Source organism: Podarcis pityusensis (assembly GCF_964106645.2).
Source record: "Podarcis pityusensis genome assembly, chromosome: 7".
Classification (NCBI taxonomy): Eukaryota; Metazoa; Chordata; class Lepidosauria; order Squamata; family Lacertidae; genus Podarcis; species Podarcis pityusensis.
The window spans coordinates 4,488-73,929 of NC_138031.1; the positions used below are offsets into that span (position 1 = coordinate 4,488).

At 52.1% G+C, this 69,442-nt stretch overlaps 4 protein-coding genes across 6 annotated transcripts in view; 2 read left to right on the forward strand and 2 right to left on the reverse strand.

Moving 5' to 3' along the window:
• The first annotated feature begins 26,917 nt into the window (after positions 1-26,917).
• On the forward strand, positions 26,918-27,921 carry LOC308481060 (hemoglobin subunit alpha-like). Its single transcript, XM_081013028.1, has 3 exons — positions 26,918-27,363; positions 27,467-27,590; positions 27,704-27,921. Exons 1-3 carry the CDS (start codon positions 27,275-27,277, stop codon positions 27,716-27,718), a joined length of 228 nt encoding a protein of 75 aa, XP_080869154.1. The 5' UTR covers positions 26,918-27,274; the 3' UTR covers positions 27,719-27,921.
• A 21,243-nt stretch (positions 27,922-49,164) lies between these two features.
• On the forward strand, positions 49,165-53,442 carry CCDC166 (coiled-coil domain containing 166). The gene is made up of 2 exons (XM_081013999.1): positions 49,165-49,324; positions 51,786-53,442. The coding sequence occupies exon 2, from the start codon at positions 51,814-51,816 to the stop codon at positions 52,858-52,860; it is 1,047 nt and encodes a 348-aa protein (XP_080870125.1). The 5' UTR covers positions 49,165-49,324; positions 51,786-51,813; the 3' UTR covers positions 52,861-53,442.
• Positions 53,443-54,222: 780 nt separating this feature from the next.
• MAPK15 (mitogen-activated protein kinase 15) lies at positions 54,223-66,345 on the reverse strand. 2 transcript variants are annotated; one of them, XM_081013979.1, is made up of 14 exons: positions 66,186-66,345; positions 65,910-66,008; positions 65,246-65,275; positions 63,844-63,934; positions 62,597-62,727; positions 62,093-62,256; positions 60,746-60,885; positions 60,050-60,107; positions 59,757-59,894; positions 59,445-59,550; positions 57,682-57,946; positions 56,080-56,234; positions 55,449-55,592; positions 54,223-54,848 (listed from the first exon to the last, which is right to left on the reverse strand). In XM_081013979.1, the coding sequence occupies exons 1-14, from the start codon at positions 66,255-66,257 to the stop codon at positions 54,624-54,626; spliced, it is 1,818 nt and encodes a 605-aa protein (XP_080870105.1). In that variant the 5' UTR covers positions 66,258-66,345; the 3' UTR covers positions 54,223-54,623. The 2 variants fall into 2 exon arrangements, with proteins under 2 accessions (XP_080870105.1, XP_080870104.1); XM_081013978.1 differs by having other exon boundaries at positions 55,449-55,595.
• A 2,362-nt stretch (positions 66,346-68,707) lies between these two features.
• Positions 68,708-69,442, reverse strand: part of FAM83H (family with sequence similarity 83 member H) — a 41,542-nt gene continuing 40,807 nt past the window's right edge. For both annotated transcript variants that reach the window (XM_081013975.1, XM_081013974.1), the window contains exon 5: positions 68,708-69,442. This exon is cut by the window's right edge and continues 4,773 nt beyond it. The gene's annotated coding sequence lies outside the window, so the exon portion shown is untranslated.

Consider the following 69,442-nt stretch of genomic DNA (forward strand, 5'->3'; position numbering starts at 1 on the left):
AGTTGGCTGGATAGACACAGCCCATCATTAGCGTGGTACCAGCGGCAGCTCACCTTTGGCTCGTCCTACTGCGCACAACATTGCATCCAGACGGGCCAGGAGGAGGAGGGCCAGGAGGAAGGGCAGCAGTTGCATCTAGGCATGGTGCAGGCAGTGCCCCACAAGTACAAGGGGTTTTTGGAGGTCTTCTGCGAAAAGGAAGCTGACCAATTACCACCCCACCGGCCCTACGACTGTGCAATTGACCTCTTACCAGGGGCGACGCTGCCGACTGCGAAGCTGTATTCCATGTCTGAAGATGAAATGCAGGAACTCCGGGAGTTCATAGATCACAATTTGAAGCGGGGATTCATCCGAGAATCCAAGGCCGTGGGGGGCAGTCCTGTGTTTTTCGTGAAGAAGAAGGACACGCCCCAAAAAAGGCTCATTGTGGACTATAGGGGCATCAACTCGATGACAAAGCCCAAGGCCTTCCCCATGCCCAAGACTGACGACCTGCTCGCGACGGTGAGGAAGGGGAGGATCTTCACCAAGTTGGATCTACGCGGAGCATACAATCTAATACGCATGAGGGAAGGTGACGAGTGGAAGACGGCCATGTTCACGCCGCTGGGCACCTATGAATACAGAGTTATGCCGTTTGGTCTCCAAAATGGCTCCCACTGTTTCCAAGCATTCATGCACCACGTGCTAGCAGGACTCCTCTACAAGAAGTGCGTATGTGTCAGGGGTTCAGGAGCAGAGGCAAGGGCAAGGGAGGAAACAGAGAGCGAGGGGGAGGAGGCAGAAGAAAAGATGAGTGATGACGACGACCCGAGATCTCCGAGTCTTTCCAGTGAATCAGAAGATTCACAGAAAGGAGCACCAGTGGCCAGGGCAAGGGGGGAGCCTAGGGGGACACCCCAGGAAGATAGAGCCAGAGGGGACTCAGAGGGGAGCAGTTGGAAATCGGGACCAGCGTCACCGCCAGAGAGCAGGGAAGAGGAAGGGCGCCAGGGATCAAGCGCTGGCAGCTCACAACAGGGGGGAGGGCACGAGTCAGGAGTGGCCACACCTCCATCGGGGAGCGAAGAAACGGTCAGACGGAAGGTGGAAGGTTGGGCGCGCGTGCCAAGTTCAAATGCACAGGAAGGTGGCGCAGTAGGCAGCCCGGAAAGGGAGCCAGGTCCTAAAGCCCGCCGAAAGGAGGGAGAAGAGTCAGGGGGGTCAGCGTCAGCGTCAGAGGAATCCCGGAAGGAAGAGACCCCGGGGGGCAGAGGGACCCAGAGAAGAACAGTCAGGCGGAAAAGGTGGAGCAAGGCTAGGATATTAAGTTGGTGTACAAGGGGCGGAGACTCAGATGGAGCTTCGCCGATCTAACCATGAGACGTAGAGTTGCACGCAGCAGCTTGAGAATGGAAACTGTAACTCAATAAAGACTTTTATTTAATGATCGCTGGCTAGCGTGATCCTCTGTGAGCTAGGATCTGGAAGCAGCTCTGACAGTAAGCTCCATCCCTAGATTGTGGGCATCTACGTCCTCGCGGAGAGGAGAGAAAGCGGGTGCCTACTAGCGAGCTCACGAACGGCAGACAACATGACGGCCGAACAGCAGATAGTGGAACTCAGAGAAGCAGTGACACGACTGAATGCCGAGGCTCTTGCATCCAGGAAGAGAGAGGAGGACGCAGCTGCCGCCTACAGGGATCTCCAGGTCAGGTTGGAAGTGCTTACGAAGCAAGGGCAACTGACACCCAAACCGGAGGGGATTGGGTTGGGGAGACGAACAGGCGGTCTGGTCTCTCACTTCGATGGGAATTTGCAACAGTACCCCAACTTTAGAGCAGATGTAATGTGTGCAGCCGTGGGAACGGGTGGCGCTGGACTTTGTTACTGATCTGCCCAGTTCGCGGGGCAAGACGGCGGTGCTTGTGGTTGTAGACCTGTTCACCAAGATGGCGCACTTCATTCCTTGCGCGAAGGTGGCAACAGCGGAACAGACCGCCAAGCTGTTCATAGACCACGTGTTCCGGGTGCACGGCTTACCGCGGTCCATCCTGTCCGACCGGGGTCGCCAATTCATTTCCAGTTTCTGGCAGAAGCTCCTGGGCATCCTGAATGTCAAGATCAACTTAGCGTCGGCGAGACACCCGCAAACCAACGGCCAAGCGGAGAGGGTCAACGCCATCATGCAGCAGTACCTGCGATGTTACGCCAATCAAAAGCCTGCAACTTGGGTGGACTACTTGCCGATGGCCGAGTTTGCCTACAACAACACAAAGCACGCGTCAACGGGGGTGACACCGTTCTTCGCCAACAATGGGCGACATTCCAGAACCTTCCCGGCGTTGGAGACAACGACGCAGGGGGAGTCGCAGGGAGCTGAGCATTTAGCAGCAGAATTGCAGGAGGTCCACGAGGAGCTACGACGGCACTTGGAACTAGCTAAACACGCCTACAAAGTGCAGGCAGACAGGCACAGGAGGGCAGGAGAAGACATCCAGGTGGGGGACTGGGTATGGTTAGCAGCCCAGGCGGTGCCGGCCAAGTCGTTAGCTAAGAAGAAGCTAGGACACAAACAGCTAGGGCCATACCAAGTTGAGGGCAGGATCAATCCCGTAGCTTTTCGGTTGACCCTCCCAGAAGGTTCCCGAATGCACCCGGTCTTTCATAGGTCGGTGCTTACACCCTACAAGGCCCCACACAGATTTCAGGAGCCAGGGACGGCACCAGACCCACGTAGAGAATCACCGGGGGGGGGGAGTCACCGAGGACCCCGACACTCAACGAGGTCACGGAAATTCTGGACTCGAGATGGGGGGAGGAGGGAGTGGAATACCTCCTCGCCAGGGAAGGTACCCCGGCCAGCGCCAACAGTTGGGTGCCAGATTATGCTCTGGAGGAACCTCTTCTTAAAGACGAGTTCCATGCACTCTTCCCACACAGGCCCATGCCAGAGGAGTATTTTGACGACTGGCTTTTTACGCCCACACTTTCAGGCAGCATCTTCCGGGGGTTCTCCTCCGCAGAGGAGACCACGCCGGAATCGAGCCCTCCAAGGGGATCGTGCTCGGGGGTGGACACGGACCGCTCTTATTGGTGGGACGATCAACCAGAAGTGGGGTGGCGAAGGGGGCCTTGGCAAGCAGCATCGCCTGAAGTAACAGGGGGAGGGAAGGGTTTGGATGTGTTGGGGGAGGACCCCGGTTTCGAGCACGCATACACTGAACTGGAAGCAGAGGAGATCGACGTCGATGAACTGTATCCAGCGTCTACCCCCGCTACAACGGAGCTCCCGGAACCTGCGCCCGAGCAGCGGGAGGGGGGAAGGGGGGGCTTCGAGGGGGGGATGGATGTCAGGGGTTCAGGGACAGAGGCACAGGGTAGGCAGGAGATGGAGAGCGATGGGGATGAATCCCAGGACAGCGAGGAAGAGGATGACAATGACTCTAGAGATTCCATGAGTCTTTCCAGCGAATCAGAGGATTCCCAGAAGGGGGCGCCGGTGGTCAAGGCCAGGGGAGCCCCAGGGGGGACTTGTCAGGAGCAGGGGGCCAGCGGGGGATCCCAAAGTGGCAGCTGGGCGTCAGGACCAGCCTCCCCGCCAGAGTGCAGCGAAGGGGGTGGAGGTTCCAGTGTATCAGGGGAGGCGGCTCCGGCAGTAGAGAAAGGAGGGAGGTCGGAGCAAGCCACCCTCCCGGAAGGGGAGGGGAGTAGTGAAGGGAGTAGCGTAGCTGTCAAAAGGAAAGTTAGAGGTTGGGGGCGCGCGCCAAGTTCAAATGTAGAGGCGCGCGGAAGTACAGGGAGCCCGGAGGAGGGGCCAGGTCCCAAAGCCTGCAGGAGGGGGCAAGAGCAGTCTGATTCCGCGTCGGAGGAATCCAGGAGGGGCGAAACCCCAGCGGGCAGAAAGACCCTGCGGAAAAGGAAAGAGAGAAAGAGGTGGAGCAGCGCAAGCCTCTTAAACTGGTGCAGGGCAGGGACAGATTCAGAAGGGACTTCAGCGGTCTAAGCCTAGCAGACGTAGGGCTGCGCGCCTCGGATCTGAAGCAAACAATGAACTGCAATAAACACTTTTGTATATAAGAAAAGAAAGGCGTTGGTCTTTTGTGAGCTGAGACTTGAGGCAGCCCTGACACCTATCCTTTAGTTACAAAGGAAAGAAGAGGAAAATAAGATCGGAAGACGACAAAGACAAATTCTGGAGAGACCACGGAGAAGACCTACAAAAGAAAGTCACAGGACAGTTAAGAGCAATTGCAAGAGAAACACTAGACATACCAGGACTATGTCTGGAACCAAAAGACCGCCTGAAAAACGTGATACCACAGACGGAACAGGAACAGGCGCTAGGTGCTGTTGGAGGAGAACTAAAATAATTACATCATGGCCCTGCAACTACTAAGTTGGAATTGTCATGGCCTCAATTCCCCTCAGAAAAGGAAATCTGTGTTTCATTTATTAAAAAAGGAACAATTGGATTTGATTTGTCTACAAGAAACACATATAACAAGTGTCAGGGGTTCAGGAGCAGAGGCAAGGGCAAGGGAGGAAACAGAGAGCGAGGGGGAGGAGGCAGAAGAAAAGATGAGTGATGACGACGACCCGAGATCTCCGAGTCTTTCCAGTGAATCAGAAGATTCACAGAAAGGAGCACCAGTGGCCAGGGCAAGGGGGGAGCCTAGGGGGACACCCCAGGAAGATAGAGCCAGAGGGGACTCAGAGGGGAGCAGTTGGAAATCGGGACCAGCGTCACCGCCAGAGAGCAGGGAAGAGGAAGGGCGCCAGGGATCAAGCGCTGGCAGCTCACAACAGGGGGGAGGGCACGAGTCAGGAGTGGCCACACCTCCATCGGGGAGCGAAGAAACGGTCAGACGGAAGGTGGAAGGTTGGGCGCGCGCGCCAAGTTCAAATGCACAGGAAGGTGGCGCAGTAGGCAGCCCGGAAAGGGAGCCAGGTCCTAAAGCCCGCCGAAAGGAGGGAGAAGAGTCAGGGGGGTCAGCGTCAGCGTCAGAGGAATCCCGGAAGGAAGAGACCCCGGGGGGCAGAGGGACCCAGAGAAGAACAGTCAGGCGGAAAAGGTGGAGCAAGGCTAGGATATTAAGTTGGTGTACAAGGGGCGGAGACTCAGATGGAGCTTCGCCGATCTAACCATTAGACGTAGGGTTGCACGCAGCAGCTTGAGAATGGAAATTGTAACTCAATAAAGACTTTTATTTAATGATCGCTGGCTAGCGTGATCCTCTGTGAGCTAGGATCTGGAAGCAACTCTGACAGTAAGCTCCATCTCATAAATTGTGGGCATCTACAGCCTCGCGGAGAGGAGAGAAAGCGGGTGCCTACTAGCGAGCTCACGAACGGCAGACAACATGACGGCCGAACAGCAGATAGCGGAACTCAGAGAAGCAGTGTCGCGACTGAATGCCGAGGCTCTTGCATCCAGGAAGAGAGAGGAGGACGCAGCTGCCGCCTACAGGGATCTCCAGGTCAGGTTGGAAGTGCTTACGAAGCAAGGGCAACTGACACCCAAACCGGAGGGGATTGGGTTGGGGAGACGAACAGGCGGTCTGGTCTCTCACTTCGATGGGAATTTGCAACAGTACCCCAACTTTAGAGCAGATGTAATGTGTGCACTGCAACTGCTGCACAAAGACTTTAGAGATGAGCAAGAGAAGGTGGGATTCATCATGTCCCATTTGCATGGAGATGCTAAAGCATGGCTGCGCAATTTGTGGAGAGATAAGGATCCGGCGCTCCAAAATGCGGATGCCTTTATTAAAGCGATGGATGGGTGCTTTTTATCAAGCATTGACGTGGATCTTGCTCGGCAGCAGATACATGGACTGAAGCAAGGGAGGGCCAGCGTAAGGCAGTACCATGCCCGCTTTTTCGCTTTGGTCAGTGCTCTGGAATGGGACAGAGATTCGGCTCCTGTAAGAGACCTGTTTTGGGAGGGATTGCACGGCTCGGTTAAAGATGAAATTGCGAGGGGGGAGAGACCCCGGAACACGCAGGAGATCGTTCAGAGGGCGCTGGCGGTGGGGGTGCGGCTGGAAGAACGTCCGTGGAGCAGTGGCGAAGGGCGGGGAGGGCGCGAACCAGCCAGGGGCTCCTCCTTCCTTCCCAGAGAAGCAGCGCGTGCGCAATCCACGCCTCCGCCAGGAGGAGGAGCGGAACCTATGGAGGTTGGAGGTGCAAGGGCTCAGTCAGCAGCCAGAGCACTAGCACCGGCAGCAGTGAAAGCGAAGCCTCCTAGAGGGAACAGGAAGTGTTACATCTGCGATGATCCACAGCATATGGCGAAAGAGTGTCCCCAGAGGCTCCACAAGCACACTGCAGCCTCAGCAATGGTAACTGCAGCAACGCAGCAAGGACAACCACAGCAGGGAAACGACGGAGTCTGGTTGGAGGAAGAGGCACTGGGGCCCAGCCAGACGTGTCAGTGAAGCAGTCCCCAGAGATTTTACAGCCCATGGACCCCCTCCCGCCCAAACCAGTAGTGAGGCTCACCGCGTCGCTCCAGCTGCCCAATGGAATCACCATGGACGTGCCAATCACCATTGACTCCGGAAGCAATGCGGACTTTATAGGGCAGGACTTTGTCGACCGGCACGCTATACAGTTGCTGCCTGCCACGCTGCCCCTGCAGGTTGTCACGGTGGATGGCAGGGAGCTGCTAGGGGGGCAAGTGGTGAAGCAGACGCCACCAATGGTGATGCGACTTGGGAATCACAGGGAAATCATCAGCTTCAATGTCACTCAACTATCGGACACGCCCATTGTATTGGGCATGAGTTGGCTGGACAAGCACAGCCCGACGCTGGCTTGGTACCAGAGGCAGCTGACCTTCGGCTCTTCCTTTTGCGCTGAACACTGCATCGTGCCCAGGCAGGAAGGAGAGGAAGAGGAGTCACAGCGGCAGCTAGGCACGCTGCAAGCGGTTCCCCACAAGTACGCAGAATTTTTGGAGGTTTTCTGCGAGAAGGAGGCAGACAGGCTACCCCCCCACAGACCATATGACTGCAAAATTGACCTGCTGCCGGGGGCGGCGCTGCCCAAAGGGAAGCTGTATTCCATGTCTGAGGACGAACTGCAGGAACTCAAAGAGTTCATAGATCATAATTTGGAGCGCGGTTTCATCCGAGAGTCCAAGGCAGCGGGGGGCAGTCCGGTATTCTTTGTTAAGAAGCGGGACACGCCCCAAAAAAGACTTGTAGTGGACTATCGCATCTTGAACAGTGTGACCAAGCCATCGGACTTCCCCATGCCCCGAATCGACGACCTCCTCGCAAAGGTACGGAAGGGCAGAGTGTTCACCAAGTTGGACCTGCGAGGGGCATACAACCTCATTCGCATGCGGGAAGGAGATGAGTGGAAGACAGCCATGTTCACGCCCCTGGGCACCTACGAATATAGAGTTATGCCTTTTGGATTGCAAAATGGCTCCCACGTTTTTCAAGCTTTCATGCATCATGTGTTGGCGGGGCTCCTCTACAAGACGTGCGTCTGTTTCTTGGATGACATCCTGATCTTTTCGGAATCGCAGCAGGAGCATGACAGACACGTCAAGGAAGTGCTGAGCAGGCTACAGCAACATAGGCTTTACGCCAAGCTGGAGAAGTGCCAATTCGACGTGACGGAGGTGGATTTCCTGGGCTACAAGTTGTCTGATAAAGGGCTCGCCATGGACAGCGCCAAGGTCCGAGCAGTGTTGGATTGGAAAAGCCCACGCAACCGGAAGGAGGTCCAACGGTTTGTCGGCTTCGCGAACTTCTATCGCAAGTTTATCAAAGGCTTTGCGATGCAGACAGCGGCCATCACGGACACGCTCAGCTCCAAGAAAAAGAAGTTCATCTGGACAGAGCAGGCGGAGCAGTCCTTTCAGGCACTCAAGCGTCTCTTCGCGTCGGAAGAGCAGCTGCTTCATGTCAACCCCAGCAGGCCGATGAGGGTGGAGACAGACGCTTCGGACAGAGCCGTGGGAGCAGTCCTGCTGCAGAAAGACCCGCAGGGGGTTTGGAGGCCGGGAGCGTTTTACTCAAGGAAGCTCAGCAAGTCCGAACAGAACTACACCATCTGGGACAGGGAGTTGCTGGCCATTCATGCAGCGTTCAAAGCGTGGAGGCACTTCCTGATCGGCGCCAAGCACACGGTGCAGGTCTGCACGGACCACAAGAATCTAGAGCACTGGCGCACGGCACAGTTCCTGAACCAGAGGCAGATACGTTGGGCTGAGTTCTTTGCGAATTTCGACTTCCGAATAGAGTATGTCCCGGGGGACACCAACATCATGGCGGATGCTCTCTCCCGTAAGCCACAGTATCTGGAGGAGGCAACGCCAGCGGCCGCCATGCACATCTTCGCACCGACAGTGTGGGCGTGCGCGGCGGCAACAGTTGACCTGGATGCGGTGCGACGAGCGTTGCAGGATGACTCCTTCGCGCAAGCAAAGATGGCAGAGGTGCACAGGGGCACGGCAGCGACCGACGAGTTCCAGCTGCGAGATGGTTTGCTCATCCGTAAAGGGGCCATCTACGTGCCGGGAGACGAACTTCGCGCCAAGGTACTGCAGCAGCTGCACGACGCGCCCACTGCCGGGCACTTTGGCAAGGAGAAGACGGTGGAATTAGTAGCCAGAGACTTCTGGTGGCCCGGAATGAGAGGGGAAGTCGCGGACTACGTGGCGAGGTGTGACACCTGCCAGAGGGCCAAACCAGTGCACAGACCGCCGGCCGGACTGCTGGAACCGCTGCAAACTCCGTTCGAGCCATGGGAGAGAGTGGCCCTGGACTTTGTCACGGATCTGCCCAGCTCGAGGGGCAAGACGGCTGTGCTGGTGGTGGTGGATTTGTTCTCCAAGATGGCACATTTCATTCCGTGTGCGAAGGTGGCCACGGCGGAACAAACCGCCAAACTGTTCATAGACCACGTGTTCAAGGTTCACGGTCTGCCGCGGTCTATTCTGTCCGACCGAGGGCGACAGTTCATCTCAAACTTCTGGCAGAGGCTGATGGGCTTCCTGAACGTCAAGATCAACCTGGCGTCGGCTAGACACCCGCAGACCAACGGGCAAGCGGAGCGGGTCAATGCCATCATGCAGCAGTACCTGAGATGTTATGCGAATCAACAGCCTGCGACGTGGGTGGATTACCTGCCTCTCGCCGAGTTCGCCTACAACAACACGAAGCACGTGTCCACGGGGGTCACGCCGTTCTTCGCCAACAACGGGAGGCACCCTAGAACCTTCCCGGGACTGGAAAGAATGGGGGAGGGGGAGCCGCAGACAGCAGATGCGTTCGCGTCGGAGTTGCAGGAGGTCCACGATCAGCTGCGGCGGCACCTGGAGCTGGCTAAACACGCATACAAGGTACAAGCGGACAAACACAGAAGGGTTGGCGAAGAGATCCATGTGGGAGACTGGGTCTGGTTAGCAGCCCACGCAGTGCCGGCCAGGTCGTTGGCGAAGAAGAAACTAGGGCATAAACAACTGGGGCCCTACCAAGTCGAAGAACAGGTCAACCCGGTGGCTTTCAGGCTGGCTCTTCCGGAGGGTTCCAGAATGCATCCGGTGTTCCACAGATCGGTGCTCACTCCCTACAAGGCACCTCACAGGTTTCAGGAACCGGGAACGGCACCGGGTCCGCTCCGAGAGAGAACCGGGCAAGGGGGAGTGGCACAGGAGGAGCGCATCAACGAAGTCACGGAGATTTTGGACTCCAGATGGGGGGAAGAGGGGGTAGAATACCTTCTCGCCAAGGAGGGCACCCCGGCCAGTGCCAACAGCTGGGTGCCGGGCTACGCTTTAGACGAACCTCTGCTCAAAGAAGAGTTTCATGCCCTCTTCCCACATAGGCCAATGCCAGCAGACTTTTTCGACGACTGGCTTTTCACGCCCACGCTTTCAGCCAGCACGTTCCGGGGGTTCGACTCGGACGAGGAACCGACACGAGACGCCCGTTCCCCGGAGGGGTCACCCTCGGGATCTGCTTCAGAACCCTCGTATTGGTGGGATGATCGACCAGAGGAGCAGTTCCGCAGAAGGTGGCTGGAGGGTCCAGGACGAGCAACGTCTCCAGAAGGCAACGAGGGAGAGACGGACATGGACGTTTTCGGGGACGACCCGGGTTTCGAGCACGGCGGCACAGAGATGGAAGCGGAGGTGACCGTCGTCAACGAGAGCAGGGAGGAAGAACAGGAAGACTTCGGATGGCGGCCCGCCACGGGAAGCGAACTGTATCCGACATTCGTCCCCCTGACACGGCAGCACCCAGATCCCGCACCGGAAGGAGGGGAGGGGGGAAGAGGGGGCTTCGAGGGGGGGATGGATGTCAGGGGTTCAGGAGCAGAGGCAAGGGCAAGGGAGGAAACAGAGAGCGAGGGGGAGGAGGCAGAAGAAAAGATGAGTGATGACGACGACCCGAGATCTCCGAGTCTTTCCAGTGAATCAGAAGATTCACAGAAAGGAGCACCAGTGGCCAGGGCAAGGGGGGAGCCTAGGGGGACACCCCAGGAAGATAGAGCCAGAGGGGACTCAGAGGGGAGCAGTTGGAAATCGGGACCAGCGTCACCGCCAGAGAGCAGGGAAGAGGAAGGGCGCCAGGGATCAAGCGCTGGCAGCTCACAACAGGGGGGAGGGCACGAGTCAGGAGTGGCCACACCTCCATCGGGGAGCGAAGAAACGGTCAGACGGAAGGTGGAAGGTTGGGCGCGCGTGCCAAGTTCAAATGCACAGGAAGGTGGCGCAGTAGGCAGCCCGGAAAGGGAGCCAGGTCCTAAAGCCCGCCGAAAGGAGGGAGAAGAGTCAGGGGGGTCAGCGTCAGCGTCAGAGGAATCCCGGAAGGAAGAGACCCCGGGGGGCAGAGGGACCCAGAGAAGAACAGTCAGGCGGAAAAGGTGGAGCAAGGCTAGGATATTAAGTTGGTGTACAAGGGGCGGAGACTCAGATGGAGCTTCGCCGATCTAACCATTAGACGTAGGGTTGCACGCAGCAGCTTGAGAATGGAAACTGTAACTCAATAAAGACTTTTATTTAATGATCGCTGGCTAGCGTGATCCTCTGTGAGCTAGGATCTGGAAGCAACTCTGACAACAAGATTACACAGGAAATTGTTGATAAATAAAAGACTTGGTCAGGGAAATTTATTTTTAAAGATGACCAAGGAAGATTTGTGGCAATTGAAATTCAAACACAAGGAGAAATTTTTTTGTCAAACTTTGCAAATTGTGGACAAAATGGATTGTTTCAAGAGGTGGCAGAAAGATATTTCTAGATTTGTCTGGCAGGGCAAGAAGCCCAGAATAAAATTTAAAATACTAACGGATGCAAAGGAAAGAGGTGGATTTGCCCTGCCACACCTCAAACTTTATTATGAATCAGCAGCTTTTTGCTGGTTGAAAGAATGGCTGCTTCTTGAAAACACTGACATTTTGGACCTAGAAGGTTTTAACAATGTATTTGGATGGCATGCATATCTATGGTATGATAAGGTCAAAGCACATAAAGCATTTAAAAACCACATTGTCATGAAAGTGTTGTTTAATGTTTGGATAAGATACAAGGATTTATTAGAAAACAAAACCCCAAGGTGGCTGTCACCAATGGAAGCGAAAGCCTTGAAAAAGCTCAATATGGAGGTCAAATGGCCGAAATATTGGGAAATTTTGGAACAAGATGGAGATAGACTGAAATTGCAGAGTTTTGAAAAATTAAAAAACAAAGTGCGAGACTGGCTTCATTATTTTCAAATAATGGAGGCATTTAAATCGGACAAGAAAATTGGCTTCCAGGTGGAAAAATCAAAATTAGAAATTGAACTGTTAGAACCCAAAACTAAGAATTTGTCAAGAATATATAACTTGCTACTGAAATGGAACACTCAGGATGAAACGGTGAAATCTGCCATGATTAAATGGGCACAAGACGTTGGACACAACATTATGTTTGCGGACTGGGAACAGTTATGGACCACAGGTATGAAATTTACGGCATGTAATGCCCTAAGAGAGAATATTATGAAAATGATATACAGGTGGTACATAACCCCAGTCAAGCTTGCAAAAATCTATCATTTGCCCGATAATAAATGTTGGAAATGTAAAGAAACGGAAGGTACATTTTTTCACCTTTGGTGGACGTGCCCAAAGATTAAGGCTTTCTGGGAAATGATATTGTCAGAGCTGCTTCCAGATCCTAGCCCACAGAGGATCACGCTAGCCAGCGATCATTAAATAAAAGTCTTTATTGAGTTACAGTTTCCATTCTCAAGCTGCTGCGTGCAACTCTACGTCTCATGGTTAGATCGGCGAAGCTCCGTCTGAGTCTCCGCCCCTTGTACACCAACTTAATATCCTAGCCCTGCTCCACCTTTTCCGCCTGACTGTTCTTCTCTGGGTCCCTCTGCCCCCCTGGGTCTCTTCCTTCCGGGATTCTTCTGACGCCGACCCCCCGGACCCTCCTGTCTCCTTGCGCCGGGCTTTAGGACCTGGCTCCCTTTCCGGGCTGCCTACTGCGCCACCTTCCTGTGCATTTGAACTTGGCACGCGCGCCCAACCTTCCACCTTCCGTCTGACCGTTTCTTCGCTCCCCGATGGAGGTGTGGCCACTCCTGACTCGTGCCCTCCCCCCTGTTGTGAGCTGCCAGCGCTTGATCCCTGGCGCCTTTCCTCTTCCCTGCTCTCTGGCGGTGACGCTGGTCCCGATTTCCAACTGCTCCCCTCTGAGTCCCCTCTGGCTCTATCTTCCTGGGGTGTCCCCCTAGGCTCCCCCCTCGCCCTGGCCACTGGTGCTCCTTTCTGTGAATCTTCTGATTCACTGGAAAGACTCGGAGATCTCGGGTCGTCGTCATCACTCATCTTTTCTTCTGCCTCCTCCCCCTCGCTCTCTGTTTCCTCCCTTGCCCTTGCCTCTGCTCCTGAACCCCTGACAGATATATAATGAAATAAAAAAGGTATTTAAATATACCTTCCTGAAGAAACCAGAGGCCTTTCTCCTGGGCATAGTCGGCCAAACGGTGTTAAAAAAGGATAGAACTTTCTTTATGTACGCAACAACAGCAGCAAGAATACTCATTGCAAAGTATTGGAAGACACAAGAGCTTCCCACACTGGAGGAATGGCAGATGAAACTGATGGACTATATGGAACTGGCGGAAATGACTGGCAGAATCCGTGACCAGGGAGAAGAGTTGGTGGAAGAAGATTGGAAGAAATTCAAAGATTATTTACAGAAATATTGCAAAATTAATGAATGTTAGAGTGATGTTGGATTGAAATTAAATGGTTTCTAGCTGCACAGGCTTTAAAGTTATATATAGATTAAGATTAAGGATTAGGAATAAAAAGGTTAAAAGAATGGAAAATTGGCTATTAATAGATAAAAATTTAATGTTATACTATATTAAGATTAAGGATTGGGATTAAAAAAGAGGGAAAGGAATTGCTGGACAAATAAACTGAATTGGAATACAAAAGAGGGAGGTATGAGGAGGTCCAGAAAATAAGTAAATTCAAAAGTAGTGATGAAAAGATGGAATTGTTTTTAACTGTTTTTTCTTTTTTCTTTTTATTTTTGTATTTTGTATTGTGTATCTTTCTTTTTACTGTTAAATTCCTTTTTATTGATGTGTCTCTTTTTATCTGAAACTTTATTAAATATCATTTAAAAAATAAATAAATAATAAATTATTATTATTATTATTATTATTATTATTATTATTACCTTCCACCCACCACCAATGGGCTGGAGCATGTCAGTGCCTTACATTTCAAGAGCCTGTTTCAAAGCACTTTGCAAATCTGAAGTAATTAAGCCTCATTAGCTCAAGAACAGTCATTACCACTCACCCATAACTCTTCAAGCCATTGTGTGACTTTGACAGCAATGAGGCAATAAAAAACCATTAAAGGTAAATAATATGAACCAAATGCAGCCAGGGTACATCTTGTTTGCGTTTCTGTCAGTGCCCACTTTTGTGCCTGCCAGGTTGCTGTGGGCATCACTCACCTGTTCCACACTTGGATGTCACACTACCATCAAAGAGAAACTGCAGAATAGCTAAGTGGCAGGTGTGGTTAGCACACAGTGGTGAGTTGACCAAAACTGAGCACACTAGCAACTCTCCCCTCCTGTGGTTTCTGCGAGAACAACAAAAGAGATGGTGAGAGCAGACCAGTGGCTCATCTAGTCCAGCATCCTGTTCTCACAGTGGCTGACCAGATGCCCCAGTGAGAGGCCAAAAAGCAAGATTCAAGCACAAGAGCAATATCCCCTTCCAGCTACTAGGATACAAAATCTGCCTCTAACTGTGGAAGCAGAGCAGAGCAGAGCCGTCATAGCTAGTAGCCATCGATAGCCATCTCCTCCTCCATGAATTTGTCCAATCCTCTTTTAAAGCCTTCCCTCTTGATGGTCGTCACTGCCTCCTGGGGGAGTGAGTTCCAAAGGTTAACTCTACACTTTGTAAAGAAGCCCTTCCTTTTACCTGTCTTGAATCTTCCAACATTCACCCTCATTGAATGTTCATGAATTCTTGTATTGGCGCATGGGGAGGGGGGCGGGGGGGGCTTTTCTCTACTACCTCCATTCCATTCATAATTTTACACACTTCTATCATGTCCCCTCTTACTTGCGCTTTCTTTTCATGTTTTACATCTGAATCTTGGAAAGATGGAGGCAATATCTGTCCCAGGTTCTTAGGTCTGGGAGGGGAGGAGGTAGCTTGCCCAGGATTGGGCTGTTCTTCCCTGGAAGGAGCAGGTTCGAGGTGGTGGCTGCACCTGAATGCAACACTTTCAGTGGAGGCTCAGCTGTCCTTGGTGGCCAGGAGTGTCTTTTTTCAACTGCGGTTGGTTTGCCAGCTGGTCTCTTCCTCCACTAAGGGAAGTGGGAAACTTTGAAAATGAATTAGAAGAGTATATTTTAAAGCTCTAACAGCCTATATTTCCACGCTTTACTTTGTTGCATGTTTTGTGATTTTAAAGGTCTTCTGGGGTTCTCTTACTAAAGATTACTTGCCACAAACCTGGATCTTGGCATCCAGGGAATTATCTTTGTGTTCTTTAACCAAAGTACCAAAATACAACACATTTTGGTTGGCATAAGGCAGAGCTGTAGCTATGGGGGGCTAGCCAGGGTATTTTTTGCCCTGGGTGACACATTCAGAGGTGTGCCATTGAGGCTCCCAGTGTGTGTGTGTGTGTGTGTGTGTGTGTGTGTGTGTGCGCGCGCACGTGCAAATGCATGGGGTGTGCCAAACTTGGTCTTTGACCCGGGTGAAACAAAGCCTAGTTTTGCCCCTACATAAAGGCATATGGTCAGCCACTGTGAGAATAAGATGCTGGACTAATGGGCCATTGGCCTGATCCAGAAGACACTTCTTACATTCTCATGCTGAGAGAAACAGACAGAGAGAAAGAGAGAGAGAGAGAGAGAGAGAGAGAGAGAGAGAGAGAGAGATTCTCTCTCTCTCTATTCTTTCCATATCGTTCATCATTTAACTAATTTATGCATCACCCATCACCTCCTTACCTGCCAGTTCAGTGACCTTACACATTCCTCCTTTCCATATCCTTTTCTGAACACCTCATGATTGGGACAGAACCTCGCTGGCATGCTCATCAAAGCACACATTTGTTCCAAGAAACCCATCAGCCAACAATCTTTTCCAAGAGACTCATCCTCCTTGCTTATCCTGAAACATGAGATCCAAGTGTGTTATGAAACTTTGATATTTCCCATAAAAAAACTGGGACTGATGGTTGTGGGGGTGTGAGAGCTGGTACAAATTACTGGGCTCCACTGGTTGGAAGGGGGCCCCAGGGCCTGGTTCTCTTGCACAAGTTTTAGGCAATTCTTTTTATTATTCTGTTTTATTGTTTTTCCAAGTTTGTAACAAAACAAACATAATACAAATATAAAACATACATAACATGAAACACACATAATAAAAAAGATAAAAAAAGAAGTACACATTACTCAAAAAAAGAAACATAAAAACATTGCTTCCAATACCTAATTTAACTTCATTGTTAACTGACTTCCTCGAATCACCCCATCTGAATTCCATTGTATCTCCTTGTGGCAGTTCTCCTAAATCTTAATTCTAATAATATAAAATCCATTTAATTACTATCTTCTATTCTTTTATTAATTCTAATCCCTATTGTTTTACAACCCGTTATTGTTATAATCCTCCGCCTATTTGTCACTTCCAAGTCACTTCCATTTTCTTATATTACAATATTTAGCCAAATATTCTTTAAATTTCTTCCAATCTTCTCGAGTCTTCTCCTCCTTCTGATCACGGATTCTTCCAGTCAGGTCGGCAGCTCCAAAAAGTCCAACATCTTCTTCTGCCATTCTTCTATTGTTGGTATTTCTTGGGATTTCCAGTTTTTTACTATTAGTAGTCTTGCCGCTGTAGTGGCATACAAAAACAATCTAACATCCTTTTTGGGCAATTCCAGACCTATTATTCCAAGTAGAAAGGTGTCAGAGCTGCTTCCAGATCCTAGCTCACAGAGGATCACGCTAGCCAGCGATCATTAAATAAAGGTCTTTATTGAGTTACAGTTTCCATTCTCAAGCTGCTGCGTGCAACTCTACGTCTCATGGTTAGATCGGCGAAGCTCCATCTGAGTCTCCGCCCCTTGTACACCAACTTAATATCCTAGCCTTGCTCCACCTTTTCCGCCTGACTGTTCTTCTCTGGGTCCCTCTGCCCCCCGGGGTCTCTTCCTTCCGGGATTCCTCTGACGCTGACGCTGACCCCCCTGACTCTTCTCCCTCCTTTCGGCGGGCTTTAGGACCTGGCTCCCTTTCCGGGCTGCCTACTGCGCCACTTTCCTGTGCATTTGAACTTGGCACGCGCGCCCAACCTTCCACCTTCCGTCTGACCGTTTCTTCGCTCCCCGATGGAGGTGTGGCCACTCCTGACTCGTGCCCTCCCCCCTGTTGTGAGCTGCCAGCGCTTGATCCCTGGCGCCCTTCCTCTTCCCTGCTCTCTGGCGGTGACGCTGGTCCTGATTTCCAACTGCTCCCCTCTGAGTCCCCTCTGGCTCTATCTTCCTGGGGTGTCCCCCTAGGCTCCCCCCTTGCCCTGGCCACTGGTGCTCCTTTCTGTGAATCTTCTGATTCACTGGAAAGACTCGGAGATCTCGGGTCGTCGTCATCACTCATCTTTTCTTCTGCCTCCTCTCCCTCGCTCTCTGTTTCCTCCCTTGCCCTTGCCTCTGCTCCTGAACCCCTGACATCCATCCCCCCCTCGAAGCCCCCTCTTCCCCCCTCCCCTCCTTCCGGTGCGGGATCTGGGTGCTGCCGTGTCAGGGGGACGAATGTCGGATACAGTTCGCTTCCCGTGGCGGGCCGCCATCCGAAGTCTTCCGGTTCTTCCTCCCTGCTCTCGTTGACGACGGTCACCTCCGCTTCCATCTCTGTGCCGCCGTGCTCGAAACCCGGGTCGTCCCCGAAAACGTCCATGTCCGTCTCTCCCTCGTTGCCTTCTGGAGACGTTGCTCGTCCTGGACCCTCCAGCCACCTTCTGCGGAACTGCTCCTCTGGTCGATCATCCCACCAATACGAGGGTTCTGAAGCAGATCCCGAGGGTGACCCCTCCGGGGAACGGGCGTCTCGTGTCGGTTCCTCGTCCGAGTCGAACCCCCGGAACGTGCTGGCTGAAAGCGTGGGCGTGAAAAGCCAGTCGTCGAAAAAGTCTGCTGGCATTGGCCTATGTGGGAAGAGGGCATGAAACTCTTCTTTGAGCAGAGGTTCGTCTAAAGCGTAGCCCGGCACCCAGCTGTTGGCACTGGCCGGGGTGCCCTCCTTGGCGAGAAGGTATTCTACCCCCTCTTCCCCCCATCTGGAGTCCAAAATCTCCGTGACTTCGTTGATGCGCTCCTCCTGTGCCACTCCCCCTTGCCCGGTTCTCTCTCGGAGCGGACCCGGTGCCGTTCCCGGTTCCTGAAACCTGTGAGGTGCCTTGTAGGGAGTGAGCACCGATCTGTGGAACACCGGATGCATTCTGGAACCCTCCGGAAGAGCCAGCCTGAAAGCCACCGGGTTGACCTGTTCGTCGACTTGGTAGGGCCCCAGTTGTTTATGCCCTAGTTTCTTCTTCGCCAACGACCTGGCCGGCACTGCGTGGGCTGCTAACCAGACCCAGTCTCCCACATGGATCTCTTCGCCAACCCTTCTGTGTTTGTCCGCTTGTACCTTGTATGCGTGTTTAGCCAGCTCCAGGTGCCGCCGCAGCTGATCGTGGACCTCCTGCAACTCCGACGCGAACGCATCTGCTGTCTGCGGCTCCCCCTCCCCCATTCTTTCCAGTCCCGGGAAGGTTCTAGGGTGCCTCCCGTTGTTGGCGAAGAACGGCGTGACCCCCGTGGACACGTGCTTCGTGTTGTTGTAGGCGAACTCGGCGAGAGGCAGGTAATCCACCCACGTCGCAGGCTGTTGATTCGCATAACATCTCAGGTACTGCTGCATGATGGCATTGACCCGCTCCGCTTGCCCGTTGGTCTGCGGGTGTCTAGCCGACGCCAGGTTGATCTTGACGTTCAGGAAGCCCATCAGCCTCTGCCAGAAGTTTGAGATGAACTGTCGCCCTCGGTCGGACAGAATAGACCACGGCAGACCGTGAACCTTGAACACGTGGTCTATGAACAGTTTGGCGGTTTGTTCCGCCGTGGCCACCTTCGCACACGGAATGAAATGTGCCATCTTGGAGAACAAATCCACCACCACCAGCACAGCCGTCTTGCCCCTCGAGCTGGGCAGATCCGTGACAAAGTCCAGGGCCACTCTCTCCCATGGCTCGAACGGAGTTTGCAGCGGTTCCAGCAGTCCGGCCGGCGGTCTGTGCACTGGTTTGGACCTCTGGCAGGTGTCACACCTCGCCACGTAGTCCGCGACTTCCCCTCTCATTCCGGGCCACCAGAAGTCTCTGGCTACTAATTCCACCGTCTTCTCCTTGCCAAAGTGCCCGGCAGTGGGCGCGTCGTGCAGCTGCTGCAGTACCTTGGCGCGAAGTTCGTCTCCCGGCACGTAGATGGCCCCTTTACGGATGAGCAAACCATCTCGCAGCTGGAACTCGTCGGTCGCTGCCGTGCCCCTGTGCACCTCTGCCATCTTTGCTTGCGCGAAGGAGTCATCCTGCAACGCTCGTCGCACCGCATCCAGGTCAACTGTCGCCGCCGCGCACGCCCACACTGTCGGTGCGAAGATGTGCATGGCGGCCGCTGGCGTTGCCTCCTCCAGATACTGTGGCTTACGGGAGAGAGCATCCGCCATGATGTTGGTGTCCCCCGGGACATACTCTATTCGGAAGTCGAAATTCGCAAAGAACTCAGCCCAACGTATCTGCCTCTGGTTCAGGAACTGTGCCGTGCGCCAGTGCTCTAGATTCTTGTGGTCCGTGCAGACCTGCACCGTGTGCTTGGCGCCGATCAGGAAGTGCCTCCACGCTTTGAACGCTGCATGAATGGCCAGCAACTCCCTGTCCCAGATGGTGTAGTTCTGTTCGGACTTGCTGAGCTTCCTTGAGTAAAACGCTCCCGGCCTCCAAACCCCCTGCGGGTCTTTCTGCAGCAGGACTGCTCCCACGGCTCTGTCCGAAGCGTCTGTCTCCACCCTCATCGGCCTGCTGGGGTTGACATGAAGCAGCTGCTCTTCCGACGCGAAGAGACGCTTGAGTGCCTGAAAGGACTGCTCCGCCTGTTCTGTCCAGATGAACTTCTTTTTCTTGGAGCTGAGCGTGTCCGTGATGGCCGCTGTCTGCATCGCAAAGCCTTTGATAAACTTGCGATAGAAGTTCGCGAAGCCGACAAACCGTTGGACCTCCTTCCGGTTGCGTGGGCTTTTCCAATCCAACACTGCTCGGACCTTGGCGCTGTCCATGGCGAGCCCTTTATCAGACAACTTGTAGCCCAGGAAATCCACCTCCGTCACGTCGAATTGGCACTTCTCCAGCTTGGCGTAAAGCCTATGTTGCTGTAGCCTGCTCAGCACTTCCTTGACGTGTCTGTCATGCTCCTGCTGCGATTCCGAAAAGATCAGGATGTCATCCAAGAAACAGACGCACGTCTTGTAGAGGAGCCCCGCCAACACGTGATGCATGAAAGCTTGAAAAACGTGGGAGCCATTTTGCAATCCAAAAGGCATAACTCTATATTCGTAGGTGCCCAGGGGCGTGAACATGGCTGTCTTCCACTCATCTCCCTCCCGCATGCGAATGAGGTTGTATGCCCCTCGCAGGTCCAACTTGGTGAACACTCTGCCCTTCCGTACCTTTGCGAGGAGGTCGTCGATTCGGGGCATGGGGAAGTCCGATGGCTTGGTCACACTGTTCAAGATGCGATAGTCCACTACAAGTCTTTTTTGGGGCGTGTCCCGCTTCTTAACAAAGAATACCGGACTGCCCCCCGCTGCCTTGGACTCTCGGATGAAACCGCGCTCCAAATTATGATCTATGAACTCTTTGAGTTCCTGCAGTTCGTCCTCAGACATGTAATACAGCTTCCCTTTGGGCAGCGCCGCCCCCGGCAGCAGGTCAATTTTGCAGTCATATGGTCTGTGGGGGGGTAGCCTGTCTGCCTCCTTCTCGCAGAAAACCTCCAAAAATTCTGCGTACTTGTGGGGAACCGCTTGCAGCGTGCCTAGCTGCAGCTGTGACTCCTCTTCCCCTCCTTCCTGCCTGGGCACGATGCAGTGTTCAGCGCAAAAGGAAGAGCCGAAGGTCAGCTGCCTCTGGTACCAAGCCAGCGTCGGGCTGTGCTTGTCCAGCCAACTCATGCCCAATACAATGGGCGTGTCCGATAGTTGAGTGACATTGAAGCTGATGATTTCCCTGTGATTCCCAAGTCGCATCACCATTGGTGGCGTCTGCTTCACCACTTGCCCCCCTAGCAGCTCCCTGCCATCCACCGTGACAACCTGCAGGGGCAGCGTGGCAGGCAGCAACTGTATAGCGTGCCGGTCGACAAAGTCCTGCCCTATAAAGTCCGCATTGCTTCCGGAGTCAATGGTGATTGGCACTTCCATGGTGATTCCATTGGGCAGCTGGAGCGACGCGGTGAGCCTCACTACCGGTTTGGGCGGGAGGGGGTCCATGGGCTGTAAAATCTCTGGGGACTGCTTCACTGACACGTCTGGCTGGGCCCCAGTGCCTCTTCCTCCAACCAGACTCCGTCGTTTCCCTGCTGTGGTTGTCCTTGCTGCGTTGCTGCAGTTACCATTGCTGAGGCTGCAGTGTGCTTGTGGAGCCTCTGGGGACACTCTTTCGCCATATGCTGTGGATCATCGCAGATGTAACACTTCCTGTTCCCTCTAGGAGGCTTCGCTTTCACTGCTGCCGGTGCTAGGGCTCTGGCTGCTGACTGAGCCCTTGCACCTCCAACCTCCATAGGTTCCGCTCCTCCTCCTGGCGGAGGCGTGGATTGCGCACGCGCTGCTTCTCTGGGAAGGAAGGAGGAGCCCCTGGCTGGTTCGCGCCCTCCACGCCCTTCGTCCCTGCTCCACGGACGTTCTTCCAGCCGCACCCCCACCGCCAGCGCCCTCTGAACGATCTCCTGCGTGGTCCGGGGTCTCTCCCCTCTCGCAATTTCATCTTTAACCGAGCCGTGCAATCCCTCCCAAAACAGGTCTCTTACAGGAGCCGAATCTCTGTCCCATTCCAGGGCACTGACCAAAGCGAAAAAGCGGGCATGGTACTGCCTTACGCTGGCCCTCCCTTGCTTCAGTCCATGTATCTCCTGCCGAGCAAGATCCACGTCAATGCTTGATAAAAAGCACCCATCCATCGCTTTAATAAAGGCATCCGCATTTTGGAGCGCCGGATCCTTATCTCTCCACAAATTGCGCAGCCATGCTTTAGCATCTCCATGCAAATGGGACATGATGAATCCCACCTTCTCTTGCTCATCTCTAAAGTCTTTGTTCAGCAGTTGCAGTGCACACATTACATCTGCTCTAAAGTTGGGGTACTGTTGCAAATTCCCATCGAAGTGAGAGACCAGACCGCCTGTTCGTCTCCCCAACCCAATCCCCTCCGGTTTGGGTGTCAGTTGCCCTTGCTTCGTAAGCACTTCCAACCTGACCTGGAGATCCCTGTAGGCGGCAGCTGCGTCCTCCTCTCTCTTCCTGGATGCAAGAGCCTCGGCATTCAGTCGTGTCACTGCTTCTCTGAGTTCCACTATCTGCTGTTCGGCCGTCATGTTGTCTGCCGTTCGTGAGCTCGCTAGTAGGCACCCGCTTTCTCTCCTCTCCGCGAGGACGTAGATGCCCACAATCTAGGGATGGAGCTTACTGTCAGAGCTGCTTCCAGATCCTAGCTCACAGAGGATCACGCTAGCCAGCGATCATTAAATAAAGGTCTTTATTGAGTTACAGTTTCCATTCTCAAGCTGCTGCGTGCAACTCTACGTCTCATGGTTAGATCGGCGAAGCTCCATCTGAGTCTCCGCCCCTTGTACACCAACTTAATATCCTAGCCTTGCTCCACCTTTTCCGCCTGACTGTTCTTCTCTGGGTCCCTCTGCCCCCCGGGGTCTCTTCCTTCCGGGATTCCTCTGACGCTGACGCTGACCCCCCTGACTCTTCTCCCTCCTTTCGGCGGGCTTTAGGACCTGGCTCCCTTTCCGGGCTGCCTACTGCGCCACTTTCCTGTGCATTTGAACTTGGCACGCGCGCCCAACCTTCCACCTTCCGTCTGACCGTTTCTTCGCTCCCCGATGGAGGTGTGGCCACTCCTGACTCGTGCCCTCCCCCCTGTTGTGAGCTGCCAGCGCTTGATCCCTGGCGCCCTTCCTCTTCCCTGCTCTCTGGCGGTGACGCTGGTCCTGATTTCCAACTGCTCCCCTCTGAGTCCCCTCTGGCTCTATCTTCCTGGGGTGTCCCCCTAGGCTCCCCCCTTGCCCTGGCCACTGGTGCTCCTTTCTGTGAATCTTCTGATTCACTGGAAAGACTCGGAGATCTCGGGTCGTCGTCATCACTCATCTTTTCTTCTGCCTCCTCTCCCTCGCTCTCTGTTTCCTCCCTTGCCCTTGCCTCTGCTCCTGAACCCCTGACAAAAGGCTTCTGGTTTCTTAATAAATTTATTTTTCAACACTTTCTTGAACTCGTTATAAATCTTTTCCCAGAAGTCTTTCACCTTGGGACACATCCACCACATATGATGGGTGGGTCTTCTCGGTAGTGGCGCCCGGCCTGTGGAACACCCTCCCATCAGATGTCAAGGAAATAAACAACTATCTGACTTTTAGAAGACATCTGAAGGCAGCCCTGTATAGGGAAGTTTTTAATGACTGATGTTTTATCCTGTTTTTAATATTCTGCAGGGAGCCACCAAGAGTGGCTGGGGAAACCAGGCCAGATGGGTGGAGTATAAATAATAATTATTCTTTTAATTATTATAATTATAATTACTATTATTGTTAGAGAGCCCACATAGCAAGGGCTCGAGGTATAGCACAGCAGGGCAGGAGGTGCCAGAGGTCCTCTTGGTTCTGGCTAGGGCTGCCTGCCGTTCCCAAGTCACCTGTTGCTGGGCTCTCTGCATCCTTCCACAACTGTGGTACAAAAGATGAAACTTCCCTTCTCCAAACATTGCAGTCCTACTGTAAAAGTGCCTCCCCATATCAACTTTTTTTTTAAAAAAAACCCAAACCACTGACAACAACTTAATGTAACGTGCAGTTAGGTCTTCAGAATGTTTAATTCCAAAAATATTTTTAGACTCTTTTTCTTTTTCCTTTTCGCTGTATTGTATTTATTTATTACATGTATATCTTCCAAGGATCTCAAGGTGCTCTACGTGGTCGTCCTCCTCCCCACCACAACCCTGTGAGGAGGGCTAGGTTGAGAACCTCCTGGCACCAGGTCAAAGGATGGTGTAAAGTTGCCCCAACGATGGGAGGGGGGAAGTGGTGTGTTGGGGGGAGCAGGGGGTAGATCAGGATCTACTGAGTGATTCGTGGTAGATCTTCTAGGACTTGTTGGTTTGTTTGTTTCATAACATTTATATACCGCTTGGTTTTAGAAAAAAACAACTTGCAGTGCTTTTTGTGGTCCCGGATTGTTTAACAAGAGCTTTCAAATTAAGCTATTGGAACAAATGAATACTGTTTTTTGGCGGGGAGGGGGAAACCAGGAATAGCTCTCTGCGTTTGAGAAACAGGAGCTTGTTTCTAGGACTGAAAACAAATACTTAGCCTCAGAGACTGCTGCAGGTGTCTCCTGCTTGCCTTTCAAGGATCTCTCGACCCCTTTTTCTGAGCTTGATCTAAAGTAAAAAGCAACAACACACCTTTCGCTGCCCGGCAGATCTCCAGGCCGTGCTTAACATTCTAAACTTCCCCCATGTCTCATTTTATTTGCCTTTTCCCTAAACCAGTCTCAAACACGCAACTTTCCCCCATAGGGCCGTCACTCCGGCGCCTTGATCATTTTGTGGCCCTTTCCTGAACCTTTTCCAGCTCTACAATATCCTGTGGTCACCCCATAGATTTGAATAATGGCATTATGATATGGGTAGCTACTTTATTGTCAATTCCTTTCCTAATGATCCCTGTAGAGCTTCAGTGTCATTGTAACCCTTTGGTTACAATGACCCTGAACAGTTTAGTGCCTCCAGCAAAAGTGGCCACTTCACAGCTCATCAATACCACTTCACAGTCTGACATCAATACCAGGGAAGATTCTGGAGCAGATCATTAAGCAAACAGTCTGTGAGCACCTAGAAAGGAATGCTGTGATCACCAATAGTCAGCATGGATTTCTGAAAAATAAGTCACGTCAGATTAACCTGATCTCGTTTTTTGACAGAATTACAAGCCTGGTAGATGAAGGGAACGCAGTGGATGTAGCCTACCTTGATTTCAGCAAGGCATTTGACAAGGTGCCTCATGATATTCTTGTAAAGAAGCTGGTAAAATGCGGTCTTGACTATGCTACCACTCAGTGGATTTGTAACTGGCTGACTGACCGAACCCAAAGGGTGCTCATCAATGGTTCCTCTTCATCCTGGAGAAGAGTGACTAGTGGGGTGCCACAGGGTTCTGTCTTGGGCCCGGTCTTATTCAACATCTTTATCAACGACTTGGATGATGGACTCAAGGGCATCCTGATCAAATTTGCAGATGACACCAAATTGGGAGGGGTGGCTAACACCCCAGAGGACAGGATCACACTTCAAAACGACCTTGACAGATTAGAGAACTGGGCCAAAACAAAGAAGATGAATTTTAACAGGGAGAAATGTAAAGTATTGCACTTGGGCAAAAAAAATGAGAGGCACAAATACAAGATGGGGGACACCTGGCTTGAGAGCAGTACATGTGAAAAGGATCTAGGAGTCTTGGTTGACCACAAACTTGACATGAGCCAACAGTGTGACGCGGCAGCTAAAAAAGCCAATGCAATCCTGGGCTGCATCAATAGGAGTATAGCATCTAGATCAAGGGAAGTAATAGTGCCACTGTATTCTGCTCTGGTCAGACCTCACCTGGAGTACTGTGTCCAGTTCTGGGCACCACAGTTCAAGAAGGACATTGACAAACTGGAACGTGTCCAGAGGAGGGCAACCAAAATGGTCAAAGGCCTGGAAACGATGCCTTATGAGGAACGGCTAAGGGAGCTGGGCATGTTTAGCCTGGAGAAGAGGAGGTTAAGGGGTGATATGATAGCCATGTTCAAATATATAAAAGGATGTCACATAGAGGAGGGAGAAAGGTTGTTTTCTGCTGCTCCAGAGAAGCGGACACGGAGCAATGGATCCAAACTACAAGAAAGAAGATTCCACCTAAACATTAGGAAGAACTTCCTGACAGTAAGAGCTGTTCGACAGTGGAATTTGCTGCCAAGGAGTGTGGTGGAGTCTCCTTCTTTGGAGGTCTTTAAGCAGAGGCTTGACAACCATATGTCAGGAGTGCTCTGATGGTGTTCCTGCTTAGCAGGGGGTTGGACTCGATGGCCCTTGTGGTCTCTTCCAACTCTATGATTCTATGATTCTATGATTCATCTATAACTCTAGGGTCGTTTAGAAAGCACAGGTCCCAATCCTTGGGGGACTCCACTTTCTACATCTCTCCATTGGCGGCCAGTCCATTTCTCCCTGCTTCCGGAAACTTAGCCAACTCCTGATCCGGAAGAGGACCTCTCTGCTCTTAGAATCATGGAATTGAAGAGTTGGAAGGGACCTCAGATGTCATCTGTTCCAACCCCCTGCGATGCAGGAACCGCAGGGAAAGCAACTCCTTATTCCTTCACTGCTAAGTTTACTCGGGAGTAGTTGGTGAGGTACTTTGTCGAAAGGCTCCTGAAAGCCCGCGGACACTTTGAGAGCGGGGCCTGTTACTCGTTTTCAGTGTCAGCTAGGTAGCCGTGTTGGTCTGATGCAAACGAAATTTTTTTTAAAAAAAAAAAAATAGTGCAGTAGCACCTTAGAGACCAACTAAGTTTGTTAGGGATGCGGGTGGCGCTGTGGGTTAAACCACAGAGCCTAGGGCTTGCTGATCAGAAGGTCAGTGGTTCGAATCCCTGTGACGGGGTGAGCTCCCGTTGCTCGGTCCCTGCTCCTGCCAACCTAGCAGTTCGAAAGCACGTCAAAGTGCAAGTAGATAAATAGGTACTGCATTTCCGTGCGCTGCTCTGGTTCACCAGAAGTGGATTAGTCATGCTGGCCACATGACCCGGAAGCTGTACGCTGGCTCCCTTGGCCAATAAAGCGAGATGAGCGCCGCAACCCCAGAGTCGGCCACGACTGGACCTAATGGTCAGGGGTCCCTTTACCTTAAGATTGTTCTTGGTATTAGCATACATACGAAAGCTAATACCAAGAAAAAGGGAGTTTCTAAGGTGCTACTGGACTATTTTTTTTAAACAAAAATTTCTTTGCAGAGGTACACTGCCCCTCACCGTGGACGCTCAGTTTAGCCACGGAGAGACCTTAGGATAGAGGAAATCAGGGCCGGCCCCAGGCTGCTGCGGAGCTTCGCGATTGAGTTCGGCTGCTTTGAAGCGGCTCCTCCAGGTCGCAAAGACGCAGCCGCGTTAGCCTCGCCAGCCTCCGCACGCTGGGGGTGCGGCGGAACAGAAGCGGCGTTCCCGGGCTTGCCTGGAGCCCAGCCAGCTGATGGTAGTAGTTGGCGCCCCTTCCCTGTAACAGCCTGCAGGCGTGGCCCCTATCCCTCCCCTCCAGGAGGTGCCCAGAGGCGGCGCTGATGGGCGGAGAGCCCCAGGCGAGGCGGGGCGCCCCCGATAAAAGGGCCGCGCGCGCTCCGACAGCACCCGAGACTTTGAGCTGCCAAGATGACCAGCGACGACAATAGCCACTTGATGCATGTTCGGATCCCGCTCCAGTTCCATGCCGAGGACATCGGCGCCGAGGCCATCATCAGGTAAGCCCAGCCCGTCGGGCAGGGACCCTCTCCCGGGGACGAGGCCGCGGGCCGGGCCGGAGTCGGACCCTCGTCTTCCTGTCCTCTCCTCCTCTTCCCGCAGGATGTTCGCAGCGCACCCCACCACTAATACCTACTTCATGCACATCGACATCGCCCCCGGCGCCTTCGACAAGCTCAGCGACCTGGACGCCCAGAAGCTGCGCGTGGAGCCCGTCAACTTCGCGGTGAGTCGCTCTCGCTCCCCGTCGGGGCACCAAGCGGGCGGGCGGGCGGGCTGGATCCCTGCTTAGCTCCGTCCGAGGCCCCGTCTAACGCTCCCACTCCGCCTCTCCCTCAGCTGCTGGGCCGCTGAATCCTGGTGGCCATCGCCGCCAACCACCCGGGGCTCCTCAAGGCCAGCACCCTCGTCTCCATGGACAAGTTCCCGGGCCGCGTCGACGTCGCGCTGACCTCCAAGTACCGCTAGCCCCCCAGAAGCCCAAGCCCGCCGCAGAATATCCGCCTCGACCCCGCCCCGCGACCCCAAACACCCCAATAAACCTGCTCTTGACTCTCCCTGATCTCTCGCGTCTTCTTGGGCTGAACTGGGGGCGGGCGGGAAGAAGGGAGAGGGGGGCCCCGGGGGCCTGGACGGCTCTGGCGAGGGAGACCCCGTCCCGCGGGATAGTCCTTACCTTGGCGCTCCTTGAACCCGGGGCCCTTGGACCGAGTCGCCTGCTAGGTGGGGACCCTGAAAGAACCGCAGGCACGCGTGGCCTTTGCCGGACGGGGGCGCAGAGTCCGGCTCAGTCCAGCCCGAAAGCCCCGAGAACCACAGCTGCCAGCCCGTGTATGCAATACGGCCCGGGTTGGATGCAATAGAAGGCAGCTTCCTAGGATCCTGCGCTCGAGGGCAGAGGCAGCCCCCTCCCCACAGCCAAGCCCACTTCAAGGCCGGGGGGGGGGGCAGTGCTAGGGGTCTTCTCCACACCCGCACTGAGAGGGCACGGGAAGAGGCCCGCAAGCAGGAACCCTGCCTGGGAGAGGGCGACTCGGGCTCTGGAACCACCGCCAGTTCCCGAGATCACTAGGACCCACCAGAGCAATGGGAAGGGCGCGCCCTCCCTCCCCCACTCCATCTGCTCACAGCAATCGGAGGAGCCACGCCCACAGTGGCACAGGTGGGCTGTGTGGGGCAGATCTAGCCCAGCGCCAGGAGGCCCTTTGCAATGGCGCCGCCGCCCAGAGGCACGGCAAAAGCCGTCCGAGCTGCAAGAGGGGAACCAGAGTTTGCATCCCTGCGTCTTGGGAGACAACGGAGGAGTGCACTTTTGGGGGTCAAGTCAAACCGTTGGACGGTTGCAGCGCCTGCTGTGGCTGCAGAAGCCGATATGGGAGAGTGTTTTGCTGCAGTTGGGGGCCGGGGCAGCGGAAGATGTCCGGTTGTGCTGCTGCAGACGCACCAAGGCAATTCTTCTCTCTGGGCTCCCGGCGGAGGTTATTCCTCCTCTGCTCGTTGCTTTGGATGCACGACTTGTCTACCTGTTTCTGGGGAACCAGAGACCCTCTAAAAGAATACCCACAGCCGCGGCAGAGAGAGGGGGCAGCTTCCCGCTCCCCTCCCCTTCCCCGCTGCTGCTCTCTGAGATGATGCTCTAAGAAGCTAAGCGGAGCCCGCTGGATCAGGCCAAATGCCCATCTAGCTGCCATCACAGGGGCTGCTCATGCAAGCTCCTTCCTCAGCGTCCCACGTCCCGCTCTGCCAGGCAGAGCCTCGGACCACGAGGTGGCTCCCAGGCTGGCTAGTCAGGAAGGCAAACTTTACGCACCTTTGCTGCAGAACCGAGTTGGCTCTGGGCCCCAAGCGGTTAACCCCATGTGGGGCTTCGGGGCAGCCGCTGGATTCCCTGCGCGCAGGCGCCCCCTGCTGCTCCTGGGTGGGAATGGCAGGAAGAACAGCCCTTTGGGAAGTGAGGCCTTGGTCTGGTGCCCCCCCCCCCATCAGCTCATGCGCCCCACCGAAGGGGCTGCAGAGTCCTCAGGCCAGCCGGGCTTTTGGTCCCATTACCTAAAAATACAGCAATGAAGTGGAAAGGCCCCTTTACTGCTGCCTAAGCATCCTATCTCCTCCCTATCATCGCATTTATACCCTGCCCTCCCCAGAGCAGGCGTAGAGCAAGTTACAGTAGTCTAGTCTGCAGGTGACCACTGCATGGATCACCATGGCTAGGTTGGAAAGGGACAGGTACAGTACCAACTGCCTAACCTGGCATAGATTAAAAAATGTCAGTTCGGCTACATTTGTGGCCGGTGCCTCCATAGAGACAGAAGCGTCCAGCATCACACCCAGACTTCTGATGGTGACCACCAAGAGCTGGGAGCTGGCAAACCGAACTGAAATCATTCCTGCCCAGCCATTGGACCCCCATCTTTAATGGATTGAGATTCAGTCGACTCTCCATCCCAGCACCCACCTAAAAATTGGCCAATATATCTAGAGCAGCATCTGGCTGGCACCACAAAGCAGTAGATCCACGATTTTTGTGGTCAGATCTGTTGTTATGTACGAGATATTTGAATAAAGGGTGAATTTGGGGTGACCCAATGCAAAACCCCTGAGGATCCATGAGGATCCATGGTTCATTTGGAACCATGTTTTTGGGCCATGGTATGGATCCATGATTTTTGTGGTGCATACTGTGCCCATGGCCATGATGTGTGATCTGATGGTGACTTCGGGCTGATCTAGTGCAAAAATCATGAGGATCCAAGAGGATCCATGCTTTTTAACCATGTTTTTGAGCCATTGTGACCCCACAAAACAGTGGATGCATGATTTTTGTGAAGCTGCCTACAGATTAAGACATGGTCTACAGTATCATGGTGGTTTTATTTCATTTGAATGAAAAAAATCATATGAATTCATGAGGATCCGTTTAAAATCATCTGGATCCGACTTTTACCCTTTCCATGGAGGCACAGGTTACAGCAACAGCCAAGGCGACATTTTTCCACCTTCACCGGATCAAGCAGTTGGTCCCTTACCTTTCCTGCCCCAACCTGGCCACAGTGATCCATGCGACGGTCACCTCCAGGCTTGACTACTGTAATTTGCTCTATGCGGGGCTGCCCTTGAAGCTGTCCCAGAAACTCCAGCGGGTGCAGAATGCTGCAGCAAGGCTCCTCACAGGGTCTCTGCCATGGGAGCATATTCACCCAGTGCTTTTCCAGCTGCACTGGCTTCCTTTGGAGTACAGGGTCAGATTTAAGGTGGTGGTTTTGACCTTTAAAGCCCTTCATGGCCTGGGACCCTCGTATCTATGGGACTGCCTCTCCCGGTACGCCCCATGGAGGACCTTAAGGTCTATAAATGGTAACACCCTAGAGGTGCCGGGCCCTAAGGAAGTTAGATTAGCCTCAACCAGAGCCAGGGCCTTTTCAACACTGGCTCCAGCCTGGTGGAACACTCTGCCTCATGAGACCAGGCCCTGCAGGGTCTGATTTCTTTCCGCAGGGCCTGTAAGACAGAGTTGTTCCACCTGGCCTTTGGCTTGGAGTCAGTTTGATTCCCTCCCCCTTTTTCTGCATTTTAATGTTGTATTTTAATCTTGATTTTATTCCCTTCCTTCTTTCTTTGAACATGAAAGATATCCCTTCTGGGATATTCCCATTTGTATCTTGTTCCTTTGTTCTGTACAGCCTCCGCTAAGGACTTGTAAATCTGCCTTTTCCTCAATAATCTTTTGGGAATTTATTTATATATTTTTCCCGTTGATCATCAGTTTCCTTTTTTGTAGAATCTTGTCTTTCAGTAGTCTTGAATTTAGAAAAAGCAAACAATCTCCTGGTCCTTTGAAATTCTTAATTCTATCAGGTTTAATTCTAAAGCTCTTTATATCCAGTAACAAGTCCTCCTCTTGCACCTCGAGCCAAATGGCCAATTCTTTTGTTAATTAGGCAAATACATCCTCATTCTGTCTTTCGGGAATCCCTCAAAAATGTAATACCAGTTCTCTCTGGTGCATTTCGAGTAGCACAATTTGATCAAGCTTCTCCCAATGAATTCTTTTTAGTTCCGATAGTTCAGTGTTTGTTGCATCTTGACCTTTCATAGAATAGAATCATAGAATCATAGAGTTGGAATAGACCACAAGGGCCATCGAGTCCAACCCCCTGCCAAGCAGGAAACACCATCAGTTACACTCACCTTTCTTCAGTTCTCTAATCTTGTTATGTACTTTCTCTGTGGTTTCTTTCATAATTTCCTCTTGTTTACTAGTTTTTGATTTTAAATCGTGGACAGTCTTCTCTATCTCTAGATTTTTAATGGTCAAGTCCTTTATTTCTCCAGTTAAGTACATTATTAATCTAGAGTTCTGCTCAGCGTTGTTTCCCATAATATCTAATTTATCGTTGATGGATTTGTTCATGCCTATGATTAAATCTCTTAAGTCTACATTGGTATCTATTTCGACCATAGATTGCCTCCTTGCAGTTCCCACTGGGATTCATTGTGATTTCTTATTGGTAGACATTGTGTTGTCTTCTTTATACGCCCACACCTCCCTAGATGCACACCAAGATAGACTTGGTCCCAGTTTTTTATAATCTGTTATTGCTGTTGATACTAAATTCAGAGTTGCGTCTAGTAAGAGAGATCTGGGGGTATCTAAGAAGTTAATACTTTAACACTGATACCTTATTGGGGGGAAAACTAATTCAAAAATCTCATTCCACTCCTTATGATCTTAAAATCTAATATCTAAATCTAAATTCTATGTATAGGCGTTCAATTAATAAAATTCATCAGGTCATTTGCAATCACCTTTTTTGTTATAATTACAATCAATTAATAAAAATTGTTATAATTTGTCAGGGGTTCAGGAGCAGAGGCAAGGGCAAGGGAGGAAACAGAGAGCGAGGGGGAGGAGGCAGAAGAAAAGATGAGTGATGACGACGACCCGAGATCTCCGAGTCTTTCCAGTGAATCAGAAGATTCACAGAAAGGAGCACCAGTGGCCAGGGCAAGGGGGGAGCCTAGGGGGACACCCCAGGAAGATAGAGCCAGAGGGGACTCAGAGGGGAGCAGTTGGAAATCGGGACCAGCGTCACCGCCAGAGAGCAGGGAAGAGGAAGGGCGCCAGGGATCAAGCGCTGGCAGCTCACAACAGGGGGGAGGGCACGAGTCAGGAGTGGCCACACCTCCATCGGGGAGCGAAGAAACGGTCAGACGGAAGGTGGAAGGTTGGGCGCGCGTGACAAGTTCAAATGCACAGGAAGGTGGCGCAGTAGGCAGCCCGGAAAGGGAGCCAGGTCCTAAAGCCCGCCGAAAGGAGGGAGAAGAGTCAGGGGGGTCAGCGTCAGCGTCAGAGGAATCCCGGAAGGAAGAGACCCCGGGGGGCAGAGGGACCCAGAGAAGAACAGTCAGGCGGAAAAGGTGGAGCAAGGCTAGGATATTAAGTTGGTGTACAAGGGGCGGAGACTCAGATGGGGCTTCGCCGATCTAACCATTAGACGTAGGGTTGCACGCAGCAGCTTGAGAATGGAAACTGTAACTCAATAAAGACTTTTATTTAATGATCGCTGGCTAGCGTGATCCTCTGTGAGCTAGGATCTGGAAGCAACTCTGACAGTAAGCCCCATCTCTTAAATTGTGGGCATCTACAGCCTCGCGGAGAGGAGAGAAAGCGGGTGCCTACTAGCGAGCTCACGAACGGCAGACAACATGACGGCCGAACAGCAGATAGTGGAACTCAGAGAAGCAGTGTCGCGCCTGAATGCCGAGGCTCTTGCATCCAGGAAGAGAGAGGAGGACGCAGCTGCCGCCTACAGGGATCTCCAGGTCAGGTTGGAAGTGCTTACGAAGCAAGGGCAACTGACACCCAAACCGGAGGGGATTGGGTTGGGGAGACGAACAGGCGGTCTGGTCTCTCACTTCGATGGGAATTTGCAACAGTACCCCAACTTTAGAGCAGATGTAATGTGTGCACTGCAACTGCTGAACAAAGACTTTAGAGATGAGCAAGAGAAGGTGGGATTCATCATGTCCCATTTGCATGGAGATGCTAAAGCATGGCTGCGCAATTTGTGGAGAGATAATGATCCAGCGCTCCAAAATGCGGATGCCTTTATTAAAGCGATGGATGGGTGCTTTTTGTCAAGCATTGACGTGGATCTTGCTCGGCAGCAGATACATGGACTGAAGCAAGGGAGGGCCAGCGTAAGGCAGTACCATGCCCGCTTTTTCGCTTTGGTCAGTGCTCTGGAATGGGACAGAGATTCGGCTCCTGTAAGAGACCTGTTTTGGGAGGGATTGCACGGCTCGGTTAAAGATGAAATTGCGAGGGGGGAGAGACCCCGGACCACGCAGGAGATCGTTCAGAGGGCGCTGGCGGTGGGGGTGCGGCTGGAAGGACGTCCGTGGAGCAGTGGCGAAGGGCGTGGAGGGCGCGAACCAGCCAGGGGCTCCTCCTTCCTTCCCAGAGAAGCAGCGCGTGCGCAATCCACGCCTCCGCCAGGAGGAGGAGCGGAACCTATGGAGGTTGGAGGTGCAAGGGCTCAGTCAGCAGCCAGAGCCCTAGCACCGGCAGCAGTGAAAGCGAAGCCTCCTAGAGGGAACAGGAAGTGTTACATCTGCGATGATCCACAGCATATGGCGAAAGAGTGTCCCCAGAGGCTCCACAAGCACACTGCAGCCTCAGCAATGGTAACTGCAGCAACGCAGCAAGGACAACCACAGCAGGGAAACGACGGAGTCTGGTTGGAGGAAGAGGCACTGGGGCCCAGCCAGACGTGTCAGTGAAGCAGTCCCCAGAGATTTTACAGCCCATGGACCCCCTCCCGCCCAAACCGGTAGTGAGGCTCACCGCGTCGCTCCAGCTGCCCAATGGAATCACCATGGACGTGCCAATCACCATTGACTCCGGAAGCAATGCGGACTTTATAGGGCAGGACTTTGTCGACCGGCACGCTATACAGTTGCTGCCTGCCACGCTGCCCCTGCAGGTTGTCACGGTGGATGGCAGGGAGCTGCTAGGGGGGCAAGTGGTGAAGCAGACGCCACCAATGGTGATGCGACTTGGGAATCACAGGGAAATCATCAGCTTCAATGTCACTCAACTATCGGACACGCCCATTGTATTGGGCATGAGTTGGCTGGACAAGCACAGCCCGACGCTGGCTTGGTACCAGAGGCAGCTGACCTTCGGCTCTTCCTTTTGCGCTGAACACTGCATCGTGCCCAGGCAGGAAGGAGAGGAAGAGGAGTCACAGCTGCAGCTAGGCACGCTGCAAGCGGTTCCCCACAAGTACGCAGAATTTTTGGAGGTTTTCTGCGAGAAGGAGGCAGACAGGCTACCCCCCCACAGACCATATGACTGCAAAATTGACCTGCTGCCGGGGGCGGCGCTGCCCAAAGGGAAGCTGTATTCCATGTCTGAGGACGAACTGCAGGAACTCAAAGAGTTCATAGATCATAATTTGGAGCGCGGTTTCATCCGAGAGTCCAAGGCAGCGGGGGGCAGTCCGGTATTCTTTGTTAAGAAGAGGGACACGCCCCAAAAAAGACTTGTAGTGGACTTTCGCATCTTGAACAGTGTGACCAAGCCATCGGACTTCCCCATGCCCTGAATCGACGACCTCCTCGCAAAGGTACGGAAGGGCAGAGTGTTCACCAAGTTGGACCTGCGAGGGGCATACAACCTCATTCGCATGCGGGAGGGAGATGAGTGGAAGACAGCCATGTTCACGCCCCTGGGCACCTACGAATATAGAGTTATGCCTTTTGGATTGCAAAATGGCTCCCACGTTTTTCAAGCTTTCATGCATCACGTGTTGGCGGGGCTCCTCTACAAGACGTGCGTCTGTTTCTTGGATGACATCCTGATCTTTTCGGAATCGCAGCAGGAGCATGACAGACACGTCAAGGAAGTGCTGAGCAGGCTACAGCAACATAGGCTTTACGCCAAGCTGGAGAAGTGCCAATTCGACGTGACGGAGGTGGATTTCCTGGGCTACAAGTTGTCTGATAAAGGGCTCGCCATGGACAGCGCCAAGGTCCGAGCAGTGTTGGATTGGAAAAGCCCACGCAACCGGAAGGAGGTCCAACGGTTTGTCGGCTTCGCGAACTTCTATCGCAAGTTTATCAAAGGCTTTGCGATGCAGACAGCGGCCATCACGGACACGCTCAGCTCCAAGAAAAAGAAGTTCATCTGGACAGAGCAGGCGGAGCAGTCCTTTCAGGCACTCAAGCGTCTCTTCGCGTCGGAAGAGCAGCTGCTTCATGTCAACCCCAGCAGGCCGATGAGGGTGGAGACAGACGCTTCAGACAGAGCCGTGGGAGCAGTCCTGCTGCAGAAAGACCCGCAGGGGGTTTGGAGGCCGGGAGCGTTTTACTCAAGGAAGCTCAGCAAGTCCGAACAGAACTACACCATCTGGGACAGGGAGTTGCTGGCCATTCATGCAGCGTTCAAAGCGTGGAGGCACTTCCTGATCGGCGCCAAGCACACGGTGCAGGTCTGCACGGACCACAAGAATCTAGAGCACTGGCGCACGGCACAGTTCCTGAACCAGAGGCAGATACGTTGGGCTGAGTTCTTTGCGAATTTCGACTTCCGAATAGAATATGTCCCGGGGGACACCAACATCATGGCGGATGCTCTCTCCCGTAAGCCACAGTATCTGGAGGAGGCAACGCCAGCGGCCGCCATGCACATCTTCGCACCGACAGTGTGGGCGTGCGCGGCGGCAACAGTTGACCTGGATGCGGTGCGACGAGCGTTGCAGGATGACTCCTTCGCGCAAGCAAAGATGGCAGAGGTGCACAGGGGCACGGCAGCGACCGACGAGTTCCAGCTGCGAGATGGTTTGCTCATCCGTAAAGGGGCCATCTACGTGCCGGGAGACGAACTTCGCGCCAAGGTACTGCGGCAGCTGCACGACGCGCCCACTGCCGGGCACTTTGGCAAGGAGAAGACGGTGGAATTAGTAGCCAGAGACTTCTGGTGGCCCGGAATGAGAGGGGAAGTCGCGGACTACGTGGCGAGGTGTGACACCTGCCAGAGGGCCAAACCAGTGCACAGACCGCCGGCCGGACTGCTGGAACCGCTGCAAACTCCGTTCGAACCATGGGAGAGAGTGGCCCTGGACTTTGTCACGGATCTGCCCAGCTCGAGGGGCAAGACGGCTGTGCTGGTGGTGGTGGACTTGTTCTCCAAGATGGCACATTTCATTCCGTGTGCGAAGGTGGCCACGGCGGAACAAACCGCCAAACTGTTCATAGACCACGTGTTCAAGGTTCACGGTCTGCCGCGGTCTATTCTGTCCGACCGAGGGCGACAGTTCATCTCGAACTTCTGGCAGAGGCTGATGGGCTTCCGGAACGTCAAGATCAACCTGGCGTCGGCTAGACACCCGCAGACCAACGGGCAAGCGGAGCGGGTCAATGCCATCATGCAGCAGTACCTGAGATGTTATGCGAATCAACAGCCTGCGACGTGGGTGGATTACCTGCCTCTCGCCGAGTTCGCCTACAACAACACGAAGCACGTGTCCACGGGGGTCACGCCGTTCTTCGCCAACAACGGGAGGCACCCCAGAACCTTCCCGGGACTGGAAAGAATGGGGGAGGGGGAGCCGCAGACAGCAGATGCGTTCGCGTCGGAGTTGCAGGAGGTCCACGATCAGCTGCGGCGGCACCTGGAGCTGGCTAAACACGCATACAAGGTACAAGCGGACAAACACAGAAGGGTTGGCGAAGAGATCCATGTGGGAGACTGGGTCTGGTTAGCAGCCCACGCAGTGCCGGCCAGGTCGTTGGCGAAGAAGAAACTAGGGCATAAACAACTGGGGCCCTACCAAGTTGAAGAACAGGTCAACCCGGTGGCTTTCAGGCTGGCTCTTCCGGAGGGTTCCAGAATGCATCCGGTGTTCCACAGATCGGTGCTCACTCCCTACAAGGCACCTCACAGGTTTCAGGAACCAGGAACGGCACCGGGTCCGCTCCGAGAGAGAACCGGGCAAGGGGGAGTGGCACAGGAGGAGCGCATCAACGAAGTCACGGAGATTTTGGACTCCAGATGGGGGGAAGAGGGGGTAGAATACCTTCTCGCCAAGGAGGGCACCCCGGCCAGTGCCAACAGCTGGGTGCCGGGCTACGCTTTGGACGAACCTCTGCTCAAAGAAGAGTTTCATGCCCTCTTCCCACACAGGCCAATGCCAGCAGACTTTTTCAACGACTGGCTTTTCACGCCCACGCTTTCAGCCAGCACGTTCCGGGGGTTCGACTCGGACGAGGAACCGACACGAGGCGCCCGTTCCCCAGAGGGGTCACCCTCGGGATCTGCTTCAGAACCCTCGTATTGGTGGGATGATCGACCAGAGGAGCAGTTCCGCAGAAGGTGGCTGGAGGGTCCAGGACGAGCAACGTCTCCAGAAGGCAACGAGGGAGAGACGGACATGGACGTTTTCGGGGACGACCCGGGTTTCGAGCACGGCGGCACAGAGATGGAAGCGGAAGTGACCGTCGTCAACGAGAGCAGGGAGGAAGAACCGGAAGACTTCGGATGGCGGCCCGCCACGGGAAGCGAACTGTATCCGACATTCGTCCCCCTGACACAGCAGCACCCAGATCCCGCACCGGAAGGAGGGGAGGGGGGAAGAGGGGGCTTCGAGGGGGGGATGGATGTCAGGGGTTCAGGAGCAGAGGCAAGGGCAAGGGAGGAAACAGAGAGCGAGGGGGAGGAGGCAGAAGAAAAGATGAGTGATGACGACGACCCGAGATCTCCGAGTCTTTCCAGTGAATCAGAAGATTCACAGAAAGGAGCACCAGTGGCCAGGGCAAGGGGGGAGCCTAGGGGGACACCCCAGGAAGATAGAGCCAGAGGGGACTCAGAGGGGAGCAGTTGGAAATCGGGACCAGCGTCACCGCCAGAGAGCAGGGAAGAGGAAGGGCGCCAGGGATCAAGCGCTGGCAGCTCACAACAGGGGGGAGGGCACGAGTCAGGAGTGGCCACACCTCCATCGGGGAGCGAAGAAACGGTCAGACGGAAGGTGGAAGGTTGGGCGCGCGCGACAAGTTCAAATGCACAGGAAGGTGGCGCAGTAGGCAGCCCGGAAAGGGAGCCAGGTCCTAAAGCCCGCCGAAAGGAGGGAGAAGAGTCAGGGGGGTCAGCGTCAGCGTCAGAGGAATCCCGGAAGGAAGAGACCCCGGGGGGCAGAGGGACCCAGAGAAGAACAGTCAGGCGGAAAAGGTGGAGCAAGGCTAGGATATTAAGTTGGTGTACAAGGGGCGGAGACTCAGATGGGGCTTCGCCGATCTAACCATTAGACGTAGGGTTGCACGCAGCAGCTTGAGAATGGAAACTGTAACTCAATAAAGACTTTTATTTAATGATCGCTGGCTAGCGTGATCCTCTGTGAGCTAGGATCTGGAAGCAACTCTGACATAATTGTTCACAGACCATTGGTAGAATTTAATACAAGTTCATGCACCCAATAGAATATGTTACCTATGGTTAGAAGAATTGGTAAGAAAATATTTGCAAATATATTTAAATACTAGAATTGTTAAAATGAGTTACTAAGGTTTCCCAGTCTTTTCCATTAATTTGGACTGTCTGGTGGCAATTATGCCTCTTGTCACTAGACGTTGCTGCAGGTAATACAAGGTTGGTATACAGAAGCAGTTTATTGCGTTGATCAGCCTCTAAGCTATATCATCCTGACGCTGCTGCTGGTTCCTTTACTGTGAGGAAGAAGGCGGAAGTTGACTCAGCTTTTTTCCTGTGCCATCTTAAGATTAACTATGCCTTTAATATGCCATCTTAAGGCAGCCCTGTTCAGGGAAGTTTTTAATGTGTGACATTTTAGTGTATTTTTGGTCTCTGTGGAAGCCACCCAGAGTGGCTGGGGAAACCCAGCCAGATGGGTGGGGTACAAATAATAAATTATTATTATTATTATTATTTAATAATTAGAGCCCCTTTCCTCTTTCTCTAATTCTGTTTAACAATTTTACTTACTTCCCCCCTCCTCAGCTTAACATCCCAGGCCCCTTAGCCTTTTTATTTCCTGGTTGCTTTCTCAGTGGTTCTTCTTTCCAGTCTCCTCTCCATCCTCCATCCATCTTTTTCGCCATCCGCTTTCCTCCCCAGTCTATTCTGCACAGTGGCATAGAAAGAGGGGGGTGGGGGGAGTGGATCGCCCCGGGTGTCATATCTGAAGGGGTGACAAGAGGGCACTCTGCTCCATGGCTCCAGACTGGTAGAGCAATGGCTCCAGACTGGTAGAGCCCACCAAACAAGCAATGTTTCCGTCTGTGGCTGAATGTGCCTGGGCTGCCTTTGAAAAGGCATACAGACTTTTCCTTTTTGGGTCGTGTTTGCCTATTTGCACATTTGCGGCTCACTTTGGGAGACGCTCTGGTGTCTTGCTCATCTTTCAGTGGTGCTTTTCCTAAGCTGAAATAAACTTTGTTCGAGCAATCGTCCACACCCTTGAATTCAAAGTTATCTTCAGAAGTACTGTCTGTAATGCTCTTGGTCTTTAAAGTACTCAAAGTACAGATTTCAACAACTTCGCTGTGAAGGTTTTCTTGCACAACGTGAGGGGAAGGGGCTCGGTTTTCTGTTTCAGTCACAGGTTGTCTTTCGAAACAATTTTTGGTTTCGGAGAAATGGACCTTTCCCTCAGTGGTTCTGTTCGGGGTGCTTTCTTTTTGCGAAGGGAATCTGGGTCAAGTGTATATGAAACAAAATTTAAAAAATCCTTCCAGTAGCACCTTAAAGACCAACTAAGTTTGTTATTGGTATGAGCTTTCGTGTGCATGCACACTTCTTCAGACACGCTGAAACAGAAGTCACCAGACCCTTATATATAGTGAGAGGGTGGGGAGGGGTATTACTCAGAAGGGTGGTGGGAATGGGTGATTGGCTGATAGGTGTGGTAAACCTGTTAATTACTGCAATTGGTGTTACAGGAAAAAGCAATGGGTGAGATGGCTAAAAATAGCTTTATATAATGAGCTAAGAATCCATGGGCTGCACCTCACAACGGTTGGGAGAAATGTTTTTGCCAAAAATCTCAGAAACCTCATCAGGAGGGCTTTAAACTGACTAATGTGGGGGAGGGAGACAGTGCTCCTGAAGGTAGGAGTCTATCAATTGATGAAGATGATTATCCAAATGTCATAGATCAAATGGAGCAAACAGCACGCAGACCTAGTGGTGGGAGGAAAAAATCCTTAAATAAGAGACACGGGGGAATGATTAATGGACTTCAATGTCTGTACACTAATGCGCAAAGCATGGGAAATAAACAAGATGAGCTTGAGCTCTTGGTACAGCAAACTAAATATGACATAATAGGCATCACTGAAACCTGGTGGGATAAGCCCCACGATTGGAATGTAATAATGGAGGGATACAATCTATTTCAGAGAAACAGACCAGACAAGAAAGGAGGAGGAGTGGTGTTATATGTCAGGGATGTGTATACCTGTGAAGAGATCCAAGATTTAGAACCTCAAAGCCAAAGTGAGAGCATTTGGGTCAAAATCAAGGGAGAGAAGAATAACAGTGACCTCATTGTGGGAGTTTACTCTAGATCCCCAAGCCAAACGGAGGACATAGATGATGCCTTCCTGGAACAGATGGCCAAGCATGCAAAAGGAAGGGAGATAGTAGTAATGGGGGACTTCAATTACCCGGATATTTGTTGGATGTCAAACTCAGCCAAGAGCATAAGGTCAAACAGATTCCTCACTGGCCTTGCAGACAACTTCATTGTCCAGAAAGTGGGAGAAGCAACAAGAGGAACAGCCATTTTAGATCTGGTCCTAACCAATGTTGATGACCTGGTTAGTGGGGTAGAAGTGGAAGGATCATTAGGCGCGAGTGGTGAGTGCCTGAGGGCCCTGCTCTTGCCACTTACCATCTGGCCTGAGGCGGGGCCTGAAGCCTCACAAGGACTGCTCTGCTGCCCAGGAAGACTCCCCTGTGGTGAGTGCCTGAGGGCCCTGCTCTTGCCACTTACCATCTGGCCTGAGGCGGGGCCTGAAGCCTCACAAGGACTGCTCTGCTGCCCAGGAAGACTCCCCTGTGGTGAGTGCCTGAGGGCCCTGCTCCTTCTTGCCACTTACCACCTGGCCCAGGGAGGGCCTGACAGGCCTCACAAGGACTGCTCCTGCCACTTACTATCTGGCCCAGGGTGGGGCCTCACAAGGATGGTTGTTGCCACTGATGCTGCTACTGCCCAGGAGGACCCGGAGGGGTGCAGAGTTCTTTTTAGCATGTTTTATTATTATTATTATTATTATTATTATTATTATTATTAAATGTTTTCCTTTCCCTTTAGATTTTTTATATATGGGGGTGGGATGGATGTTTGGGTTGGCTTGGGAATTTGTTAGATTTTGATGAATTTGTAATTTTTGCAGTTTTTATTTGTATTGTTTTATTGTTTTCTGGGTTGTTTTGTTTTTTGTTTTTATTGTTTTAAGGTTTTATTGTTTTAGGCTGCGAAAGAATAACATTAATTGCCATCAATGGAGGCTACCATGAGGCCTGGGATTGCTACCGTGGAGGGGCGAGGGAGGTATGGCGGTGGGGGCAGATGTTATAGGCGAAGGGGATCGAGATATGGATACGCTCGTACCCCTTCCAATCTGCGCCCCATCCCGAGGGACGAGGGTAGGGTGAGCAAGGATTACTCACCTCCGTCACTGGTGCTGTGCAATGCCAGGTCTATAGGCAATAAAACCGCCACCCTGCAAGATTTCTTTATCTCGCAGGGGGTTGACCTGGCTTGTGTGACGGAGACCTGGGTGCGCGAAGGGGCAACAGTTACCTTACGAGAGATGGCGCCCCCGGGTTTCTCCGTCCTCCACCAGTCGCGGACTGTGGGCCGGGGGGGAGGGGTGGCATTATTAATCCGGGAAGATTGTCCTTTCAGGGCTCTACCATCGCCATCGATCCCCAGCATTGAATGTGTTGGCCTAGTGTGGGGCTCCGAGGAGAGCTTGGCTGTCTGGCTGGTGTACCGGCCACCTAGCGCACCAGCAGCCACCCTCTCAGACCTATTGGAGGCGGTGGCCGGCTGGGCCTTGGAGTTCCCTAACCTATTGGTATTGGGGGACTTTAACATCCATGCTGATGCCACTCCCTCCTCACAGGCTCTGGACCTGGTGTCTTCCATGGCGACACTAGGGCTCTCCCAGTTTGTTTCGGGCCCCACACATCAAGCAGGCCACACGCTGGATTTGATCTTTGGCGTAGGTATAGATGTGATCATGTCTCCTTCGATGAAGGTGCCATGGTCTGATCACTACGCTCTGAAAGCCAGGATTGACTTTCCACCCCCACCCTGCTTAGGTGGCGAGCCGATTTGGGCTCGCCCGCAGAGGCTGATGGACCCTGATAGATTCCGCCAAGCCTTGCGGGACCTTGCTACCCCTGGCGACTCATTGACTGAGCTTGTTGAGGGCTGGAATACCCAGCTCCTGGCAGCCATCGATGAGATCGCACCTAAGCGCCCTCTGCGACCCCGCAGAAACCGGGCTCCCTGGTTTACCGAGGAGCTCCGGAAAATGAAGCGGGACCTCAGACGGCTAGAGCGAGTATGGCGGGGTGCCCGTGACGGAGCCTCAAGAACATCTTATAGGGCTTTTATGAAAACCTACGAGATGGCGGTGAAGGCTGCTAAGAAGTCATACTTCTCGGCCTCCATTGCATCCGCTAGCTCTCGCCCAGCGCAATTATTAAGTATAATCAGGTCTTTAACGTCCCTTGAGGGACAGCCAAATTTAAATAACAATTTGACACACAGCTGTGAGGCATTTGCGAGCTTTTTTGCGGAGAAGGTCTTGTTGCTCCGCCATGACCTCCCGGCCAATTTGGATACAATAAAGGAACTGGAGGCCCCTCGACTGTCCTTGGGTCCAGTATTGGACCACTTCGACCGGATATCCCCAGCTGATGTGGACAGACTCCTCCGAGCTGGAAAGCCCACCACCTGTCCTCTCGACCCGTGCCCGTCTTGGCTGATTAGAGCATGTCCAGACGAGGTGCGGGCCCTCCTGGGGGATATCATCAATTTGTCCCTTGGCACGGGGACATTCCCAGGGGAACTGAAGGAGGCAGTGGTGCGCCCGCTCTTAAAGAAAACATCATTAGATCCTTTAGATCTATCCAATTACCGCCCGGTTTCGAATCTTCCGTTCCTGGGTAAGGTGATTGAGAGAGCGGTTGCTGAACAGCTTGGTGGTTTTCTGGATGAAACATCGGCTCTGGATCCATTCCAGTCCGGCTTCCGCGCTGGTCATGGGACCGAGACGGCTCTGGTTGCCCTAACAGATGATCTTCGTAGACAGCTGGATCGAGGCGGGTCGGGGCTGCTGATTCTTCTAGATCTGTCAGCAGCTTTTGACATGGTCAATCACGAACTTCTGGACCACCGCCTTGCCGACGTGGGGATCCAGGGCACAGTCCTTCAATGGCTGCGCTCGTTTCTCTCTGGTCGGGGACAGAGGGTGGCGCTTGGGGGGGAATTGTCATCGCGCCACTCCTTGGTGTGTGGAGTACCTCAGGGTGTGATACTCTCCCCGATGCTTTTTAACATCTTTATGCGCCCCCTCGCCCAGCTTGTTCGGAGTTTTGGGCTGGGTTGCCATCAGTATGCTGATGACACCCAACTCTATCTGTTGATGGATGGCCATCCTGACTCGGCCCCAGACACACTGGCCAGATGTTTGGAAGCTGTGGCCGGATGGTTACCATTTGAAGACAGAGGTCCTGTGGCTGGGACGGGGCGATATGGGATTGGGAGGGCAACTCCCATCTCTTGCGGGGGCGCAATTAGTGCCAGCACCGTCCGTTAAGAGTTTGGGTGTAATCTTCGACACCTCCCTTTCCATGGAGGCGCAGATTGCAGCTATAACAAAGGCGGCATTTTTCCATCTCCGCCAAGCTAAGCAGTTGGCTCCTTACCTCTCTCGCCCTGACCTAGCCACTGTGATCCATGCAACGGTCACCTCCAGACTGGATTATTGTAACTCGCTCTACGTGGGGCTGCCCTTGAGACTGACCGAGAAACTCCAGCGGGTGCAGAATGCTGCAGCGAGACTCCTTACGAGGTCTTCGCTTCGAGATCACATTCACCCGGTGCTATACCAGCTGCACTGGCTCCCGGTGGAGTACAGGATCAGGTTTAAGGTGCTGGTTTTAACCTTTAAAGCCCTATACGGCCTAGGACCCTCGTACCTACGGGACCGCCTCTCCTGGTATGCCCCACAGAGAAACTTACGGTCTTCGAATAAAAACATCTTGAAGGTCCCAGGCCACAGAGAAGTTAGGCTGGCCTCAACTAGAGCCAGGGCTTTTTCGGCTGTGGCTCCGATCTGGTGGAACACTCTGTCACAAGAGACCAGGGCCCTGCGGGACTTGACATCTTTCCGCAGGGCCTGCAAGACAGAGCTGTTCCACCAGGCCTTTGGCCAGGGCACAGCCTGACTCCCTCCCTCGGCAATCTTCGCAGAGCTCTGGCCCAATGGTTGCCAGTGGCGTGAATTAATTAATTTTATAATGAATGATTTTAGACTGTTGTTTATGCTGTACTTTTGTACTGTTTTATTGTTGTTAGCCGCCCTGAGCCCGGCTTCGGCTGGGGAGGGCGGGATATAAATAAAATTTATTATTATTATTATTATTATTATCATGCTCTTCTGAAGTTTACTATACAGCGGAAAGGAGCAGCCAAGCATACTAGGACTCAATTTCTTGACTTTAAGAAAGCCGACTTCATAAAACTTAGGGAAGTGCTGGGTGAGATCCCATGGACAGTAATACTAAAAGGAAAGGGAGTTCATGATGGCTGGGAGTTTGTTAAGAGGGAGATAGTAAAAGCACAACTTCAGGCAATACCAATGAGACGGAAACGTGGAAGGTGCCTAAAGAAGCCAGGGTGGCTATCTAAAGAACTTTTAACTGAGTTAAGATTAAAAAAGGATGTGTACAAAAAATGGAAAAGGGGGGAAACCACCAAAGAGGAATTCAAACAAATAGCCAGCACGTGTAGACACAAAGTCAGAAAAGCTAAAGCACAGAATGAACTCAGGCTTGCTAGAGAGGTTAAAAGCAACAAAAAAGGCTTTTATGGGTATGTTCGTAGCAAAAGGAAGAACAAAGAAACAGTGGGGTCACTCAGAGGAGAAGATGGTGAAATGCAAACAGGGGACACAGAAAGGGCTGAACTCCTCAATGCCTTCTTTGCCTCAGTCTTCTCCGATAAGGAAAACAATGCCCGACCTGAAGAATTTGGAGCAAATGATTCAGCAGAGGAAACACAGCCCAGAATAACTAAGGAGATAGTACAAGAATACTTGGCTAGTTTAGATGTATTCAAGTCTCCAGGGCCAGATGAACTGCATCCAAGAGTATTAAAAGAACTGGCAGATGTGATCTCAGAACCACTGGCAGTCATCTTTGAGAATTCCTGGAGAACAGGCGAAGTCCCGGCAGACTGGAGGAGGGCAAATGTTGTCCCTATTTTCAAAAAGGGGAAAAGAGAGGACCCAAATAATTACCGCCCAGTCAGTCTGACATCAATACCAGGGAAGATTCTGGAGCAGATCATTAAGCAAACAGTCTGTGAGCACCTAGAAAGGAATGCTGTGATCACCAATAGTCAGCATGGATTTCTGAAAAATAAGTCATGTCAGACTAACCTGATCTTGTTTTTTGACAGAATTACAAGCCTGGTAGATGAAGGGAACGCAGTGGATGTAGCCTACCTTGATTTCAGCAAGGCATTTGACAAGGTGCCCCATGATATTCTTGTAAAGAAGCTGGTAAAATGCGGTCTTGACTATGCTACCACTCAGTGGATTTGTAACTGGCTGACTGACCGAACCCAAAGGGTGCTCATCAATGGTTCCTCTTCATCCTGGAGAAGAGTGACTAGTGGGGTGCCACAGGGTTCTGTCTTGGGCCCGGTCTTATTCAACATCTTTATCAACGACTTGGATGATGGACTCAAGGGCATCCTGATCAAATTTGCAGATGACACCAAATTGGGAGGGGTGGCTAACACCCCAGAGGACAGGATCACACTTCAAAACGACCTTGACAGATTAGAGAACTGGGCCAAAACAAAGAAGATGAATTTTAACAGGGAGAAATGTAAAGTATTGCACTTGGGCAAAAAAAATGAGAGGCACAAATACAAGATGGGGGACACCTGGCTTGAGAGCAGTACATGTGAAAAGGATCTAGGAGTCTTGGTTGACCACAAACTTGACATGAGCCAACAGTGTGACGCGGCAGCTAAAAAAGCCAATGCAATCCTGGGCTGCATCAATAGGAGTATAGCATCTAGATCAAGGGAAGTAATAGTGCCACTGTATTCTGCTCTGGTCAGACCTCACCTGGAGTACTGTGTCCAGTTCTGGGCACCACAGTTCAAGAAGGACATTGACAAACTGGAACGTGTCCAGAGGAGGGCAACCAAAATGGTCAAAGGCCTGGAAACGATGCCTTATGAGGAACGGCTAAGGGAGCTGGGCATGTTTAGCCTGGAGAAGAGGAGGTTAAGGGGTGATATGATAGCCATGTTCAAATATATAAAAGGATGTCACATAGAGGAGGGAGAAAGGTTGTTTTCTGCTGCTCTAGAGAAGCGGACACGGAGCAATGGATCCAAACTACAAGAAAGAAGATTCCACCTAAGCATTAGGAAGAACTTCCTGACAGTAAGAGCTGTTCGACAGTGGAATTTGCTGCCAAGGAGTGTGGTGGAGTCTCCTTCTTTGGAGGTCTTTAAGCAGAGGCTTGACAACCATATGTCAGGAGTGCTCTGATGGTGTTTCCTGCTTGGCAGGGGGTTGGACTCGATGGCCCTTGTGGTCTCTTCCAACTCTATGATTCTATGATTCTATGATTCTATGATTCTATGATTCTATGTCTCTATTCAGACCAGGTCTCTCCATGGTTTTAAGTTTGGTAATAAGTTGCAATTCAGCAACTTCTCTTTCTAGTCTGTTTCTGAAATTCTTTTGTAATAAGACAGCTATTTTGAGATACTTTATTGAATGTCCTGGGAAATTGAAGTGTTCTCCTACTGGTTTCTCTGTCTTGTGATTTCTGATATCACATTTATGTCCATTTATCCTTTGGTGTAGGGTTTGGCCTGTTTGTCCAATATAGAGAGCTGAAGGGCACTGCTGGCATTTGATGGCATACACAATGTTAGAAGAAGAGCAATTAAATAGTCCTGAGATGGTATGTTGGATGTTATTGGAGCCAGTAATGGTGTTGTCTAGGTGTATGTGGCAGCAAAGTTGGCATCTGGGTTTAATGCAGGCTCTGGTACCAATGTCCATGTTAAGTCTGGTTGTTGTATTATTGTGGGTGAGGAGTTGTTTAAGATTGGGTGGCTGTCTGTAGGCAATGAAAGATCTTCCTCCCAGAGCTTGAGAAAGAGAACTGTCATTGTCTAGGAGAGGTTGTAGATCTCTGATGATGCATTGAACTGTTTTAACTTGGGAGCTGTATGTGATTACTAGTGGTGCTCTGTTACTTTCTCTTTTGGGTCTGTCTTGCAGCAAGTTATCAGTCTGGCTTTGTTGAGCTGTTGTTTAACTTCATCAGGTGGATATTTTAGTTCTAAAAAGGTTTGCTGTAGATCTCTTAGGTAAGGGACCCTGAGGTTTTTCCACTTCTTTTATGATTTTGCTCTCTAGACCTTAGCATTTCAAGGCATTAAGATTTTCTAATAATCATACGTGAGTACCAACTCAGAGAGAAAATAAATTTTGCTTTTGCTTTTTAAGTCTAAATCATTTTAAGGGAAAAAAAATAGTAATTCTGTCTCTCAGGTCACTTCCCAATGACTCCACTCCCCAGTGTCTTTCCCAGAAAACTCATCTGGACTGGCTGTGGAAGCTGAGCAAGTGACAAAAAGTGTTAACTCTCTTCTCTGATAGGCTATGAGCTCTGGCCACCTTATCTGAGGGACAAAGAACTCCTTGAGTATGCTCCCTAGTGGAGGAGGCCCCAGGGACAGGCAGCCCCTGCCCACTGCACACAGCAGCCAAGGCTGTGCAGACAGAAACAAGAAATGGGGGGGGGCACTAACTTCCACCTAGAGGCAGAAACTGGGACCTCCAAGAAGGTCTAGGAAACAAGAGGATTTGTGGAGGGCAGGGTAGGTGGGGCCAGAGACCAGCCAGGCTGCAACTCAGCTTAGTGAGGTGAGGGAGGAACATTAGAGACCTCAGCGAATGTCTAGCCCTCCACAAAGCCTCAATGGGCTTGGCCCTTTGGAAGGCCTTTCACAGCCCTTGGCTCCTGGTTCTCTGATCTGATGTGACATTTGCCAGCATGGCACCTTCCAGCTGTTTTGTTGGACTCCTGTGCTGTTAGTGTTGAGAAATTGACTGTGAGTTTTGGTTCTGGAGTAATTTACTGGAGTTGAAGTTCAGCATACAATTCTCGTGAACTTTGGTAGAAATGGCTTAAGAAGCGGGGAGATCAGAAACCTTTCCCTTATAAAAAATGCCAGTGATTTTTAAAGACACTGAGGCTGTTTTATTTTGAGGGAGGATTGTGTGGGGATGAGCTTCCAAAAAACGTGGTAGACAGAAAGACCCCTTTCTGAATTGGAGACACTAAAGAGGTCAGCATGTCCTGCATGGTAGCACTGCCTTCTCTTGGTGCCAAGGCCTCTGTTGCCCTCCACCACTTCTGACACATTTGTAACAGCAGCCTAGGCAAGGCCTAGAGTTGGGCCACAAGGCCAGCTGGCAGTGCTGGACAAGGTCAGTTATGCCAGTGTTCCATCACCATGGAAACAACCCACTTTCCAACGACGCCCGGTGGTTGTCAGCCAACTGCAGCTTCCTGTGCATTTTCTACAGCCTCTCCTCTGGTCATCACGGAGGTGTGCCAGGCAAGAGTTGGGGGATAAGAGAGGCAATCATAGCACCCAGGTTAGTGAGACATCCACTGGTTTGCTGCGTTTGTGGGAGTCACTCTATTTCCACACAAGAACAACTGCAGTGCTAGGCAGTCCACAGGAATCCCTTTGAACTCCAGCCCAACCATCAATTGTGAGATTGAAGACCATTAGACCTAGTGCTGCCTTCTCCTGTGGGGAGAGTGACAGAGAGCAAGGTTTTGACCTCTTTATGAGAATGGCCCTTCAAGTGCCTGAAGGTTGTTCTCCTGCCTCTCCTCCCCAAGTCTATAGCAGACTAAACAAAGCCAGTTTCCTCAACCTTTTCTAATAGGTTTTGCACATCTTTGACCAACTTTCTTCTCCTTTTCTGAATCTGCTCCAGTTTCTCTGTTACAACCCTACCTAAAGTGTGGTGGTGCTTACAACCAAGCCCGGTCCTCCAAATTATGTCTGAATAGTTCAGAATAAAATGGAACTGTGAAACAGAAACTGCTTCTGCTGCTAGAGCTGGAGCTCCACTTTGCCTCTTTCCCCCATTCCATTACACGGTTGATTAGGGACCGGGGGTGTGGGGGTGTGGGCGGCATTGTGGTCTAAACCACTGAACCTCTTGGGCTTGCCAATCAGAAGGTCGGTGGTTCAAATCCCCAATTCCAATAAAGGGGGGGGGGAATGCATTTTGCCAAACCCATCTTTTAAAAAGCTGTGCATGAATCCACAGCGTAAAAAAGGTAAAAAGGTAAAGGACCCCTGGACGGTTAAGTCCAGTTAAAGGCGACTCTGGGGTTGCAGCGCTCAACTTGCTTCAGGCCGAGGGAGCCAGCGTTCGTCTGCAGACAGCTTTCCGGGTCATGTGGCCAGCAGGACTAAACCGCTTCTGGTGCAACAGGACACCGTGACAGAAACCAGAGTGCACGGAAACGTCATTTACCTTCCTGCCACAGCGATACCTATTTATCTACTTGCACTGGCATGCTTTCAAACTGCTAGGTTGTCAGGATCTGGGACAGAGCAACAGGAGCTCACCCCGTCGCGGGGATTCGAACTGCCGACCTTCTGATCAGCAAGCCCAAGAGGCTCAGTGGTTTAGATTTCCATATAGTTAACTCATATGGTTCAGAAGAATATTCTCTGCTGAAAAATTTAGGTTTTTTTCTGAAGTCATATTTATAAAATCCAGCACTTTCTCCCAAAATTAAGTATAGAACACTGTATAAACATATGTTTCAGGGAGGCATGGTCCTTAACACATCTCCAGCATAAAGCAATCTTAGCAAATAATTTTTTATACAGATGTAAAGGAGTCCAATAGATTCTAAATATTATTTTCTGCTGTATAAATCTTAAGTTAAGATCCATTGATACCATGGGTATAGCAGCTAAAATACTTTCCCATTGTCTAGGTAACATTGAAATTTCTAATTCTTTATTTCATTCATTTCTTAAGATCTGGATATCAAACTTATTTATGGTTAGTAAGTCTCTATAAAAAGTAATTGCAGGCTTTTTTTTGTTTCAAGTGAATTACTCAATTGCTCGGTATCACAGGTGTCTCAGAAATTGAGAAAGTTGTGGCCCAAACAGACTTGTTAGGAGATGTTGTACCTGAAAGTACTGCCACTGAGCCCCATCTTAAAACAGCAAAAGTATAAAACTCATGTTCCTCATCTATCAGTTGGTCCAGAGGTAATATACCTGCTTCCATCCAGTTTTTCCATATTACCATCTTTTTATCAATTTTTAATATAAGGTTTCCCTACAACGTGAGTTTGGCATGCGAGTATGGATCAAATTGATTTGTATCATCAATCTCCTTTATTGGCATTTAAAAGTGCCAGATTAACCTGGCGGTGCAATTCAGCTTTTGATATTGCTTTCATTGTGGAGCAAAGGAGCCAACTTCTAGGGGCCAAGGTCCCTTCAGCTCACCGTAAAATATTTTAGGGAGCCGAATCCCCCCAAAGTTGATGGACATTGTCATTCAGATGCAGGATTGCTATTATGTTATGTATTTTGTGTTTTTATGTTGTAAACCACCCTGTGATGGTTGGTGGTGTATAATTTTAATTAATAATAAGAGAAAATAAGAAAAGTCTAAAGGGATGTATGTTGGGGGGGGGGGGAATCTTAATTTCACACATAGGCTAATGGGGTCTGAACTGGCACTGGTGAACCAAGAACAGGACCGTGGGGGTCACAGCAGGTAGTTCCATGTATTTGTCTTTACCTAGTGTGCATCCATGCTATAGATCATTAGGAAAGGAATTGGAAGTAAAACTACCAATTTCATATTGCCATTATACAAATCTATGGTGCAACCATACTTTGACTACCGGTCACTCCCCACGGAAATGATATTTTAGAGTTGGAAAAGGGAAAGCAATGTGATCAAGGGAACAACTCCCCTATGAGGCAAGAGTTTGGGGAGCTTTTTAGTTTAGTAAGAACAATTCTACTTTTACAGTAACAATAACAATAATCACATTTGGCAGTGTCTAGAACCTGACCCCTTAGCCCAAGATGCCACCAAAGAAGAAAAACACAAAACCGAAGAAGAAAGCCAAGAAGAAAGCCAAGGATGCAGCCAAGGGGCAAACAAGTTCCTTGCCATACGTCAGTGAGAGGGAGATATACCTGCAGAAGGAATTTGAAACCTTGACAGAGCACATCAAAACATACACTCAGCGTGTGAGGAACTTTCAGTGGGAAAACGAGTTCCTGGACAAGGAAGCCCAAAAGATCCGAGATATCAACAAAGTCTACATCTCCTACATAAACAGACGCACCCTCCGCAACCAGAACGCCATCATTTCTCTGAATGACCAGAATCTCTCAGACTTAATCCAGATCCGGAAGCAGAAGGCAAAGCTGACCACTGAGTACCAGGAAAAGGAGAGGGATGTGAGGTCCCAGCTGATAGAGATGGAGACAAAGCTCTCCCTCGTGAACAAGGAAATTGAAGCACTGCAGCCTTACCAGGAGCTGCAATTCCAGCAGCTGACGCGGATCCGGGACCTGGAGAAGGAGCTGCTGGTCATGAAAGTGCTGCACACGGAGCAAATGCACAAGCTCAAGAGTGAACATGTACAGCAGGTGACAGACTATGAGATGCAAGCTCAGCTGAAGATCCAGGCTCTGGCGAGGCTGGCTGAAAAGGAAGCAGTGCGCAGCCTCATCCGGCACACTAAGCAGGTGAAAGCTGACAACCGGCGCCTGCGTCATGAGCTTGTGGACCTCATCAGAGAGGCCAAAGTGCTGAAATCCCTTGTGCTTCACCTGAAGGCGCAGCAGCAGCTGCTGCTGCGAGAGCACCAGTACAGGCAAGACCTTGCCCGCTTGCGCAGGTGGCTTAGGCATCGAGGGGCTCGGCTGCTCATCCCCAGTGGCACCAGCTTCAGATGTACCACACCGGTTAGGAGCAGAGTCATTGCCACGCAGGAAATCAGCTCCAGGTTTCTCACAGGCGGGGAACAGGTCCCAAGGTTGCAGCCAGGTGTCCAAGAGGCTCAAGAGAGCTTGCCTTTACTTAGGATTCCCAGTGCCTCACTCCCTACAAAATACCAGTGAGCTGGAGCTGGAGATTGCAGCTTCCTGTTTCTCCTACTTTCACTACCAAGGAGGTATATGGATAAGGTAACATGCCCCTTAAACATGTTCCAGGGTCAATCCTGTGCTGCAGGCAGTCCAGTCATACAAGGTGCATCTCATGCCAACCAGGGTCCTCTTCCACAGAGCCAGCTAAGCCCCAGGCCCTGTGCAGCTGCTAAGCATCCCTCACATTGCCTCGCGATGACACCCTTGGTCCCAGCACCTGGCCCCAGGGCTGAGTTGTCCCACTGCTACCAGGCAAGCACCCCGAGGGATTGTGACTGCTGCTGATTCCTCTCAGAGAGGCAAAGCCCAGGTCAACGGCCAAGTCAAGATGGCAACAGAAAGGGGCAGAAGCAGTGCCAGGCACACAGCCCTCCTGTCAGCAGGGGAGGGCAGCAACATCGCTGGTCTTTGTGCAGAGTTTTAAATGTTTAGCTTGTTGGTTGTCTTAGTGTTATTTTTGTTCTTACTGTTTTGTTTTGTTGTTGTAAGTTTCCTTGGGAATTTTTGTGCTAAAGTGTGACACAGAAATATATAAAATAAATGTCACTTTCCCAGCCTCTGTCTCCTTGGTGACACATTGATGGACACGTAGTCTGGTTAGGGAAAGGATCTCAGAAACAGCTTTGACTCAGTAGTGCCGGTGTGCAAGTGTGCCTACTCCCAAACACAGAGGCTTACTTCTGATAGCACATGCCCAGGCCTCTCTCCTTAAATGCAAGTCCCAATGTGCACAGAAGAGTGTTGTAGGATTGCAGCCTAAAGGTGCCAGGTGCAAACCCTTCCAGGTCTCATTTTGACAGCCCCCAAGTTTCCCAGTGCAGCAGCTCGTTTCCTAAAGAGCCTGGCCTCAGCCCCAAGCAGTAGAAGCCCCTGGGTGAGTCAGGGGGCTGGGAGCAAGGCAGTGGCATCTGGCTCAGCCTGGGCCTAAGAAGACGGGGGGGGGGGAGGTAACACCCAGATGCCAGTCTGACCCCATCCCATGTGTGCAAAACACTTTGGGCACACTCAGTTTAGTTGAATTACTTGTACCTTGCTTTTCTATTAAAATAATAACCAAACAGCTAACAATTAAAAAGAAAATTCAGTGTAATGGAGGAGCAATTGATTTCCTATGGGAAGTTTGTGGTTCACTATTGGGGCATGTTTTTTCCCTGGACATTGTCCCTCTGCACACACACAAATAGCAGTTCAGAATCCAGGTGCACCAACACCCAGAAATGCTGCAGGCGGGGGTGTGGGGACAGCTCCAGCTGTTCAGCCTTAGAGCAGAAATCAAAATTATTGTATTTATTCCCCTCTACAGCAGATAACCAAGAAAGAGTCCTTTCTCATGGATTATTTTAAGATGTTTTTAAAAGACTCCTTTTATTAAAAACCCTTACAAGAATAAGTCCACAGGCTGCAGCCATGGGCACAGAGAGGAGAGTGCAGAAAGGCGTTGGCAGGTGGCCCAGGACCCCAAAGGCACACAGGGAGGAGGGTCAGGGGTCTCAGCCAGCACTTTCTCTGTCTCTGGTGGTTCCCAGAGTGGTTTTACACTCAGGGCTTGAAATGGGGAAGAGAAGCAGGTCTTAGTCAGGGGAGCAGAGACTGTGCTGCAGCAAGAGCACCCTGCTCAACTGTCCTGAGTGGCAGGGTAGGCGGTTGCCCGTCTTCCCTCCCTCCACCTTTCAGGCCCTGGGCAGTTGCAGGATTGGCTCTGCAGTTTGGGAGCAGGCTGAGCTGGGCTGGGAAGGTCAAAGCTGCTGGGTGTTGTGGTCTATTGCCTGCTGGCAAGTGTCTGATACAGGCAGACTCTGAAGAGCAGACTTGCAGATGGTCCCATAGGACTGGGAGTAACTGCCCAGGCAGGCCTTTGGGTCCCCAGCCATTCCCACGTTTGCTGTAGCCCGGAACATCTTCTTACTGGGCTTAAGAAATGAGCGAGCTTCCCTGCTGTGGACCTCGGAGCTCCCTGGATTCTGCAAAAGAGACAGGAGAGCTGTGGGGGCACCGCAGATGGGAGCAGGAACACTTCGTGGGACGGGGAGCATCCCTCAACATACCATTTGGGACAACTGGAAAGGTCTGAGCTGAACCTGGCAGCTCCCAAGACTCAGCCCCTTTGTTTCCTGACCAGTCTTGGACTGGAGAGCTGGAGCTGGCCAGACAGCTGCACCTTATAAGCAGCCCAGGGTCAGAGGAGTCAGCTGCAGCCACGGTCACGGCTGGAGTCCCAGACCTGTCAAACCGGTTGCTGCCTCCCTCCTCTGCCTTCCTGCCAGACCAGAGAAACCTAGTCCATCGCAACCCAGTCTCCCCACGTAGAGGAGCATAGTCTGCCTTCTTCAGTTCCTCACCCCTGCCTGCTTTGCACAAAGCTCTCCCAGCCTTAGAAGTCATCAGGAATCAACTTGCAGCCTTTCCCCAGATCCACCTGTAGCCCACCCTGACTGCCCACTCCACCTGCAGCCCACCTGGCTGGTTGAGCTCTTGGTCTAGCGGCTCCTTTCACACAAGGACCCCAAGCTAGGAACAAAGTGTTGGGGGGGGGGGCAGGAAAGAGGCTCCATTTCACTCACCAGGCCAGCAGCCACCTTCCTGGGGGAGCCCTCCTTCCTCATCAGGTGGTGGTGAAGAGCCGCCTCCTGGGCTTGAGCACACAGTGAAAGGGGCCTGGGGAAGGAGGCTGCCTGGCCTCTCCCCACCTCCAGGCCTTTGGGTACCTGCTGAAGCAAAGCAAAGTGGAGTCTGAACCCTGCCTGACTCAAGAGTAGAGAAGGGGGAAGCAAAGCAGCTGCAGCAACTGGGAGGAGATTTCCCATAACAACGGCCATCACTGAGAAAGGATCAAGCTGCCCCTCGCCACCCATACACCCTCCTGCCACAAGGCAGAGATGCTTCATGACCCCCATGCTGCAGGTGGGGCCGTGTGCTGGGGCAGAAGGGGATGGAGCAGAAGGGCTTTGGAGAAGCGGCTTGGCATTTAGGAGGCAGTGAGCCCAAGAGGCGGAGACCTCATTGCATCTCCCTTGCCTCTCTAGCATGGTAGGGGTGGGGTGGGGGAGAGAGGGAGGCAGGTGGGCTCATTCTGCAGCAGCTGGAGCGTCAGAGAGCTGCTTTGTGCGTGGCTCCTGCAGCTGGCCAGCTGGCCGCCTGCTCTGAAGGGGCTGCGCACTGGAAGAAGAGGAAGATAACAACCAAGTTACTCACGCCATGGATAGTCTGAGGAGCTGCTGCAGGGGGTGGGCTGCTGGCTAGTACGGCGAGCGCCTGCTTCCCCACTTTCTGGCTGAGGGCAGCAGCCGGCTGCTGCAGGAGTGGTGCAGAGCGATTCCTGGCCATGTTGCTGGGAGCCAGGCTATGTGCTGAAATGAGAGAGCCTGAATCACAACACTCAGGAAGGAAAAGGCCACAGAGAAGGCTCAGTGCCCCAGGCAGACTGGAATGATCCACCGGGGGCTGGGGGAGGCTCCTCTCTTGGTTCTCCATTGGGCACCACCTATGCTATTTTGGCAAAGGATGATGGCATCCAAACAACTTATTCTGAGCAAGCCTGAACAAAGGTCCTTCCTGGACTGGCAGAGGAAAGATGGGGTGTCTTGGTGGTCAGCAGGAACCCCAAGATCTTTGTAAGGCAGATCAGGCAACCCAGAAAGCCAAGCCAGTGGGGAAATCCCTATAGCATTATTTCACTTTTAAAATTTGCACTCTGCTAACATACACACAATTGAATTATTACACTAAACAGAATAAAAGGACGAGATAAAGCCTGCCAATAAACTCATCACAGCCTGTCCTGCCAGAACGCCCACCCCGAGCTTCTCCTGGCACTAGAGATGCCCAGACAGGACAAGGGCAAGGCTTCCTGAGGTGCAGGTGTTCTTTTTGCACACACACACCCCAGGCACCCTCTGCTCCTGGTCTCCTCCTTCCAGTGAGCCTTTCCTACCCTAGAAGGCAAGCCAATTCTGTCAGTTTGCATTTCTTAGTGCAGAAAGTATTGATCTCATTTGTAAAGATCTTTCCTTTTTTTGTATTCTGATTAATTCTAGAAGCTACTAGAAGCTTCTCTGTGTGTGAGAAGAAGAGGCAGAAGGGTTAATGATTGTTTGGGTTATACCTTCAGAGAAGCTGAGTACAGCTGCTTTGAATTAGTTCTCTTCCAATTAAGGTCATGCTGACTATAAATATAAGCCAGAAGGGGCCTGTGTTTTACTCTTCTTTTCTCTTCTCTCTCTCTTCTTTCTGGTGTGGTGTTTCTGTTTCTGTACATAGGATGCTTAGTGCTAAGGTTTAGTCTTATTATGTGCTAAGTTTATAAATGCTGCAACTGGATTTTGCATGGACTGAGCCAATCCTGATTGTATTGGATTTGATAACCATTATGCTTTATTTGCCTTCAGCACAAGGAAAGCTCTGCTGAATGAAGTACTATTGCCTCTGGTCTATTTTGGGGAACTCTGCAACGTGTTTAAGGTTTTCCTCCACAAGTATGACACACGTATGACAACGTATGACAAATTCCTCCCCCAATAGCCTTTGACTAGTGGGAGTCCTGGGACACCGCTCAGCTGCCCTCCTCTATTTCCTGGCCTCACAGAAACCCTGCGGCTGGAGGCTTTTCAAGCACAACCTCGTGGTGGAAGCTGGCTGGGAACGGCTGGAGCCCCACAGTCCTCCACCTCTCCACCCACCTCTCTCAGCGATCTCACAAGAGGCTGGCCAGCCTCACAAGCCGGAGGAAGGTGCTCTGGGGCACTGTGTCCTTCTCATTCACCCCAGCCAAAGGCACAGTTGCAAGGGGACACCTACCGTGGCTGGTCATGTGGCTGGCGGGACTGCACAGGGGGTGTGTGATCCCTGGCCTGAGGCGGCCAAGGCTCCTGGTCTCCTTTGCCCTCTGCTGGGAAGCTTCACAAGGTGCCAACAACTGGGGGGAGCCCCTTGATGGGAGGGGCGGTGACACCCCTTGTGCCTCACAGCGCGTTTTGGGAGGGGGACTGGGCTGGAGGTTCTCATTTTGGGGCTGCTGATGCTTTTGAGGGTGGCGGTTCCTGGCCCTCCTTTCCAAGATCATCTGCAAAGAAGATCTGATCAGGTTTCAAATCACTAGTATGGCAAGAGCAGATAAGAACTTTCTTTCGCTGGATCATAGAATCATAGAGTTGGAAGAGACCACAAGGGCCATCGAGTCCAACCCCCTGCCAAGCAGGAAACACCATCAGAGCACTCCTGACATATGACTGTCAAGCCTCTGCTTAAAGACCTCCAAAGAAGGAGACTCCACCACACTCCTTGGCAGCAAATTCCACTGTCGAACAGCTCTTACTGTCAGGAAGTTCTTCCTAATGTTTAGGTGGAATCTTCTTTCTTGTAGTTTGGATCCATTGCTCCGTGTCCGCTTCTCTGGAGCAGCAGAAAACAACTTTTCTCCCTCCTCTATGTGACATCATTTATATATTTGAACATGGCTATCATATCACCCCTTAACCTCCTCTTCTCCAGGCTAAACATGCCCAGCTCCCTTAGCCGTTCCTCATAAGGCATCGTTTCCAGGCCTTTGACCATTTTGGTTGCCCTCCTCTGGACACGTTCCAGTTTGTCAGTGTCCTTCTTGAACTGTGGTGCCCAGAACTGGACACAGTACTCCAGGTGAGGTCTGACCAGAGCAGAATACAGTGGCACTATTACTTCCCTTGATCTAGATGCTATACTCCTATTGATGCAGCCCAGGATTGCATTGGTTTTTTTAGCTGCCGCGTCACACTGTTGGCTCATGTCAAGTTTGTGGTCAACAAGACTCCTAGATCCTTTTCACATGTACTGCTCTCAAGCCAGGTGTCACCCATCTTGTATTTGTGTCTCTCGTTTTTTTTGCCCAAGTGCAATACTTTACATTTCTCCCTGTTAAAATTCATCTTCTTTGTTTTGGCCCAGTTCTCTAATCTGTCAAGGTCGTTTTGAAGTGTGATCCTGTCCTCTGGGGTGTTAGCCACCCCTCCCAGTTTGGTGTCATCTGCAAATTTGATGGCAGGTACAGAAATGCATTGGCAGTGGAAATACTTAGGGAGAGGACAGGCAACCATTCCACTGAGCAGAGAGGGGACAGCCTAGATGACCTGGATTTCTCCCCACTCATGTGATGCTAGGAATACTGAGCAGAAGAAACTTGTGGCAGGAAAAGACCAGTTCAAGCAGGTTTAAGCAAGAGGAAGAAAAGGTCTGGTGCATGCTTCATCTCAACCGCAAAGGTCCAGGAAGAAGACAGGTGATGGGGCCTGTCAGGGTAGGCAGCTAGATGGGCCAAAGTGCCCTAGGCTCATTTCCACCCCCTGACCTGCTTGGGCTAAGCAGAGAGGCGGACCTGCAGGAGGCGTTCTCAGTGGCTGCCCCTCAACCCTTGGAACTCCTTTCTGCTAGAGACTCAGCAGAGGCTGCACATGCCAGAAAAGCCATGCACAATGTTGGCATGCACAGTAGTTACCAACCCAAGTCCCTTTGGAGGATGCCGTGGTGACCACAGGTCAAGGGCGCCAGCAGCCCATTCAGTCTTAGGGGTGCACGAGGAGTCTTACCTCATAGAGCTTATTACGATACTCAGCCACAGAGAGCTGCACATCGTCATCCAGGGGGAGGACCACACTGTAGTCAAGAGCAGGCTCTTTGCTGGGGCAGTGGAACCTGCCAAGAGCACACGGAGTGAGACGATCCTTCGGCTGGCACCAAGGAGAGACGCTGGCCCTTGGCCAAGCACCAGGATCTGACCAGCTGGCCCATGGGCTGCAACTTGCCCAAGCATGTCTGTCTGACCCTTCAGAAGATGGGCGACCCCCCACCCAGCACAGGCCAAGATGCCTCCACTGCAAACCAGTCCTCAAGACACTCACCGTCGCACGTAGGGGTGCTCCAATGCTTGTTCCGCTGTCAGTCGCTTCTCAGGGTTGAATACCAGGAGCCGTTTCAGAAGATCCAGGGCTTGGGTGGGGGTGGAGGTGGGCAGAAGCTCCTCAAAAGCCACCTGTGGCCTGCAGTTGGAGAAAAGGCACACAGCAGCTCCCCACCTGCAAGCAACAGACAGACCACCCCACCCAGCCCCGAAGGGCGTGATCTCAGCAGGACCGTGAGCAACTGGCTGCTCAACCCCCCTCCCCCGAATGGGAGGGAAGGACAAGACACTCACTGGCAGCTCAGTCGGCCGATAATGGAGGCTCTGTAGTCGGAGTGGAAGGCGGCCACATCTGCAACAGCAAGGCAGTCAGTCAACCTCACCAGGACGGGAGGCAGGCGCTTCAGCCAGGGAAGTGCCGCTCACCCGTCCTCTGCTTGCTCTCTCCCTCCTTCCCAGCGGAACACCACACACAGTGCAGCAGCAGGAGCGCAGGGCTGCAGAGGTGGGCCCTGGGAGTCAACCAGCCCCCCAGGACTGGGCCAATGACACAGATGTTGTAAAATTAGCCTCACCAGTTCATGAAATGACCATAGATGTTCCTGCATATGATCTCAGTGACTGACCTGGGTTCTAAGCGTTCAGGCGATGCCTGAGGCACCCTGGACCCAAGTACTTCAGGGACCTTGAATCTCTCTGGGTAGCAGATGGGCAGCCAGTGCAGCTCTTTTAACAAGGGTGTCACATGCTCTCAACCAGATCTCCCCATCAGCAGTCTAGCCATCACATTCTGCACCAGCAGCCCTAAGGGCAGTCCCGCATGGAGCTGAGTTCTTTTGGTGCTGGCTTAAAAGTATAGTTCTGTAGCTGCAGCCGGAAAGGGGGCTGGCACCTTTTCACTCCTTTGCCACACTCTCGGCAGCACCCACAGAACTTCCAAAGGTCCCCCTTTCCTTGAGCTGGCTCTCCTCCTCTGCGAAACCTTCTCACCTTCTGGGGAGGGAGCAGGAACAACACGCAGAATCTGCTCTAGCTGGTTGACTGTGGATGTGCCAGGGAAGAGAGGCTTCCCCAGGAGCATCTCGCCCAAGATGCAGCCCAGGCTCCACATGTCCACACCCTTCGTGTAGCTGCAAGCAAGGAAGAAGACATCCATGTTGGGCCTCAAGAGTCAGACATCCAAGGGCTCCTGGCATCCCTCAACACAGATATCCAGACCTGATGCCCTGAAGATGTGCTTGATCCTGCTTTCTTCCTTTCCCTTTCTTCCTTCCACATCACTCCTATTCCCTGGTGTTTGTGTACTGGCAAAAAGTTGCTCACTTCAGGCCCCCACCAAACAAGGGATAGTTTGGGGCTGGATCTGGACCTGCCAGTGCCCCTTGGGACTGGCACCCCAATGCCACTAGTGCCCCCAGAGGAAGAAATGTATTTCATTGTTTTTCTAGACCACCTTTCATCAGGGCAAAGCACAAAAGATCATGAAGTGACATATAAAATCAAAAGCAGTAAAACTGTTCAAGAATGAAAACAGTTCAGCTGCACTTTAATTGTAACGTTCCTTCCACAGTCCTCACCACAAAGCTGGTGTGAAGAAGAGCATTTTCATTCACCTTCTGACAGATGGGAGGTGGGGGGGGGGTCACCATCTCCATGAGGAAGGGAGTTCCTCTGGTCAGGGCACTGCAGAGAAGGCCTGGTCCACCACCACTGGGCACCAAGCCACGCCCGTTGATGGGACATCTGAATGGCCTGCCCCACCAACTGCAAGGCCTGGCTGGGCCAATGTGAGAACAGACTGACTTCTAGGGACTTGGCTCCTCTTGCTTTGGGACTAACACACTCATGTGGAGCCAACAGCAAGCAGGCAGCCAGCTCAGCTCCCCAAGGTGAGGTGCCACGGCTCTGGATTGGCATGCCACCTGCAAAGCCAGCAACAGCACATTGCACCCAGCATGACAAGAGTCCGGCTGAGGGGTCACCAGAGCGTGGCAAAGGCAGCTCAACCCAGGAGGAGCAATGGTGGCAAATCCAGACCAAGGAGGACTGCCAAGCCACCACGCTGCTACTTCAGGAGTGGGCAGCTCCATTGAGAACAGGCTGGCTCCCCAACTCCCTGACACAGGACCCCCCACTCCCATTGCCTTGCCAAGATTCAACTTCTATCCGTTGGCCCTCAGCCAGCCTGCCTGCCTATCGCTGCCTCCAGGCACCAGCCCAGTCCCTGCACAGCCTCACCTGTCGCAAAGGCGAGGAAGTGAGGATGGGAGGCTGTGAGTAGCAGCCACAGACTCAAGCTCCTCAGCCTCTCCGAGGCTCCTGAGGCACCCTCCTTACCTGTGAGAGGAAAGCAGAATCTCAGGGGCCCGGTACCAACGAGTAGCAACATACTCCGTCAGGGCAGGGCTGTCTTGATCCTGGTGGATCTGACACAGGGAACGGGCCAGTCCAAAGTCACACAACTTGACAAAGCAGTCTGCATCCAGCAGGATGTTTGAAGGCTGCATGTGGAAAAGGTATCAGGGGAGTGAAAGAACACAAGAATCAGCCATCCTGTCTGTGTGGTGGTTGGAGTCCTAGGTTACAAGCAGGGACACCCAAGTTCAATCCCTGCTTGCCCAGGGAATGCACTGGGTGATCCAGAGCCAGTTACTCTCTCTCAAACCAACCTACGTCACAGGCAAAGAAAGAACCAAGTATGAATCCTGAGCTGTTTGGAAGGAGATGTAATAATGTAATAAAAGAGAAAATGGAAGGAGGGAGACCCACCCACTACAGCATTTCACCCCCCCCCTTTAATTCACCGTAGGGCTGGAGCCCAAGTCCTTCCCACACATGTACCTTCTGGTCCCTATGAATGACGTTTCCTGAGTGGATGAATTTGGTGGCTTTTAACAGCTGATACAGGATGTAACACTTATGAATATCTTTCAGTAAATTTCCCTTCTTGATCACCGCATGCAAGTCGGTCTCTGAAACGGGGAACAGCAGAGAAGCAGTGGGTGCCTGGCACTGCCTTGACCATTCAGCCCAAGACCACAAACCCTGGCCCTTCTGCTAGACCGCCTCCAAACCCAGGCCTGCAAGGACTACCCAAAAAGTTTCAGCCAAGAGGGTCACAAATATCTCAGAGCTTAACCCAGGACTCTGAATGACAACCTGTGAGCAGATTTAACAGCAAAATGGAGTTGGGTGTCATCAGTGTAGTGATGACCCTGTGCCCCAAACTTCCGGATGATTGCTCCCAACACCTTCATGAAGATGTTAAATAGCACTGGAGTAAAATAGTGCCCTGTGGCACTGCACAGCTAAGGTGTTGGGAGGTAGACACACAGTGCCCCAAGGAGACTCTCCTAGACTAGCTGTAAAGCAGTGCCTCCAGCTCTCAATCCAGGGAGGAATGCCAGGAGGTATTGCAGTCAATTGCCTCAAAGGCCACTGAGAGATCCAACAGTGGCAACAGGGCCACACTCCCCCTGCTTCCCCCTTGAGAGAGGTCATCCATTAGGGCCCCCTGTAAACCATCCACGGGTCTCCCCCCACCCCAGGTATAACTTACGGATAGCCAGTAACAGGATGTCCATGCCCCCTAACCATGTTTACTCCAACACCCCCACCATGCTGCTACTATACTTGCACCAGACGTAGCTGTTTCCTAGCTATTCATGTGTGTAGCAAAGAGCCACTGATTGAAGTGCTCACCAGAGCGACAGCTCCCCTCAGCCCCCACTCACAATGCGAGACTGAGTTGCGCACACAGACACTTAGCACAGACTCTGCAGTGCCTGCCTCCCACTCAGGGAAGACTCCTCCAGGTCACGATCACAGAAGGGGGAGCCCTGCCCTCGCTATTCCCAAAGAGCCACCCAAAGGGGACCTTCCTTTTGGCATCTCCCCCTTTGGCCTTGGTGGCCTGTTTGTTTACAAGCCTGTGGGTCAGCTGCTTTCAGCCTTCCCTCCCTTGGTAGCATTTACCCTGCACTCAAAATGTTCTGCTCAACATGCACTTTTACTCTGGCTTCCTGCTCCTCATTGTCAAGGTCCTCTCCACAAGAAGGAAGCCTAAGTTACAGTCAGGAAAAACTCACCCATAGACTCAAAAACCAGGTAGATGTCCTTGTCATTCTGAGCTCGGATGACATTCAAGAGTCTGATGATGTTTGGATGCTCTCCAAATTCCTGCAGGAAGAAAGACCTGCCCATCAATGGCGGCTACTCTTGAGGACTCTTCACAGAGCTTGCTGGCAGAGCCCAACATACTCTAAACAGAAAACCACCACTGGGACTGTGGGTTGAGTCGCTGTTTGCATGCAGGAAGACTCATCTGGCGGCTGCAGAGAAAGAGCCTGGCACTGACTCACAGGTGTTCCCATGAGAAGGTACCCTCCTCAAGTCTTGGTTACTCATCTGCAGCAAGATGGTTTTCTAACTCCAACTTTGGTGTAATAAATATTCTGCCAAAGCGAATATGCTTGACAATTGTAATGTGGTCTTCTTCCCCAACCTGGTGCACTCCAGATGTTGTTGAACTCCAGCTCCCATCAACCACAGCAGCCAGCCTGGGCAACGATCAGGGATGATGAAAGGAGTTTGACTCCAACAACATCTGGAGGGCACCAAGTTGGGAAAAGCTACAACAGAGGGTGTTTCAGACACCTTTCTGAGAATACTGTGCCCAATTCTGGGCACCACAATTTAAGAAGGATGCTGACAAGCTGGAATATGTGCAGAGGAGGGCAGCCAAGATGCTCAAGGATCTAGAAGCCAAGCCTTATAAGGAACGGTTGAAGGAGCTTGGTATGTTTAACCTGGAAAGAGGACACTGAGAAGGGATGCGATAGCCATCTTCAAATATCTTAAGGGCTGTCACATGGAAGAGGGAGCATGCTTGTTTTCTCCTGCTCTGGAGGGTAGGACTCAAACCAATGGCTTCAAGTTACAGGAAAGGAGATTCCGACTAAACATTTGGAAATACTTTCTGACAGTAAGCTTCTCAGCAGTGGAACAGACTCCCATAAGAGGTTGTGGACTCTGCTTCCTTGGAAGTTTCTAAACAGAGGTTGGATGACCATCTGTCATGGATGCTTTAGGTGAGGTTCCTGCATTGCAGGGGGTTGGACTAGATGACCCTTGGGTCCCTTCCAACTCTAAGATTCTATGATTGTATATTGCTTTAATTACCACTCAAGTCAATCATGTACTTGTTTAACGTGAAAGTTAGTTCAAAAGCATAAAAAGTTTGGTAATAGGCAGGGAAATATCTCTGTGGTACCTGTGTGAGTGAAAATTTGTGTAGCGGAGACTCTTTGTCTCTGGTGTGGAGAGGCAAGGCTCATGGGGGGGTGTCTCTCATCCCCCTTCCAATTTCCCTGTAACAAATACATGTGTAGCCACAGAAATCCAGTGTTGTCCCCAGTGACACGCAGACAAAAGGGCATTCTGGGAGAAGCAGAAGCGCGGGTCAAAAGCCAAGAGACAGTCATTGCTTACCTGAAGGAACATAATCTCCCGGAAGGTTCTCTGAAAAGAAACACATACCATTGGCTGAGGACGGAGTAGCTTCTCAGGGTCCCAGTAAAGTCATGCAATAAGCACATCAACGTTCCACAATGCCCCACATGTTCTATGCCCTGCAGCCATATTTGCCAAGCTGGGGATTATTATTATCACTTAGTAATAATAACCACTATTCTATATACAATAGTAACTGCAAGAATAATAATATATTATTATTTATTTGAGCCTTTGGATTGTTAAAAAGAGCTCTAAGACGCTGCTGCAGCAGCTGTCCTTCTCATCCCTCCTCGACTCCCTCTGGTCACTTTCGCTCAGAGGGTCGTTTGTTTCCCAGGCAAAAATACACGACTCTCCCAGCCCGAATCAAGGTCCTGCCTGGAGGACCCTCGGGTCCCTTCCAACTCTAAGATTCTATGATTGTATATTGCTTTAATTAGTTCAAGGACCTGCATTTGGCCGCCTCAAAGCCTCAGGCGCCCGTGCCCTTCAGCTCCTTCCGATCTCTATGGCGATAAGTCTCTCCCTCTCCCTTTCTCTCTCTCACAGCATCCGGAGGGGACCCGGGGGGGGGTCATCTAGTCGAGCCCCTGCTGCGCCTCCATCAATTGTGGGCGTCTCCCGGGGGGGGGGGCTTCACCTGAGCGTCAGTCCGGTTCCGGAAGGCGTCGAAGATCTTCTTGACGGCCACGACGGCGCCCGTCTTGCGATCGACGGCCTTCCAGACGATCCCGTAGGCCTGCGGGGGGGGGGCGAAGAGGGGCGTCAGAGGCGTGGCCAAAGGGGGCAGCGCCCCCCTCAAGTTAATCAATAGGAAGACGGGGGCCTCTGAGCTCCTGGCTCCGCCCGCGCCGAGAAGGGGGCGTTAGGGGGGCTTGTCCTCCAGGCGGCGACCCCCCCCGCCCGCCCCACGCACCCCCTTGCCGAGGCGCCGCTTGATCTCGTAGCGCCGCGCCACCTGCTCCTCCACTTCGGCGGCTGCGCTCATTTTCGCCCGGCGGCCCGTTGGCTGCGGCTGCCATGGAAACGCCGAGGCGGGAGAGCGCGTGCGCGGGACGCAGCGTCCTTCCCCGCCCCCTCGCCCTCTGACCCCTCGCGGGCGCCAATCGCCGAGAGAGCCTCTCAAGGGCGCTTCGCGTCTACGCCCGCTCTCGCCCCGCCCCCCTGACGCTGCTCATCAGCCGCGCTGGCATCCTCTTGTCCCGGGCTCTTCCCTGCTCTAGTCTCGACTTGCCGGCTGAGCGTCTGCTCTTGTGCTTGTGAACACCACTCCCCCCCCCCCGCCTGTACATAGTGGGGTAAAGGTAAGGGACGCGGGTGGCGCTGTGGGCTAAACCACAGAGCCTAGGGCTTGCCGAGCAGGGTTCAAATCCCCGCGACGGGGTGAGCTCCCGTTGCTCGGTCCCTGCTCCTGCCAACCTAGCAGTTTGAAAGCACGTCAAAGTGCAAGTAGATAAATAGGTACCGCTCTGGCGGGACGGTAAACGGCATTTCCGTGCGCTGCTCTGGTTCGCCAGAAGCGGCTTAGTCCTGCTGGCCACATGACCCAGAAGCTGTATGCCGGCTCCCGCAGCCAGTAAAGCGAGATGAGCGCCGCAACCCCAGAGTCGGCCACGACTGGACCTAACGGTCAGGGGTCTCTTTACCTTTATCTTAGAGCTTGTCCTTAATGGAGAGCCCTACGTATGGCTGACAGCGATTGTGTGTGTGTGTGTGTTTGAGAAAGACAGAGAAAGACAGCGTGTTACTTTGATACTTGATCTTTTAAGAGGCCTTTTCAAAGTGCTTCCGATCTTCAGGAACACAAAGAGCCCCTGCTGGATCAGGCAGAAACAAACCCAGCAATGCCTCCTCCCAGGAGTCCGGGGCTGGATTAAGCTCAAGGTCAGGGGTCCCTTTACCTTTTAAAGGACCCCTGGGCGGTTAAGTCCATTCGAATTCGACTGTGGGGTGCAGAGCTCATCTCCACTTTCAGGCTGATGGAACTGGCATTTGTCCGCAGAGCCTTCCCGGTCAAGGGGCCAGCAGGACTGAAGCGCTTCTGGCACAATGGGACACCACAGCAGTGCCTGTCTCCTGGCGCTGGGATGCTTTGGAGCTGCTAGGTTGGCAGGAGCTGGGACAAAGCAACAGGATTCAAACTGATGACCTTCCAGCGCCACCAGCGTCCCATACAGAATAGTCTGCTGCTGGGTCAGGCTAAAGGAGGCCCATCTAGTCCAGCATGCTGTTCTCACAGCAGCCACACAGGCGCCCATAATCAGAAACCCGCAAGCATGACCAAGCGCAAGAGAATCTGTCCCCTCTTGCAGTTTCCAGCAACTAGGACTCCGAAGCCTCACTGTCTGTGACCTGCTTGCCTTTCACCTTCTGATTTTTGAGAAGTTTCCTTTTCTGAAGTAAAGTCTCTTTGGACTTCCTTGCCAGTTGTCTAAGTAAATACTTGTTGAATTGGATGGGACTGTGGCTGCTTTTGAATCCCCCAACTGCTTCTCACCCCAGTCCCAGGCACCACTTAAGCCCCAGGGCAATGTCCTTGAGGAGGGCTGGAAATTTTGCCATGAGCAGAACACACATTTGCCACAACTCTTCTTCCTTTGAACGCCTCCTTGATTTCATTCTCCATAATCTGATTTCTTATAGTTGGACATGAAATGCTAACTGTTGAAGTGGAGACAAATATCTATTGAATCCTGTCTTATGCATTTGGGGTGGGCACCACTGGCACCTCCTTAGAAGTCAGTGTGAGGCTAGCCAAGGTCTCAGAGGAGCTTACTTGCAGCTTGGATGCGGTGGTGGGGTGGGCAGTCATGAGGCAGCTCATTTGTTCAGGATGGATATCAGTGGCTCTCACTGGAGTGCCAGAGAAACAAGCACTAGGTGGCCTTTGCAGGTGGAGACCCTTTCCCAGCAATGCAGCCTCCCACCCTCCCATTTCACCTAGCCAGGGGCCAGGGAGCCTGTGGCCCTCCAGACATTGCTGAACTACGGTCCTCATCATCCCTGGCCAGACAGACTGGGGCTGATGGGAGCTAGAATGCTCTGGAGGACAGGACTCAAACCAATGGCTTCAAGTTACAAGAAAGGAGATCATGACTTAAGTATTCGGAAAAACGCTCTGACAGTAAGAGCTGTTCAATAGTGGAACAGTCTCCCTCTCCTTCCTTGGAGGTTTTTAAGCAGAGGTTGGATGGCTATCTGTCATGGATGCTTCAGCTGAGATTCCTTCATTACAGGGGTTGGACTAGATGACCCTTGGATCCCTTCCAATTCTATGATTCTATGAAGAATCAAACCATGCCTGCAGGACGACAGCCATCCCCATCCCTATTCCTGAGCCACACAACTCTTCCCATTACTTGATCCAAAAAAACAACTCAAGCTTCGGAGCCCTTGTTCTCCTCTTACTGCAATCAGAATATATGACAGACTCCAGAATTGTATGTACATTTGCATAGTTTATTCCAGTCACAGAACTTATTATTGCCTTTAGTGCAGAATGTCAACCCTCCTGATACAGTATTTCTGTGCCCCCTCCTCTCTGCTGTGGCTTTGGCTGGGTGGCCTCCGCCTGTCACCTGCTCCAATTGCCAGTCCTGTGGGCCCTGCTCCAGAAGTAGCTTCTACATTTCAGTGGACAGCTGAATGCTACCCAGTTGGCATTTTAAGCAACTTACACTATTTCAATTGATGCAACAAACAGAGAGGGGCAAACTGTGCTTCAGGACTAGCAGAGGCTTGTGGCTCTGCACATGAAGCCCAAGGGTCACGCAGGACACTCCACAGGCTTGGGCCTGTCTGCAGTCATTCATGGTCCCCTCTGCTATTCAGTGCAATATTCCCAGCCTTCTGGGAATCATCTACTTGGATTCTTTCGTTTCTTCACTTCTCAAGAGATTCACAACCCAAACTAACTAGCATCTGGCACAAGGCAATGATGTCCAGAAGAGACAGAGAACCCTGCAGCGGAATTGGAGCAAGGGGGGGGGGACCCTTCAGTCCAGCACTGGGTTCCTTTCAGAGGCCCAGCAGATGCTCCTGGGAAGCCCGCAAGCAGAACATGAGCAGAACAGCCTCTCCCTGTGGCGACTGGTGTTCTTGGAGGCGGGACACGGCCCTCCTGACTGGCAGTCACCTTACTCTCCTCCATGAATCTGTAAGTTCATACAATCG

What these genes read in the sequence shown, in the direction of transcription:
- LOC308481060 (XM_081013028.1), top strand. Translation starts at nt 27,275, where the DNA reads ATGACCAGCGACGACAATAGCCACTTGATGCATGTTCGGATCCCGCTC. An exon ending in GGCGCCGAGGCCATCATCAG is followed by an intron (nt 27,364 to 27,466) that starts GTAAGCCCAGCC and finishes CTCTTCCCGCAG; the next exon opens with GATGTTCGCAGCGCACCCCA.
- CCDC166 (XM_081013999.1), top strand. Translation starts at nt 51,814, where the DNA reads ATGCCACCAAAGAAGAAAAACACAAAACCGAAGAAGAAAGCCAAGAAG.
- MAPK15 (XM_081013978.1), bottom strand. Translation starts at nt 66,257, where the DNA reads ATGAGCGCAGCCGCCGAAGTGGAGGAGCAGGTGGCGCGGCGCTACGAG. An exon ending in CCTGGTTTTTGAGTCTATGG is followed by an intron (nt 62,728 to 63,843) that starts GTGAGTTTTTCC and finishes TCCCCGTTTCAG; the next exon opens with AGACCGACTTGCATGCGGTG. An exon ending in GGAAGGTGGCTGCTGGCCTG is followed by an intron (nt 54,849 to 55,448) that starts GTGAGTGAAATG and finishes TCTCTTTTGCAG; the next exon opens with AATCCAGGGAGCTCCGAGGT.